The sequence below is a fragment of the Ochotona curzoniae genome, unplaced genomic scaffold, assembly GCF_017591425.1.
Source record: "Ochotona curzoniae isolate NIBS_2020 unplaced genomic scaffold, NIBS_Ocur_1.0 scaffold_3835, whole genome shotgun sequence".
Taxonomy (NCBI): Eukaryota; Metazoa; Chordata; class Mammalia; order Lagomorpha; family Ochotonidae; genus Ochotona; species Ochotona curzoniae.
Window position 1 is genome coordinate 7,606,386 of NW_024467114.1, and position 63,290 is coordinate 7,669,675.

Genomic DNA, 63,290 nt, shown 5'->3' on the forward strand with positions numbered 1-63,290 from the left:
TTATATAGACTTCTCCCACTTGCCTTTAAAAGCTTACCTTAGCTTCACCTTTCCTGATATGCCCACAGTTTGCTGTGGCATGCATATTTCAATCACAGAGTTGTGATACACTCAAATAAATATTTATTCTTTGGATGTCTCTCTCTGTTTATGTGAGTTAACAGGCAGCAGATGAACTACTTCAACAAGTTTAAGCCAACAACAACACAGTTTTTGCAAGCTCTGTACCTATCAAACCTAGCACTGATTGGGGCTATCAGGCATTTTTGAATCCAGAGATTAAAACTGCATAGGATCTTGCCGCACAGAGCCAAGTTTGCAGTCTCTTGGGTTCATGTCCAACAGAAAAACACACATGCCTTCTGTCAGCAGTTCCAGCAGTTGCGTCTTGGGATTCCTGATTGGCTGCATGCCCATTCTTGAGCCATTCACCAGAATTTGCAAGTGGTCCTAACTGAGAGAATGCCCCCTCCTCTGCTCCAGAGTTCTCCAGTCAAACCAACAGACAGGAACGTGTATGTGATGTGTAGGAGTGTTGTTGCTGCTTTGGAAAATGGACTATATTTGGGTTTGGCTCTACCGGCATCCACTTGCACAGAGGAGAAATGTGTCATTGTAATGATACACGTGTGCCCTGGCAGCTGTTAGGAAGACCTGGGAGGCAGGTGCCCATTGACTCGGAGTCCTGGGAGAGGGCAGGCTTCTCCTGACCCTGAGGCGTGGATGTTCACAGAAGCCTGTGAGGCTAGCATGAGGCCCTCTTCACTTCTGGGAAACTCACACCACATCCGGGTGCCCTTTGCCAGGGCTTAGGCTTTCGAGCTGTGCATTCACAAGCCTTGATGTAAACCGCACGCCATGGTACCAGCTTCCTCTCCTCACTCTGCATCATTCCAGCACCTCCTTTATTTGTCATGTTATTGCCTGGTATGTTTCTCCAGAGCTTCCCATCCTTTTTTGGAATAAGATGTGACATACACAGGTAATATTAAAAAAAAAAAAAAGAAACTGACACTTAAATATAAAAAAATTCTATCAGATTATACTTTACTAAATCAATGCCTTTGCTGTTTTATTTTCAAAATTAAGACAATGAGTACACGTTTTTAGTTCTAAATGCATAAAAATATTTTAATATTAAAGATGGTTTGGTGATGAAATGCACATTTCAGTATCCACACATCAAGACATACTACATCAAGATCTAATATTAGAAAAATCAATATTAAGGGATAAGCTACCTCATAAAAATAGCAAAAAACAACTTTGTTCCATTGACCACTGCATTTAAAAAATACATCACATTTTCACTGTAGGCGGTAGAAACTAAATAAAAATAACAAATATGCTAAAAATGTGGAATCATAACAGTAAAGCAATTATACATTAATAAAAATTCACCAAAAATAAAGATTATTCACCAATAATAAAGATTCAGAAGCAACAATATCTTGATAAATAGTGAAGGAAATAGTTGACCTCATAAATACTCTTTTAAATTAATAATATCTTACTTGAGGTATCTTCTGTATTTTCCGACTTAAATGTAAAACTTAATGTTTTTTAAAACTCAGTCCTAGAGAGTCCAGTATGACTTGAAATTCTACCCTTTTTCAGCTCTATCAAAAAAATTCAAAAGCCTACATACAAATATGCTGAAAAATTCTTCACTTATAAGTTCAATTATTTTCAGGTTTCAATTATTTTCCTATGAGCTGCTTAGTCTTGGAGAAACAATAAGTTAATTTTCATAAAATCTGCCAAACTGTTCCAAGAGCATTAAGAACCATGTGTTTGTGCATCAGTACTTGCAGTTTCCAAAATAATATAAAATCAGTCAAAACGAAAAATCAGAGCTGGTCATTGAGGAGGGAACACTAAATACAGGAAACGTGCTGGCATGTTGAATGAACTTGGAAAATGCCGAGGATTAAATACTGAATTTCTAATAAAACTATGCCCTGCAATACACATTTAAACCGCCTGCAGTTGTTGCCTCTGGGGAGTTGCGCCCCGGGGAGCCGTCACGTGTCTCCTGCCCATGCCGTGAGACCTGGAGAGCAGGCAGTCGATGTACATGGCCCAGAAATCCTGGGCCATGTGCAAGAAGACGTGGTGATGGCCGGGCCGCTGGGATTTCTGCAGGAAGAGCATGAAGTTCCAGAAGGCATCCACGTTGTGTTCTATGCGGAGCTCCTTGAGGTCGATGAGTGTCAGGGAGCAGGCGTTCCAGCACTGGAGGTCCACGTCCTCCGTGATCCCGGGGCTGACGCTGGCCAGCACGCCCTTCTGAAAGGCCAGGTCGGCGCGGGCCAGGCTGAAGAGCAGCAGGCAGCTCAGGGGCAGCGAGAACCACCTCCTCGGGGCAGAACCCATTTCTGACCAGAGAGAGAAGAACGGGGCGGGGGATATATTTAATTTAGAAAGTTACTCAGTCTCTCAGTGATCTAAAACTTCGGAAAAACACACTTGGCTTCGCTAGATGCGCCTGCTTTCCATTGGTGGTTTCTCCTCTAAGCTGCGCTCAGACCTTCCCTTGCAAGAACGTTTCAAACAGACACCAGAAGTAGTCTCCAAGAGCCTCTGCTGTCCCACGCGCGATTGGGAAGACGACTGTGTTTATCACAGACTGTTTTAGTCGGAAGAGAGCAGACGGCAAGTGATCCTGCCGTCCCAGTGCGTCCAACCTCAGCTCACTGGGTGGGTGATCGTGAGAAGGTTTGGGTTTGGGTGATTGAAATGTTACAAATCCACTGACTCAAACAGCCCGGAGTCTCCTAAGCACCGGTTTTCACCTGTCAAAGTTGCTGCAGAAACCCACAGAGCTCCTGCCCCAGGCTGGCACTGGAGGCGGCCCGGGAGCACCCTTACCCAGCGCGCGGAGGGCAGATCCAGCACCCGGGGTTGCCTTTTCCTGAGACTCGGCCATCCACCCCTCCCTTCCCACCCCAAAAGTTGCACTTAAGAGAGAAGTCAAATGAAACCAAACATACCCAGGTTGTCCTATCGCTGCAAGCTGGAGACTGTCCACACTGGGTTGGCAGTGGCCACTTGACGAAAAGGTGAAGAGGAACGGACTGGTTGGATCCGAGCAGCTGCCGCGAGCAGTGCCCTCCGCCCGGGTGGGGTCTTCTGGACGCAGAGGCGGGAGCCGGCGCGGGGACCGAGGAGCTGCCGGCCGTGCGCTCTGCTCGCTCGGGGCCCGGCGGTGGCTGCGGGGGCTCGGGACCCGCCGGCCCGGGGCGGCGGGATGCGCTCGGAGCTGGAGGCTTCTGCTGGCCGAGGGCGGCGCTGCGCGCTCAGCTGCGGCCGCGGGGCACCCCGAGTCTCTCCCGCAGCCCCGGTGCGTTCCTTTTCTAGGGACCGAGGGAGGGGGAGGGCGGGAGTGGCCCCGCACCCGAGGCGCCGCCCTCCCCCGGCCCGGCTGCCGCTCCCGCGCCCCTCGCTCCACTCCGATCCCGCTGTGTCTTCCTCTTTGCTCTAGCTAAAATATATATATATCCTAAACCTTCCTGAGCGAGTGTAAGCCCCTGATGAAGCACCGTTAAAACCACCGGCACTGGTGCAGAAACGAGCCTCTGGGTCAGTCCCTGAGATCTCCGTCTGCACGCGCCACCGGTCCCGGCTCTGGATCGGTGCTGGGACTTTGTCTTAAGTTTGTCCCGCGTGTCCCAAGGATCTGAGGGAGCTGGAGAGGACCTGCTTGCTCGGCCCCGGGGGAAGGTCCCCGAGTCCTGGCAGTGAGACCAGCGGGCGCCCACCCCGGCAGAGTCCATAGTCCAGGTCACTGTCCCCACAGAAACCCACTCCTCAAACTACCCCCTGACTGCGGAGCCCGCGCCCTTCATCACACTCTTCAGTGCCTTGGGTTAGGTGGGGCGCACACAGGGCCATCTCACACCAGTTCCCTTCCACTCCTGGGCCCCAAGCACCTTGGCCGGAAGCCGAGTTCCCCAACCCTGCAGCACCAGGTGCGGAGGCCACAGCCACCCTCACCTCCTCCCGCCCCAGGACTATGAGCACCACACATCCCTTTTAAGGACGCCTCCTCCTGTTTGCATCCTTCAACAGCCCCATCTAAGATGAACTTGCTCTCACTTCTCTACTGGATAAAAAGTTTTCTGTGTGCAAGTAGCAACATAAAGAAGAGATAACAATTGATGTATTTCTTCCTACTCTTTGTCCCCAGTTGTCTTGGTCTTTTTGTGGGTAATTATAAATTATAAAGAACAGTCATTTCCATGTCACAGCTCTGGAATCTGTTGTGTCCAAGACCACTACGCAGGCATTTGGTTTCTGGAGTCTTCTCTCTGTGTCTTCACATACGACCTGGCAAAAAGGGTTGGATCTTGAAGACTTCTTCATAAAAGCCCTAACCCTATTTAGGTGGAAAGGGTCCTGCTGTATTCATGATCTCCTAAAGCCACCAGCCCCTCTCTTTGATGCTACCACACCGGAGATTGGATTTCAGCATGAATTTTGTAGAAATTCAGACATTCAGACGTTTACACCAGGGCTTCCTAAAACACAAATCATGACATATGCATATTTTTGCACTCTTTTTTTCAATGAACACTATCTCAAATGCATTTGTAAAATGATATTACAGAACAAAATTACCCAGTAACCGTGTCTATCTGGGTGCTTATGCTGGCAGACACACACACACACACCCAGAGCAGTAACATCCTGAAGAGTAATATTTACCCATGAGAAAAATAAAAAGACATTGGCAGTTCACGAAAGAGTAATTCCTGATTTCCGACCAAAATGAGAAAGGTGCTAATTTTCAGGAAATGATACAGCATTTTCTCCAGTTAAAGCTTATAACTAAACTTTGTAATATACAGTGTTAGCAGATGTTTGAGAAAATCATCAGTTCATTTGACAGAATATGAGCTGGTTTAATCACCGTGGGAGAAAACTGGCATATTCTTTTTCATAGAAAAGTGATTCAGAAATGTTACTCTCAATGTCTGCTATGGGTGCAGAGGGACTGGTCTCTCCAATACTCACACAGATGTTTCAGTATTAAAGCTGATGCACTAAGGGTGGAGAGGTGCTCCAACTGTGGCAGCAAGCAGGAGCGTCCAGTGAATGGTCCTTGGGTCATTAAAGATGGCTCATCATTGGGTTTGTCCCGCCACCCACATCGGAGACGCGGATTGTGATTCTGGATCCTGGCTTTGGCCCTGGGCTTCTGTGGGACTCTGGGAAATAAACCAAAGAATAGGAGCATATTTCTCTGTCTCTCTCTGTCTCTCTCTCTCTCTCTCTCTCTCTCTTCCTGTCTCTATCTCTGTCTCTCTCCCCTTCCTCAAATAAAACAATGAGAATTATAAAATATTTAAAACTGTTAAAAAATACTGCATGCCAAAAATTTGTATGAACTAGTAAGATAGTTCTTTGAAGGAAGTTAACAGTTTTGAATGCTTTCACAAAAAGAGTTTTTAAATGTGATTTGGTGATATGAGCAATGAATTTAATAGTTGGAAAAGGAGTAAGAAAATAAGGACTCTTAAAAGTTAGAAGATTTCATAAGGGCACACGTTAATGAATTAGGGGGAAAAAGTTGATTCTTCAGATATAATAGGCCATTCTCTGATGATACTGACCAAGAAAAAAAAGATGAAAATAACAGTATTTATTGGAGATAACAGTATTTGGAGATTCTATGTAAAAGTAATCCAAGCAAGCTTAGAGTCATGAATTGGAAACCTCCCCCTTGCCACCCTGGCCAATAGTTTGGTCATGCTTGTTTATCTGATTTCTCTGGTAGAAACACAGCCACCTTCGTTCCCCACAGAATCCAGAAAAGCACAGTCGGCTGGGAGAATACACCGACAAAAAGAATGATTTTTCAGTTCATTGACTTTCTGACTCACTATAATGAAAGACATTAATTTCAAAGACCTCTAGTTGCAGTTGCCTCCAGTAAACCTTAGTAATAGTGTATTAATCAAAGCGTGACTCAATGACCCTAGCGGAAAAAGCAGGAAACGGAGTTGTAACAGATAAGAGCCCCCAGAGAGACAAGTACTCCTTGACTGCTGACTAATTGAAGGGAGAAAAGGCAGTATTTTTTTTTTTTTACGAGAGGAGATAGACAAATATAACATTGTCACTGAGACAGGAACAAGAAACAGGAGGGTGGGGCACAGGCTTTGTGAGTGACCCCTTGTCTGTGTGACGTGGCAGGAACAAGTGCAAACCGCTGTGTGCCCCTTGATCTCCTTATAAATCCTCCAGGATTCAATGACCTTGTCTAATCCAACCACTTCCCGTAGGCCCCCACCTCTAAACTTCACAGATTTTCTATCCTGTTAAGGAACATAGGATTTGGGAGATTAAAGTCTTTAAAAAAAAAGTGTATTTGAAAGGCAGAATTTCAAGAAGAAAGGGAAAGAAACAATAATAATGAATGAATAATAACAATAACAATAATAATAATGAAACAGCTGCTGGTTCACGACCCAAAAGGTCACAAAGGCTAGGGTTAGGCCAGGCCAAAACCGGGAGCCAGGAACTGCATCTGGATCTTCCACATGGGTGGCAGGGACCCAAGCGTTTGAGCCAGCGCTTGGGCAGGTCAGACGGAGCCTAGAACTCAGTCCGATCTCCTCAGTGGCTGGCAGGGATGCAAGTACTTGAGCTAAGTGTAGCTGCATTGCCAGGCGCATTAGCAGGGGAATGGATGGGAAATGAAGCGACTTGCACTTAAACTGACACTCCAGCAGATATCTTTTCCCTTGAATTTTTTGTATATGTTTTTAGTTATCTCACTGAGAGGTAATTAAAGCATTGTCCTGTTTTCTGTCCTTCCTCTGTCAGAGTTCAATTAAGGGGGCAGAGCACAATGACTGCTATGCAAGAAGGAATTTATTACAGGTATTAGAATGTGCATAGCTGCAGATGTCGGGGAGGTAAAAAGTCTGAAAAGGAACTGTTGGAGGACCAAAGAGAGGCCACTAACAGGGGACCACGAAGGGAGCTAGTGAGCAAGCACATGTGAGGCTGTTGCCTCTGACTTTAGGAGTAAATCTGCAGTCATTGTCGGTGGGTCAGAGAGTCGGGAAGAACAGCAGGACATACAAGGGTGGAGCAAGGACAGAGAAGAACAAAGCAGCAGCTAAGCTAGCTACTCACTGTGTCAAACTTGCAGGTGCAGGTCATCTGCAGAAAGAGTTGCTATCTTCTACATGTGTTGTTCCACCTGCTACTGGCTCCAAAATGAGGTATGTTAAAGATCTTAGGGAGATGGAGACAATGTGGACCTGGGTTCTAAACCACATGAACAGGTGCTCGAGAATGTTAGTGACAACACAGACACACATTTGCACAGAACCCAGCTATGGTAACAACGTCTACATTTGGTCTAGTGAGTAAGATGCCCATGTCTTGTGTCTGAGAGCTTGGACTGGTGTCCCAGCTCTTCCTCTGGCTCCAGCTTCCTGCTAACGCACAGCCTGGAAAGCAGGCGATGATGACACAGGTAGCAGTGTCCCTGCGGTCCACCAGGGTAGACCTGGGTTCTATTCTGCCTCCCAGCGTGAGCCCTGGGCATTGCAGGTATTTGTAGAGTGAACCAGAAGACAATGGCTCTCATCCCACTCACTGCCTTTCTCTCTGCCTCTCAAGTACATGCATCAGTTAATAAAATGGATTTTAAATTGAAAATAGTAAAAAAAAAAAAAAAAAAAAGCATCACGAGAAAAGGGCCACTGATTCATCCGAGCCCCAACCATGGCCCTGTTAAGTCAGACACAAAGTGAGGCTGAGTGGGCTTAAGTTCTTCAGAAGTAGTGGGGCAAAATAGCCCAATGGACTGTTATCTGCTCTAACCACCCAACAGTACTGCCTGGAATTCTCAGACATATAATGAGCACTGGCATGGTTCCTTGCACTTAGGTTACTATTTTAATAAAATGCACGACTGGATGGATCATAGCTTTGAGTTGGTAGTGATTCCTGTGTGACTCTGTAGGTAAAATTGGTCAGGATTACTTAATTTTGCATCCTGTCTAATTCTGCGATAGCCTTTTATGTCCAGCCTTACAGTAATATTTTGATGTGATCTGCTTGCTTTCTTGTCGTAGCACTTCAGTATATTAGAAGGAAGCAATCTGAAATTGCTGTAGTTATTGGTTTCTCTCCTCTGTGAACTCTAAGTCATTTTTATACATTTTAGATCTCATCTTCTTTTAAGGGAAAGCGTTCATTAGCTACTAAAGCAGCACTTTTCTTTGATAAAAAGGACAAAATGCCTTTCATCTGTCAAGAGTCTTCATCTTAAGACTGCGATTATTAACGTTGTTTTCAAAGATGACATTTCCTGTGAGAGATCTCATTAATGAGCAGATATAATCATTCTTATCAAGGGAGATGTACACAGTAGGTGAAGAGAAATGTAAGTTTAAATGAATGGCATACAAGATAGCAATTGTCACAGGCCAAGATCAACCTTTACAAGCTTCTGGGGAAGGTTACTTTTCCCTTTACATTTCAAAAGGGAAAAAAACAAGATAAAAGTAATAGGAGATATCATTCCCAAATAAATCTTATCATAGAAAATTGATAAAGACAAAACATTTTTTATTAATACATTCTCCAGGCCTATACTAACTTAATCAATTAACTCTGGCTGCACCGGGATCCCGTATGGGCACCAGTTCTAATCCTGTCAGTCCTGTTTCCCATCTAGCTCCCTGCTTGTGGCCTGAGAAATCAGTTGAGGATGTCCCAAAGCCTTGGGATCCTGCTCCCACATGAGAGACCTGGAAGAGGCTCCTGGTTCCTGGCTTCGGATCGAAGCAGCTCTGACCATTGCGGCCGCTTGGGGAGTGAATCAGTGGATGGAAGATTTTCCTCTCTGTACGTCTGACTTTCTAATAAAAATAAATAAACCTTTAGAAAATGTCTTCAGCACTGTTCATTGTCCAATTGTGAGCAAAAACTTCTGGAACTCAAATGAGAAAAGCTTCTACCACTGAGGGTTTAAGGGGATGCCGAAGGATGATTTGTTTTTACTAGAATTCATTCTAGGGTTGTTCAATGTGAAACTACTGTGAGGATGAGCACACACAACCCTTCTCACACCATTTTGTCAGGCTCCTGAGAGGGAACAGCTTGTTCACCAGATGGAGAGTCTTCCTCTGACTTGCTCAGTCAGTGCCACCTTCTTCTGCGTCAGTGCAAGTTGTCATAGTGTTCCGTTGGCTTACAGGCAGGTAAGCACGGCTGGCATTCAGGCATAGCTGAAGAACCCTGTAGGCTTTTATCCCCTTGATTCTATTACATGCTGAAGTTTGAGACCAACTTTTTATTATTAGGGATTGAGTAGTGGAACAAATTAGGAACTCAAACTGGTGTATGCATGAGTGAGCTACACATTTCTAGGAATAAAAGCATTAATATGCATCCACTAACTTTTTCTTTACAAAGGTTTTATTTTGGGACAATTATTACAATGTCTGAAGCCTTCACTTTTACAATATTCTATTTTAATGTAGCAAGATACATAATTTGAGATATTTTATATTTGCATCAAAACAAAATGGTTAATGATCACCAAATTAAAACTTTGACTATTATGTATAGCTATAAAAATAATTGGAGAAATGATCATTTCACCTATACAGTAAATTTTAAAACAGTTACAAATAATTAAAAATATAGTAATACAACATTCTTAATCATTGGATTGGCAAAACAAAATTTCACAAAGCTGTTATAATTTGTTAGAATACTGATATGCACAAGCATTTTTTAAAAAGATTTATTTATTTTATGTTTATTGGAAAGTCAGATTTACAGAGAGGAGAGACAGAGACAATGATCTTCCATCCATTGGTTCACTCCCCAAGTGGTAAAAACAGCTGGAGCCAAGACAATCCGAAACCAGGAGCCAAGGGCTTCTGCTGGGTCTGCCACACAGGTGCAGGGTCCCAAGGCTTCACACCATCCTCCACTGCTTTCCCAGGCAACAAGCAGAGAGCTGGAAGGGAAGTGGAGCAGCCAGGATAAGCACTGGTGTCCATATGGGATGCTGGCGCATGCATGGCAAGGACTTTAGCCACTAGGCTGCCGTGTCAGGCCCTCTGACATTTTTTAAACTGAAAACTTTATTGTTGCTATTATTGTTTTACCAAGGAGAACATAATGTTTTTCTGGGTCTGGCTTACTTTATTCAACATAATATCCTCCAGTTTTATCCATTTCAATAAAATGGTGGAATTTCACTATTTTTTACAGTTGAATGAAATTCCATACGTACATTTTCTTTATCCATTCATCTGCTTGTGGATACCACCTTGGTTGATTTCAAATTCTGGCTATCCTGAACAAGATATAAACATGGTAGTATAGCCATGTCTTTGATATAGCGTGTTCATGTCCTTTGGATATACTGCCAATAGTGGGATTGCTCAGTCCTATGACAGTCTGGTTTTTGAAGAGCTCTCCATCCTGTTTTCCACAGTGGCTGCGCTGATTCACATTTGCACTAACTAGATGTGTTCTTCCTTCTCCACATCCTCATGTGGACGTGTTGCTCCTTTTGCTCTTAGCCGGCAGGGGTGAGTGCAGCTCCTGCGCTCTCATGTGCCTGTCTCTCACGGCGGCCGGTGGTGTTGAGCGTTTCCCCATGTGTGTTGGCCATTTCTAGTTCTCCTTTTGAGAACTGTCTATTGAAGGCCTTTTGGTTGTTTTCTGTTTTGAGTCTGACTGTGGTGTTTTTGCTCAGGATAAATCTTACGCTTTCTGTGTTGTTTACAGTACAAAAAAATTATCAGCATTTTGAGATATTTTAATAGCAACTTCTCATCTAACTTGTATCTGCTATTAGTTTCCATATATATGCATGGAAAAGAAAGTGCTACAGGCAATTGTATTCACTGGTCACAAAAAAGCATTAGAAAATACGTACATTGGCATTAATGCTACTCCGACATAATAGGAAGACCTAATAAAGACAGTAATTCAACAATATCGATTTTATCCAGATTAAAAACATCTAAAGGTGAGCAAAAAACATGAGGAACTCAAATGAGAGAAGCTTGCACCACTGAGTGTTTAAGAAGATAACAAAAACACAGTCATAGCTTAATGCCCTGAGCGAAAGATAAATCCACCGATGGAGACTAGTTTAGGATAAAATATTTAACATTAAAGTAATAGCACAGTGCGGAAATGCACAAGCTCCTGACAAGCTTTGTAACTGTTACAGCTTTACTGACTGCTGGTTACAGGGCCCCGCACAGCCAAGACACAGGGATAATTCTCGCCTGAGTATTTCTTTCTTTTTAAAATGTATGTCTTTTTATTGGAAAGGCAAGCTTTGTAGGGAGAAGGACAGATCTTTCATCTGCTGGGTCACCCTCTAAACGGCCGCAGCTGGCCAAGAAGCAAGTAACAAGTGGGAGACAAATTCCCTGCCTCTGCTACGCAACTGGTAAACACTGACAGCCTAGATGGGGGACGCCTTTCAAATGCTGCTTCACAGGAAGTCTACATTTCTGGAACAGAATCCGCCGCGACCTGACAGGCATGGGAGGCTTAGCCCGAGGCAGCCTTCGTGAGTAACACTCTGGCACGGCTAGTACTGAAAGATTTCAGGTCGCCCTTCAACGGCAGTTTGCTCAGACTTTTTTTTTTCTTCCAGTCAGGTATCTGTGGGTTTATGGCCGCGTGCAGTCTCATAGTCTGCCAGAGCTTCTATCAACGTGCGGACTCGTATTTTAAATTCCTAATCCCCGGCAGCACTGCTGCTCAGCTCCATCCGCGTCGCAGCTTGCTTTATCACCACACACCCATTTCCTCAGCCTCGCAGGAGGGCGCGGGAAGTGATGCACAGCGCATGCGCCTCATGCCTCGCGGGCTCATCCGACGACGCATGCGCCAGACCGCTGGCCCAGCGGAGGAGAACGCTTGGGCGGCCGTCGGTGACGTACAAAGGCGGCGCCCTGCTGGAGTGCGGGCTGCCTCGGCGGGAGCGAGTCCGGTTCCTCCACCATCATGGTTCATTGCAGTTGCTTGTTGTTCCGAAAGGTCCGTGCATTGCTGCCTCTCGGCCTCGCGCCTGAGGCCCCGAGTGGGGGCCCTGGCTTGCTTTCGCACGTCCCCCGTTTTCGTTTCGGAAGGCTCGGATGGGAAAGAGCTGGGGGCAGGGCTTGCGATTCTTTGGGGGAGTTGTGTGCACCTGGGATAAGGAAATGGGATACCTTCCTTTCTTTTTCCTTTTGGGGGAGACTTAGATACTGGTGATTTTTTGTGTCCCCTTTTAGTTTCCATATACTGTTACTTTGTTTTTTTCTCCAGTGTTTTTAAGATCTTTCTTAAAAGCGTAATATGAGGCGAATTTTATGTAGAGACGTTTGGGTTCCTCTCTGAGCAGTGCCGGCCGTGGAATCACATTGTGTGAAAGGTTAGAGTTCCATGTTTTCAGTTAAGAAGCACACGCCTTCCCCAGGCGCGCTGGGGAGAATCTGCCAGCGCGTTTTGCCCTAAGTGAGGCTGCTCAGTCTCTGATTATGACAGTGCCCTGAGAAGGCATTACAGATGGAAGGAACTTTAAAACGGTGTTTGAATCTTTGGGAAACAGATGTTCAGATGTTATTGATTCTTATGAACTATCCTAAGTTACTCACAGCATGACAACTGTAAGTGCAAGTAGCTATCCTGAATGGGTAGCCTGAGAGGTTGGTCCACAAGATCTCTGCCTGTTGTAGGTCGCTGATCTAGGAAACCAAAGGCAACGAAAGATGGGAGGCGCGGGGACGGGGATAGTTGTCTTGTCCTGTTTAGAGGTTCAGCATTGGGGATTCGTCTAGGAACCCACAATGTGAAAACAAAAGACAGACCAGCTGCGTTTGGGCTAAACAGTGGAGTAACTGGGGCTTGAGCTGGTGCCCATGTGGGATGCAGGCACCCACTACACCGCAGTGCAGACCCCTTAGTAGATTAGTCTTTGTTTCATAAACAGAGTCATGGATAGTTCTTGGGTAGAGAAGCATGATCAGATCAAACCTGGTTCAGGAAAGCAAGTTGCCAGCAAGATGGAGGGCTGCGTCAAGGCAGAACCAACTAGAGCGAGATGGTGTAGGAGTGGGCAGTGGTGCCTAAACGGGAACACAGCTTGGAGGAATACACAGGCGCGGCCCGAAAGATTTCCCTTGGTGGACAGATCAGGTGTGGGCTTGTTGCTTGATAAGAACAGATCTTGACCTGGAAAAAGTTTTGTTAACATTTTGTTCTTCAAGTGACTTATCTTTTCAACTGATAGATATAAACAAGTTACTTATTGAAAGGGTTTTTTTTTTAAGGGTTTAAACATAAATTATAGATCATGCTCTCAGTTGCTTCTAATTATTAAAAATTTATTTCCTGGTGGAGATGTCAAACGAATGGGACATTGAAAATTTCTCACCTCAGAAATGGTCACTGCTATGCTATGGACTGAGGCCATGCAGGGGAGAGTCTAGAATGAAGAGAGGGTGAAGGTCAGATAACCTGGATGCCTTGAGGATAGATGAGACAATGGTTGAGAGAAGAATCTTAGAAGACATGGAAGAGAGAAGTCAGCCTGAAGTTAAGCTAAGACAAGAATGGCGTCAAGATTTGTCATACTGAGAGATAAGTTGTGGCATAGTCGGTTAAGCTACCACCTGCAATGCCAACGCGCCATTTGACTGCCAGCTTGAGCCGCAGGTGCTCTGCTTCCTATCTAGCACCCTGCTCCTGTGTGTAGGAGAGAGCAGTGGAATATGGTTCACGTCCTTGACCTCTGCCACCATGTGGGAGACCTGAAGGAGGTCCAGACTCAGGCTTTTGGGGCTATACAAGGAGTGAACTAGCATTTGGAAGGTCCAGCTTCTCTGTAACTCTGCCTTGCAAATAAGTAAATAAAGTCTCGATCCCTCCCGCCCAGATGCCTTAAAGAAATTGTAGCAGAACGAAAAGCCGCACGGGGTTCTGAGTTATTAAGCACATGAGCATGTTTGGTATACAGACCTCTTTCGTTTCTTCTTTTCAAGTATGGAAGTTTTGTTGACAACCTGCGAATCTTCGCCAGGGGAGGAAGCGGTGGAATGGGTTACCCCCGCTTGGGGGGAGAAGGTGGGAAAGGTGGTGACGTCTGGGTTGTGGCCCATGGAAATATGACTTTGAAGCAACTGAAAGACAAACATCCTCAGAAGCGGTTTGTGGCTGCGGGAGGAGCCAACAGCCGGTGAGTACTCGCTGAATGGCCACGCCAGTTTGAAGCACTGTACTCCTAAAAAGCCGGTGCTAAAGAACGTCTTGGGCTTTTGAAGCCATTTCTTCTGATGACTGTTTGTATTTTTGCACTTCCTTTGTGGTGACACAGTAATCATCTTTTGCAACCTTTAGGAATCCCTTTTAATAGTTTAGCTGTAGGGGCTGGCCTTGTGACCTAGAAGGTTAAGCCTCCGCCTGCAGTGCCTACATCCCATGCTGACACTGATTCCAATCCCAGCTGCTCTGCTTCTGTTGCGGCTCCCAGCTAATGCACTGGCAAAAGCAGCAGAGGATGATCCAAGTGGAAACCAAGAAGAAACTCAAGGCTCCTGGCTCCCGCCTGACTCAGCCCCAGCCATTGTGGCCACCTGGGGAGTGAACCAGTGGTGGAGGATCTCTCTCTTTCCCTGCCTCATTCTTTGTATCTCTGCCTTTTAGATAAACAAATTTTAAAAAAAGTCTTAGAAAACTGTGTTATTCCATCAACTCAGTCAGTCCCTTTTCAGCCTTCCAACCAGGTATTAGCACTGCTAACTGTCCCTTGACTTTTCTGAGAATCCTCTGGTTTTTGTTTTGTTTTTTGAGATTAAATTTTAAATACTTGCTCAGTCAGTGGATTTCTATGGTTTTGTTTTAGTTTTATTTTAAGCCTTTTTGTATTGTAACAGTGGTCTCTTCAGGTAAGTAATGTCTTTAGTTCGTTGTGAAATAAAATGGCTTTTGTTAGTACTCTGGTAAGTTAAATTTAATACCATTTTTGTGGGACTTTCTTTGTAAACTTTTAAATTTGCTTATAAACGATTTACTATAGTAGATCTTTCTTATTTTAATTTAGCTCATTCTGTTTGTTTGTTTTTAGGGTTAGTGCACTGAAAGGTTCCAGAGGAAAAGACTTTGAAATCCCTGTACCTGTTGGTATTTCAGTAACGGACGAAAATGGTCAAGTCATTGGTGAGTGTGCCGCAGCTTCTGAGGTTGTGAACAATGTGTGCTTTTTAAAACACATTCACTTATTTGAAAGGCAGAATGATAGAAACAGAGGGAGATTTTCCATCTGTACCCAAAAGCCTTCATCAGCCTGTGCTGGGCCAGGCTGAAGCCAGGAACCCGGAGCTCCCTCTGGGTTTTCTTTCTGGGTGGCGGGGATGTTCGTACTTGGGCTTTCATCTGCTGCCTCCCAGGGTGTGCGTTAGAAGCCACTTGATTCAAAGAGGAGATAGGACTTGATTTGAACAGGCACTTAATATGGTATGTGAATGTCCCAAGCAGTGACTTAACCCACAGTGTCACAATGCTCACCCAAGAGTGTATATGTATTCTAAAATTATATGAGATTATATGAGCAAAATTATTATTATAATCTAATTATTATTATATTATTATTATTATAATAAATTATTATTCTAAAATTATATGAGCAATCTCCTAAAGGGAGATTGCTGCAGAATCTTTTTCATGTTAACATTATTGTTGTTTACTTACATTTATTTGAGAGCCAGAGGGATTGGGACAGGTAGACGGAATATGAGAGAGCTCGCATCCACTGAAGCAGTTCACTACACAGATGCTCACTGTGGCCAGCCAGGGTCAAAGCGATGAGCTAAGCTCAACCCAGGTTTCCCCCGTGGTGACGTGAACTCTGTACTTGAGCCTTCATCACTGCCTCCTCCACTTAGCAGGAAGCTGGAGTCATGGGGTAGGATCAGGACTTAACCCGGGCACTCCACGTCACGTGTCTCAGCTGGCAGCTTAACTGGTAGGCCAGAGGCCCAACCTTACAGTAACTAGTTCAACTCTGGATTTAGAAAATCTTTTTACAAATGATATAAAATTGTTCAAAAGTGACTGTTAGATATAAGACTGTTTAAAAGATACAAAGGTACTTATTTGATATATAGACTGTAGCAGCTCTTTTGACCTGCTTGTAAAAGTATTTTTCTAGGATAAGATTTTTAAAGGAAAATCTTTTGTGTTTAGCAAATCTTTTAGACTTGCGAATTGTAATTTCCTGCTCAGTGTTTTTGAAAGAAAATGTCATGTTAGTGTTTTTGTTTAATTCATCTTTACTGTCTTTTTCTCTCTTTAAGGAGAATTGAATAAAGAGGGAGACAGAATTTTGATAGCTAAAGGAGGTCTTGGTGGCAAATTACTAACAAATTTCCTGCCATTGAAAGGCCAAAAACGAATAATTCACCTTGACCTAAAACTTATAGCTGACGTAGGCCTGGTAGGGTAAGTATCCTTTATATTTTTGTGTACTTTGGAAAAAATGGAAATTTTGGCCAGAATTATTTCTAATTTATACTATATATATATACTAGCATTATACACACACATACACACACACACTTTGGGAATATGCTGCTAAATGTAGTTATTTTTCAATAATAACAAGTCAAGATAAATTTTTGTCTTTAGCCCAATGTTTTGACATGTGGAACTTTATCCAAAGACAGCTTGAAAATACGTATTCAAGACTAATCACTGTATGTTTAAAGTTCAGAAAGAAGTTGGACAAATAGCATGCATGTATAATGCAGAAAAAAACAAAGCTGTCCCCATCTTACCACTGGGAAATAACTTAACAGTATATTCTCTTTCACTGTATATGTGTGCGTGTGTGTATGTGGATGTATGTTTGCGTATCTGTGTGGTATTTATAAATAGTGAATAATCAGAGTCTAACAGACTATCAGTAGTAACTTAGGTAAATTACACTGTAAAAGACATTTACCTTATATTATTTAAAGAAAGACCAGTTAGCTATGAGTTAGGACAGTGGAGCATACAAATGAGGCTATGTAGGTACCAGTAGAAAGATCCAGAGCACGTGCACAGGAAAGGTTCCACACAACAGGTGAGCAAGTTCTGTGAAAATAAATTGCAAAGGGAGAACAAGATGGAGATGGAGCTTACATTCCAAGAGCTGGGAGAGATGTATCTGCCACTTACAAGGCAGAACTGATTTGGGTTTCTGCTCAAGCAAATCAAATTATGAAAAATATATTGAGAATGTATTAATATTTGTTGAAGGAATTAATTACTCCTCTATATGTACTTTTATCTGCATTTGAAAGTGTTCACAAAACATTTTTTTAAAGGTAGTTGGCATAATGGTGTGGATAACATTTTGTCATTGTTTAGCTACATGTAGTAGATTACATATATTGTCCATTGTGGCTTTCAAGGTTTTTTTGCTTGTTACTTGAATAACAGTTATTTTATTATTTCTCAATGCTGAAACATCTGAAGTATCTTTAGTATCTAGCATAGGATTATCTTTTTTTTTTTTTTTTTGGTATTTTATTTTCCAGTTTTCCAAGATTATTCTCCATTTATAGTCCTAGAAATTTCCAAGAAATCTGTTTTTTGAATTTGCTGGGAATGCAGAAACAGACAAGTGTTATTGATTTAGAATTTTATTTCTCTTTTCAGATTCCCAAATGCTGGAAAATCCTCTTTGTTAAGTCGGATTTCCCACGCAAAGCCTGCTATTGCAGATTATGCATGTGAGTATAATCTGATTGTGTATTTAAATGTGCAGGGCTGGCCGCAATTTGAACTTGATAGAACATTTGTGCTTCTCATTCATCTGAAATCTCCTAAGGCCTCAGGCAAATTCCTTGCGCTTATTGGACATTTACCTGGTTGCATTTTTTCCTGTTGCATAGTCATTTGCTTTTGTTGGGACTTTGTTAGTCAGCCACACTTTATCAAGCACTGTGGTTAGCGCTGGGAAGGTAGAGATGAATGCTTCCCATTCATTCTGCAAATATTTGTTTCTAGAAATCATATGAAGTTCTGAGCTTAGAAAGTCGGATGTAGCAGAAATCGCTACCACGCTGGTTTTTATTGTGCTTACAAACTAGTGGTGTTGGGCCAAATATCACTAATAAATACAAGGGAATATGAGTGGGTTTTTTTTGCAACGGTATAGGTGATTCCTTTAGTCTACCTTAAAGAAGTGTGCTGCTGCAATCTGAAGAACAGTAAGTTAATGGATGGGAATGGAGGTGAGGGGTCATTAAATCAGAGGATACAGCCTGTACGCAAATGCTCCGAGGTAGGGAATAGATCTGTGTGTACAGAATATGAATTTAAAGGAAGAAGGGACTCGGGCTGGAGATGTAGGTAGAGTGTGTGTCACACAGAACCTTTAGGGTTGTAAATGATGTTTGCATCTTAAAAGCAGCTTTAAGCAAGGAGTAAAATGATTATCTTTGCTTTCTCAAAAAGATCTTTCTGCCTGTGATGCAGAAAGTGGACTGATGTGGGGCATCCGTGGATCTGGAAAGATCAGTTAGTAGGCTGCTGCAGCAGCTACAAGGATGTAATGGGAGATTGGATGTAGGAGTCAAGATCCCTGCCATCACTGAAAACAACACTGAATAACACTGCCCTGCAAGTAAAAAGAAGTCGTTCTTAGGTTATGTTCTGGTAAGCCAGAGTTCGTTTTGAGCTCATTACTATTAATTTCCTGGCCAGTGTTTGTCAGAATTCACTGGGCTTGAGAGAGAGAAGGAAGAGGAAAAGCAAAAAGTCATAGGTGAGACGCTGGAGATAGGATTTCTAAAGCTTAAGGATAATTGCATAAGAAAAGAAGAGACATGTCACATACAAGTGATGGGAACCTGAATTCTGAGCCTCTCCAGGTATCCAGTGTGCAAGTTGGGGGTGCTTAAAGAACTTGGGGGGCCACAGATGAGATTAGGTTTAAGAATGTGCAGATTATAAAAATCATATAGCTTTTTCAAGTACATTGTAAATGACAAGGGTATTTCAAAGCACCAGCCTTAATTAATTGTTTTCCTTTTAGTTACAACATTAAAGCCTGAACTTGGAAAGATTATGTATAAGGATTTTAAACAGGTAGGTATTTTTAAAGTAAAATGCTAGATTAAGTAAGGAAGTGTTTTGTTTTGATGTTGTAGTATTTGCCTGTTTCTGCAGTGTTAGGGAAAAGTTACAAGGTTTTATTTTTCGGTCGGTAAAATATGATCACATTAATTCTGCTCATTACTATCACAGTCAAATATAAGAATTTAATTTCTCCTTTTTCAAATATAAGTTCCAGTCTACTACTGCAGCATTGCATTTTCTTTATTTCCTCAACTTCTATTTCTTTTCATTGCAAATTAATATTTTCATAACCATAGAGGGTTATTGATCTTCATATCCTAGAAATACTGTCTAAAGTTCATGGAAATGATTTTGACTTTTCTCCTTTTGCAAAAAAAATTTTTCAATAGAATATTGGGTTCATCTAGCTAATAAAATTCGTTTTTCCTTGATATATGTTTATATTCTATATAAAGCTAAAACAAACAAAGGGAAATAATAGTGCTTAACAGTATATTTAGAGGGACTTCATAAAGTTCAGGGAAAATGGAATTAAAAGATCATTCCATGAACTTGGAAGGATCCTTTTATAACTTAAAATACAGCAGTTGTGCCCCTTAGTATTTACCCAGATAATTTGGAAAAATTCTGTTATACCCACATGTTTTCTAGCAGCTTTATTCATAATTAATAAAACTTATAAACAATCAAGAGTTCTTTCAATAGGTGAATGGTTAAATTGTGATATACCCAGAATCAGCTCTGAACAAAAGTGGGCTGTGCAGCCACGAAAAGAGAAGGAAGGACCTAGTTGCATTTTTCTAAGTGAAGCCAATCTGACAAGGCTGCCTACTCTGTGGTCATGGGATGTGTTGGAAAAGGCAAACTGAGGAGAAAGCAGTGGCTGCCAGAGGAAGGGCGGTGGACGAGGCTACCCAGACAATTGTTACGGTGTCGAGGTGATTCTGAGTGTGATGATGTTGTCATGTATCACAAGGGATAAGTTGTCAACTGAAAATGAACCTGAGCGCAAAGTACGGACTTTGGATGACAATGATGCGTCAGTGTTTCATTCCTATAGTAATTCAAAAGCTGTAAAAGACATATTCATTTTAAATAGTGACATTCTAGTAAAAAGTAAAAGCAGTTGTATATAATATTAAATTTAAAAATTATAAATATTATATAACATAATATGGCTATAGAGAATAATATTTAGAGGAAAAAAATTCTAAAAGTTACCTACATTATCACTGGAGAAACAGACAGAAAGGTCTGACATCCACTTTTTCCCCCCCCTACTCCCTAAATGCCTGCAACAGCCAGGACTGAGCCAGGCCACACCGGGAGCCAGGGGCTCCCTCCAGGCCTCCCTGTGGGTGGCGGGCCCTCAGCTGCTGGAGCTGTGTTAGCTGCGGTGCATGTCAGCAGCTAGCTGGAGTGGGAAGGGGAGCCAGGACTTGAACACAGCTACTCTGATTGGCTTGCAGGTGTCTCTTGTGTCTTCTTAGCAACTGCACTTCATGTCTGTCCTGAGAACGTTGTTTACAGCTAATTTATGAGGGAAATCAGTAGAGGCCCTCTAAAGGAGGTTTGGGATAGGAGATCTCTGTTGTACACTCCACCTTCTCATATGAGGGCCTTCATAATGTTCACACAATTGTGAAATTAAATGGTAATTTAGGAGTAGGGGATTGGCCCAGCTGTTAGGATGCTTGGGTCAGGATGTCTGCAGTTAGGATGCCTGGATTCAGTTTCCAGCTGTGTCTCCTGATTCCAGCTTCTTGCTGCTGTTGCGAAGAGAACCTAATATATAGCAATAAAAGATTCTGGTTTTTAAAACATTTTGGGGATGGCACTGTGGTGTTTTGGATTAAGCTGCTGTTTGCATTGCCAACAATCATATGTGACTTCTAGTTCTAGTATTGGCATTTTAATTCCTACTGAGCTTTCTGCTGATTTGTCTTAGAAAAACAGCCATAGATGGTCCAGTAACTTGGAGCCCCTGCCACCTTTAGGGGAGACCTGGGTGAACTTGCTGGCTCCCTACTTGCTGATGACCCAGCCCCGGCTGTTGGCAGCCATTCAGAGAGTAAACTGATCAGTGGAAGCTGTTTCTGTCTCTGTCTCCCTCTCTGTTTCTGTCAGTCTTCCAAAGAAATAAATCTTTTAAAGATATGTATCGATTCTGCTATAATGATATATAGGTTTTTCAAGGATGCAGTGATGATCATAAACTTGAAACAGTATTGCAAATAAGAAAATGTGAAATGTAATTGGTCTTGTGTTTTTCTCTTTTATCACACTTATCTTTTTACTAGATATCTGTAGCTGATCTCCCTGGTTTGATAGAAGGAGCACATATGAACAAAGGAATGGGCCACAAATTCCTCAAGCATATAGAAAGAACTAGGCACCTACTTTTTGTTGTAAGTTTTGTGCATGCCAGAGCAATGTCGAAATGAGTGGATTGGAATTTGTAGAGGATTTTTATAAATAAATTTGAATAGAAAGTGCAGTCATGTGCTATGGCACATCTGGGTCAGTGACAGACTGTGATGATGATGGTAAGGATCGTAAGGATGGTAAGCTGCCTAGTGATGCAGCTGCCTTAGCTTGTAGAAGAACACTATTTGTTTAATGATGAAATCACCGAAGAACACCTTTCTTAGAGAGGTTCCTCATCGTAAGTAACGTGGCTGCAGTAGTAGGTGTTATCTCACTAACTGTGTTCACTAAGTACAGTCAGGTGGCAGTCAGACATAAAGCCTAGTTTCTGTTTGTAGTAAGGGGATGCGGTGGCATTGTTTACTGTCTCAGGTGTCACTGAGTAGCTCCGTAAGAGTTCCAATGTCCTGCAGTGTGGACTGTCAGGTGCTTCACTGATGGTGGTGGAGTTCAGGATGAGGTTGTCTGTGCTTCCTGTGTTGGTAGACCATCATTTCATCAGAATAGTCATAGTTGTCTTGACACCTCAATTTCTTAAACTTATTTTAATTACTAAATAACTGGTGTAGTATAGATTGAGAAATTACTAGCTTGAGAATAATCCACTTTAGAAATGTAATATAGCTATTCTCCATATGTTGTGGACTGTCTCCTCCCCTCTGTTTTTTTCAGGTTGATATTTCTGGATTTCAGCTTTCATCCCAAACTCATTACAGAACTGCCTTTGAAACCATAATACTGCTTACAAAAGTAGGTTTCTTTTCTTTTTTCTTTTTTTTTTTTTAACTGTTGTGATCTTCTCTGATGTATGTTAGGCTATATAAAATAGCATAATAAATAGAATAAGTGCATATTTCATCTTTTTATATGTTTTATATTAATTAAAGAATTATTAAAATTTGCTATCTGCAGTTCCTTAATAATCACTGGTTCTATAAGTTTTTTTTTTTAAGATTTATTCATTTTTATTGGAAAGGTAGATATACAGGGAGGAGGAGAGACAGAGAGGAAGATTATCCATCCGATGATTCACTCCCCAAGTGAGTGCAACGGCTGGAGCTGCTCTGATCTGAAGCCAGGAGCCAAGACCTTCCTCCAGGTCTTCCATGTGGGTGCAGGGTCCCATGGCTTTGAGCCATCCTCAACTGGTTTTCCAGGTCACAAACAGGGAGTTGGATGGGAAGTCGAGCCTCCGGGATTAGAACCAGTGTCAATATGAGATCCCAGTGCGGTCAAGACAAGGACGTCAGCCTCTACGCTATCACACCAGGTTCTCTATAATTGTTAACAATGTGGGTTGGGGAGGGCTACCACTGTGGCACTGCATGTTAAGCCTTAGTCTGCTGTGTCAGAGTCCCATGGCAGTGCCTGTTTCAGTCTTGACTGCTCTGCTTCCAATCCAGCTCCCCAGTAATGTATCTGGGAAAGCATTAGAGGACAGTCCAGCTGTCTCCTGAACCCATGTGTGAGACTCAGATGAAGCTCCTGGCTTCCATCTGGCCCAGCACCAGCTATTGAGACCATTTGGGGAGTGAGTCAGTCGCTAGAAGACCCCTCTCTCTGTCTCCTTTTCTCAGTCTGTAATTCTGCCACTCAAGTAAATAGAAACTTAACAAAACCTGATATGCTGGATAAAAATCTTAGGCTCTTACAAATCCTCCTGGATCTCTCATTTGGGTGGCAAGAACCCAAATTTGGGCCATTACTCACTGTTTCTCAAATACATTAACAGGAAGTGGGATCTGGAACATTCTGAAATGTGAGAAAGGTGAACCCCAAGAGGCTGTTTAACCTGTGTACATGGCAGTCTGACAGTACATTTATTAACTACAGTCACCATGCTATGCAGTAGATCTCCAGAACCCATCCTGACTCTGTCCCCTTTGATTTGGACTGCATATCTACTCATCCCAGCCCTGGGCAGCACCATTCAGCTCTCATCGTGTGTGTGGGGTGCAGCCGTTCTGCACTCTGCATGAGAGTTACAGTATGCCGTATCTGCTCTTTTTGACTGAGCACGGTGTCCTCCAGGTTCATCCATAGTGTTGGAAGCCCCAGGATTTCTAAAAGACTGTGGAGTAGTCCATTGCTTCATTGTTTATGCTCATTGCTACACCGGTGCTTTTTTTTTTTTTAAGATTTATTTTTATTATTTTTTTAATTGGAAAGTCAGATATACAGAGAGGAGAGACAGAGAGGAAGATCTTCCGTCCAATGATTCACTCCCCAAGTGAGCGCAACGGCCGATGCCATGCCGATCCGAAGCCAGGAGCCTCTTCCTGGTCTCCCACGCGGGTGCAGGGTCCCAAAGCTTTGGGCCATCCTTGACTGCTTTCCCGGGCCACAAGCAGGGAGCTGGAAGGGAAGCGGGACTGCCGGGATTAGAACCAGCGCCCATATGGGATCCCGGGTGTGCAAGGCGAGGACCTTAACCACTTGCGCCGCTGCGCCGGGCCCTACACCGGTGCTTTAGTGAACAGGACAGGGCAGATATTGCTGTGACACTCTGGCTTCTTTGTTTTTTATATATTCCCAGCAGTGGGATTGCTGGAACATGAACAAATGAACGTGATTGTTCTATTTTTTGAGAAAGTTCCATGTTGTTTTCTATGATGTCCATACTAATGCATGTTACCACTGATGATGTGCAAGGGGTTTTTTCTTCCATATCATTTTGGACATGTTGTAGACTTTGTCTTTAGATTTTTATTTGAAAGGCAGAATTATAAAAAGAGGAGAGATAGAAAGATCTTCCATTCATTGGCTTATTCCCCAAATGTGTGCAAGAGCCAGAGCTGAGCCAATTCGGAGTCAGGAGCCAGGAGTTCTTTCTGGGTCTCCCAAATGGGTGTAGGGACCCAAGGACTTGAGCCATCTTTTGCTGCTTTCTTAGACTATAAGCAGGGAACTGAATTGAAAGTAGAGCCATTGTGACTTGGTTCAGCACAGGTGGAGGCTTAGCCTACTATGCAATGACCTACTGCTACTACTATTGCTACTGGCCCCATCTTTTGCCGTTTTGATAATGGTCATTCTAACAGCTGATGTCTCTTTGTGATGATTAGTGATATTGAACATTTACTGGTATATTGTTGGCCATTGATATGTCCTCTGAAGGCGATCTATTCAAGTCCCCCAGTTTAACTCTGGCCCATACTACCAGAAGTGATCTATATATTCTGTGCAGTGTTTACTGCCGTTATAAACAGACATTTAAAAATCCAAATAATCAAGGCAATATTGAACAAAATCAGAAAAACTGGAGTCTTCACATTAACTGATTACAAGACCTCTGCAACAAAGCCATATTAATCAAAACAACTTGGTGTTGGTATAAAAATACTCGCACAGAGCAGCAGAGCAGAATGTTGAGCCCACAGGCCAGCATTGTGGTACTGCAGGTTATGCCACTGCCTGCAGCACGAGCATTCTGTATGAGTGCCAGATCTAGTCCCGGCTGCTTCACTTCCAATCCAGCTCCCTGTGACGACCTGGAAAAGCACTGGAAGAGGGCCCAACTGCCTGTGGAGTTCCAGATCTGGGCTTTGGCCTGGCCCAGCCCTGGATGTGTGGTATCTGGGAAGTGGACCAGCAGATGGAAGATCTCTGGTTCTGTCTCTCCTATGCTATCTGTAACTCTGCCTTTCAAATAAATAAGAATAATCCTTAAAGAAATTATTATAGAACCTAGGTGTAAATTTACATTTTTAGTCAACTAATCTTGGATAAAGGTACCAGGAATATGCAGATGGGAAAAAACAGTCTGTTCAATAAATGATATTGGATACCCATATTCAGAAGAATGAGATTATACTCCAATTATATCTGTTATGTTGAAATCAACTTAAAATGAATTAAAATTACTTATACGTAAGACTTGAAACTGTCTTACTGCAGAAGAAAATGTAGGGGAAAGCCGCTGGATGTTGGTCTCTGGTCGGTGATGTTTTGGGTATGATACCCAAAGCAGAGGCGACAAAACTGAGAAGTGAGATTACATTAAGCGCACAAGTTTCTGTGCAAGAAGGGAAACAAAATGAAGAGACAGCCTGTGAAATGGGAGCAAATATTTGTAAACCATACATCTGATAAGGCTCATAATATCCTACATATAAGGAACTCAACTAAATAGCAACATCCAAGAATTTTACTTTTGTTCAGGTCTCATTTATCTTTGTTTTTGTTTGTGCTTTTGATGTCATATCTAAGAAATGGTACCTTAATCCAAGGGTGTGAAGATTTGCTTCTGATTACATTCACTATTTCTTAGAATGTTGTAAGAAAAACATCAATTATTGGTGCATCTGTGTGGGCATAACCAGATGTCATGTGAGCTAAAATATACTAACACATGACCTAACCAGAAATACATTCTTTAGCTTCCTTTACCAGTTTTGTAGTTGGTGGGATTTAGTATGTTCTAGTAATGTGATTAGCTGATAGGTTACCCATACCATTAAAGAAAGACATCACAAAGAAACTAATTTATATATACTATTGTAAAGTAAGTTATTTATTTATTATTTGTTTACTTCTTTAAAGGAATTGGAGCTGTACAAAGAGGAACTTCAGACAAAACCTGCGCTCCTGGCAGTTAATAAAATGGACTTGCCTGAAGCACAAGATAAATTCCATGAACTGATGAACCAGCTGCAGAATCCTAAAGGTAAAGCTGTTCATTCCTTCAATCCCAGCATAATAAATACTTACTATGTACATAGAAAGCTAAATATTTTATCACTGGAAAAGAAAACTGACAGTTCCGACTTAGAAAAACCATGTGTATTTGAAGAAACAACACACTATTTGATAACCTTTAAGTCGCATTGTAAATGTAATAAATTATCAGGTTTGAGAATATCATATACCCAGTAAGTTAAAGGAGGTAAACAAAAAGAAAGACTAAAGGTAGGGCTTCGTAAACAAGTAAAATTTCAGCTAACCTCTTAAGGAACGTAAATGAAATGTGGGTGAAAGGAAGCGAACGTCGGCATCTGCCTGAGCAGTCTTGGCTTTAACTGACCTGCTCGCAGGCCCTTGACCGTCATTGCCCTGACAGAGCCAGCAGGTCCAGGGAGCTGTGCTTCTGTCCTGAATCAGTCCTGTCGATCTCTGCAGCATATCGCTCCTTGAGGAGAACGAGTCCTGTTGTGTGTAAGACGCAGAAAAATAGATAGTGTTACTCTGACAGTATTTCCTAAACGGATCACTTCGTGTAAAGAAACTTTCTCAAAAACTCCACATCCTGTGGTGATGATACTTTGAGATTTCTGAGACTTACTAGGGAGCTTCATGTACACAGGAGGCAGAGAAGGGCGAGTGGTGAGTGTCTAACATGTTTCTAAGTGGTATCATTTCTCTCAGTGCTTGTCTTTGGAATAACAAGTGGGGAAATTATAGGAAGAACATCAGGAGGTCCTTCCTCCTCTCAAAAAAATTCTCTTGTGTAATACGTTTGCTGCAGCTGTTCTTGAACTAATAAGTTAGTCTTAGAATATAAGCTTTTCCTGATACAACTCTTCATTGCTTAATGTCATTTACTTTCTGAGTTATTCTGTTTGCTAATTGGAGGTTTCGGAGTGAATGTACCCCAAGAATTCACAGCTGTTCCTAAAACAGTGACGATTCCTGAGCTGGACTCTCAACTTCCTTTGGTGTCTGCAGATCTCAGAAACCAAGCCCCTCCTTGGCTTAGCCTGTGGCTTTCAGCCCTAGTGTTCTGATTGATACAAATGCTAGTTCATCCCATTGGAAAGCTGCTGTTTAAAGATTTAAACAGACACTTCTTTAAAGAAGACATAGAAATGATCACCATTCAGCATTACAAACCATCATCACAGTGAAATAAAAACTGCAGTGAGAAATCAGCTTGCTCCAATGAAATGAACTGTTCTCATCAGGTCAGCATTGTGCTGGTGAGGATGTGGGGCGAAAGAGATCTGTGCATACTGTTGGTGGGATCTACATTAGTGCAGCTATTGTGAAAAATAATACGGAGCTTCCTAAAAAACTATGAATAGAGCTCTCCCACTCCCGGAAGTGAAATGTGTCCATGGAAGAGACATCTGTGCCCCCATGTTTACTGTAGGCAAGAAATGGAAACAAACCGAGTGTCATTCTGCTGATAAATGTATAAAGACAAAGTGGCACACACAGAAAGGAGTACTGTTTGCTGAAAGGAAGAAATCTGATTTGCAGCAGCATGGCTGGTACTGGAGGTCATTAAGTGAAGCAAACAGAGTGTGCAAAGACCACATGATTTCACTCCCCTGCAATCTGTAATTGGTGATCTTGTCAACAGAGAGAGTATAATTGAGGCTACAAGAAGCTGGGGAGGGATGAGTACCAAGTTATAATTAGTAGAAATAAGTGTGCTCTTCAGTTGCGTGCCAGGATGACTGCAGATCATGGTGTGTACTTTTTTTAAGAAAAGTACTCTGAATGTTTTTACCATAATGAGATGTATGTGTATGGGGATGGATATTTTTACCCTGATTTGACAGCATACATTGTATACATGTGTTGAACCATCACATGGGACCTCATGAATATGCACAATATTTATATCACTTTACAAAAAAAAAATCTTAAAAAAATAAATAGTTTTCAGTGCCCTGCTTCACAAACCTCTAACATAATTTTGACCTTCTTTCGAAGACCTTGAAAATGAAATTGGATTTGTTTCCTTTCAGATTTTCTGCACTTAATTGAAAGAAACATGATTCCAGAGAAGCTTGTGAAGTTTCAACATGTCATTCCCATTTCTGCAGTTACTGGAGACGGGATTGAAGAATTAAAGAGCTGTCTAAGAGAATCACTGGATGCACTTGCCAGCCAGGAAAGTGACGCACATCATAAGAAGCAACTGCTTAATTTACAGACATCCAATGCACTATCATATAATGAGCCACCCTCAGAGCATACAGTTACAGGTTCCAGAATACATAGAATTTAAGCCTACTAAAAACAGTACTGATGGAATACTGTTCAGCCCTAAAATCTTGTTATTTGCCACAGTGTGAGCACACCTGGAGTACTTAACTGTTAAATGAAATAAGCCAGGAACAAAAATGCATACGATACGATCTCCCTACTATGTGACATCTGCAGGACTGGAAATCATGGAGACACAAAGTAGAGTGGTGGCTGCCATGGCCTGGGGTGGTGGGGAATGGGAAATCGATGCTGATCCACGGATGCAGATTGAGTTGGTATGAATACATTCTGGACAGCTGTTGCACAAAATTGTTTTAAAAATCAGAGTAAGGGCCTGGTGCAATGGTTCAGTGGCAAAGTCTCACCTTGTATGCACCAGGATCCCATTTGGGTGCCAGCTCATGTACTGGCTGTTCCACTTCCTACCCAGCTCCCTGCTTGTGGCCTGGGAAAGCAGTCAAGGATGACCCAAAGCCTTGGGACTCTCTACCCCTGTGAAAAACCTGGAGGAAGCTCCTGTTTCCTGGCTTCGGATCGGCTCAGCTCTGGCCGTTGCGGCCTCTTAGGGAGTGAACCAATGGACGGAAAATCTTTCTGTCTTCATCTGTAAGTCTGCCTTTCCAATAAAAATAAATAAATCTTTAAAAATCATCAGAATAAGTTTTAAATGTTCTCACCACAAATCAATAAATGAAGTAAGGTATTTTTAATTAGCTCCATTGAACTTCTCTGTACATATTTTGAAATCATGCTATATTCAAAAAATACAAAAATTTTTATGTTTCTACTCAGAAAATGGTAATGAAATTGTATTAGTTTAAAAAGTTGTTATATGCTTTTGAAAAATGTTATTGATAGTCTATTGTTTTTCAAGAACTAAACCTTTTAAAATTATTCTTTTGTAATCAAGTGTAACGATATAAAAACACTGGGAGCTAGAACTTACATGTTTGCCAGTTGCGACTAGTCTACCTTAGTGACAGTCTGTGGCATTCCTTCACTTATGATGCCTTCATTGAGATTTTCTTTTTAAATTTTGGAGACTATTCCTTAGGGTATTACTAAAATAAACAATTTATTTTCGAGTCTGGCATGTGCCTGATTATACTCCATGTGCACTAGTTCTCTAGGAAACTAGAGAAACAAAGCTTCAGAACCCTGTTGAAGGAAATGTTCAGTGATAATAGAAATCACTAATAAGTAATAAGCGTTACTTATAACATGTAATAAGTATAATGTTTTGCAGAAGTAAGTTGATATGATTTGTGCTCTTAGAAAGTAATTTTTCCCTAAGTATCAGTATTTTTATTTTTCTGATTTGGAGGAGGGCCGATCTTTGTGTCCTTTTTATTTATTTTTTTTCTTTTTGTTTGTTTGCTTGTTTTTGTTGTTGGGTTTTTTTCTTTTTTGTTTATTTTTTTCTTTGTTTTCATTTTGTGTCCTTTTTTTCTTACGTGCTAGTTTGTCTACATCCTATTTTAGTAAAGAGAGGAAAGAAATGCAAACTTTAAACATTACTAATATATTTGTAAGTCATCATAATTTCTTTAGTAAAAGGGGGAAGATTTGAAGAGAAACCAGAGAGACATTATAATTTCTAAATTTCTGCTGGAATGTTTAAAAATACTTACAAACTGAACATTTTCCCTGCGTGTTATAGTACAAAAATTATTGTACAAACAGTGCAAAAGCATTTAAAGTAAAATGGACAGTTCCCTTCCTTCTGCATTAAGCTTTCCAGTCCTCAGAGGAAACAATAGTTTATGTTCTTACATAACTACTTTCTATGTCTATTTTTACCCAGATGAGTTATTATAAACTTTATCCAAGTTTGGGTTTTTTTACACAATAGTAACAAGTTAGTGAGCTTGAAAGAGTTATTTGTTTTAATTGGCGAGGCAGCAGTTACAGAGAGAAGGAGGAATGGGTGACTGTCTGTCTGCTGGTTCACTCCCTAGGTAGCTGCAACACGAGCTGAGCTGAGCTGAGCTGTAGCCAGGAAGCAGGAGCTCCCTCCGGGTTTCCCATGTGGGTGCAGGTGGCCATGAATGCTTTCCCCGGCCACAAGCAGGGAGCTGGATGGTTAAGTGGAGCAACAGCCACAGACTGGCACCCATATGGGATCCTGGCCCATCCAGAAGGGAGGATTAGCCAATTGAGCCATCGTTCTGGGCCCATGTTAATGAGCGTTAAAAAGTTCTGCCGCTTAAAACTTCTTACCATTTATTTTGGAATTTAATGCCTACTGAAGTCTTTATAGAAGGCTTTTTTTTATTCTTCTGTAAAGTATTGAATTAAAATTGTACTGGGCTTAAATTTCTTATAATTTGGCAGTGTGATTTGATTACAAATGTTTCACCTTACTCTCTGTCTTTCCCCTCACCACTCGCACCTCTGCTCCAGTCCGCACACTGGCTTTCCCTGTCTTAGTCTCTTTTCATCACACATGTGCTTGCTGAGCGGCTCCTGAGTGCCTGGCAGCATGCAGGGTGCTGCATAGACGGTGGCGAGGAGGATAGACAGGCCCTGCCTGCCTCTTGGCTCTCATGTCCTATAGCAGAAATGGCAGGGCTTGGAGTGACCTGGCTCCAGGTCACAGCAGCGGCCTGGATCGAGAACAGCATTTGGAATTTGGACTTCAGAGTGACCACGTTTCATATTGGCTGGGATTTCTGTGTGTAAGTTCTGTTTTCTTGTTCAGTGTGTATTTCTTACATAGAAACCAGCAGCAATGGAAGGATTAGTTTTACAGGGCAAACTAAAATGTTCTGACGTCATGGTCTCTGTGTTGTGGCCAAGGATGGTGTTTGTGTGTTGGAGAAAGCGTTTTTTGTTTGCTGTCGGTAATGCCCAGGGTTCCACTGCACAGTTCACTGGAGCGCCTTGTTTGGTGACTCATTGAAATGTTCCATGTATTTTCCTAGTTACTGAGAAAGCACTTTGTGTACCTTTTCCAATCTTTGATTTTTTTTTTATTCTAACAAAAGGAAAAAAATCCAAGTTGTTTTGATGTTTTATTTTTTTTAAAAAATTAGGGGCCGATACTGTGGTGGAACGAGTTAAGTTGCCAGTTGCAATACAAGCACCCCGTACTGCAGTGCTAGTTCGAGTCTTGGGGCTGCTCTGCTTCTGATCGGACTCCCTGCTAGTGCGCTGGGAAGGCAGTGGATGATACCTCACGTACTTGGGTCCCTGCCGCCCACGTGGAGTTGTCTGCTCCTGCTTCATCCTGGCAGGACTGGCTGCTGCTCTCTGCCAGTGGACCAGCAGGTGCGTTACTCCCTCCCCTCCTTCCACCACGCCCAGCTGCTTCCTCTGCCTTCCCTCGCCTCCTCTCCTTAACACTCTGCCTTTCGAATAAATAAATAGATCTTTGTAAAAAACAATGGCCAAGTTTAAGATGTATGTCAGTATATGTGTATGAACTATATGTATCCAAGTTTATAATTAAGAATATACATAAGTTTGCAAAGCTTATTTTGACTCAAATCTTTTAACGTTATCATATGCATTTCTTTATTAAAAACTTATTTTGCCTTTCAAAATACTTTTTAAAAATATATACTGGTTAGAATATTTAATTGTTACATTACTGAATAGCCAGAGTATCAGTATACTATGTAGAACAAATATTACTGATTCCCATTAGTACTTGCTGTAAATTTATGCTGTCATGAAATACAAGTTATTACCAGACACTTAAATACTAGGTGTGTTGTGCTGAGAAGCTAAATTTGTGCTCTCAGTATTTTATCTACGAGCAAACAATTGCAGTGTGCTTATTATATCGTGCTTTGGGTGATGCATGGTCGGGCATCACTTCACAACATGTGCATTCTGAGACATCTGATGTTGCCCCGGTCCAGCTGCAGCTGTTACAGGCATTTGGGGAGTGAGTAGTGGATAGAAGGTCTCCCTGTCTGCCTTGCACAAAGTAATAATACCAGTTACTGTTTCAAAGCAGTAGGGTAGGTCTATTTATAAACTTTTAACATAAAAATGCAAATAAGCAACACTGTAAATTCTAAACCTGCATAAATGGCATGTAATTGCAAAAAGACAGCAGCATTTTAAAGACCAAATACAGTCACTTGAATTTCATGTGTATTTTAAAGTCCTTAAGAGTATCGAGTATCTCAAATTTGAATTAAATTTATTTCTCTTTACAAAATAACCATATGAAACCAATTTAGAAATTTAGTTTAAGTATGTGGTATTGTGTTTGAATATATGAATGTCATCATATTCTGGGAACTGTGCTGCGTGCTTCACATATATTTACTCATTTAATCTTACTTATTTATTTTTATTGGAAAGTCAGACCTACATAGAGGAGAGACAGAGAGAATGGTCTTCCATCCTCTGGTTCATTTCCTAAGTGGCCACAACGGCTGGAGCCTAGCTGATTAAAGCCAGGAGCCAGCAGCTTCTTTCGGGTCTCCCATGCAGGTGCAGGGTCCCAAGGTTTTGGGCCGTCCTCAGCTGCTTTTCCAGGCACAAGCAGGGAGCTGGATGGGAAGTGGGGCAGCCAGGACACAGACTGGTGCCCATATGGGATCTCTCCACATGCAAGGCGCAGACTTTAGCCATTAGGTTACCATGCCAGGCTCATATTTAGACAATTCTGTCTTGCCTCCTGGTTAGTTACATTTTTCAGAGAGTGATGTGTACATGCATTGTTTTTTTTTTTTTAAAGATTTATTTTTATTATTTTTTCATTGGAAAGGCGGATACACAGAGAGGAGAGACAGAGAGGAAGATCTTCCGTCCGATGATTCACTCCCTAAGTGAGCGCAACAGGCCGATACTATGCCGATCCGAAGCCAGGAGCCTCTTCCGGGTCTCCCACGTGGGTGCAGGGTCCCAAAGCTTTGGGCCGTCCTCGACTGCTTTCCCAGGCCACAGGCAGGGAGCTGGAAGGGAAGTGGGGCTGCTGGGATTAGAACCGGCGCCCATATGGGATCCCGGGCGTGCAAGGCGAGGACCCTTAACCACTTGCGCCACTGCGCCGGGCCCCATACATTGTTACTTAAGTGTTTTTGAGATTATAAAATCCTTAATACCTTTTTTAATTAATTTGAGAGACAGAGAACTTCTATGCTGATTTGTTCCACAAATGGCTGGGACTAGGCCTGCCAATCCTTGGAGCTGGGAACTCAGTACAGGGCTTCCCTGTGTGTAGAAGACTCTCCAGGTACTTGAGCTATCACCTCTGGCCTCCCAGGGTCCCCAGAAGCAGGAACTGAGTCCCAACACTCTGATAGTGATGCAGGCATCCTTACCGTGTCTTAAGCCTAACACCTTCCCTAGTATTTCAAAATTTTAGAGAAAGACATTAAAATGTATACTCTTTAGAAAAGTTTATAATTTGGAAAATAAGCCAGTGAAATAAACAGAGTTGACATAAAATGCTGGCAGACAACACCCTCTAATTTTTACCACAAAATTAATAGTAAAAAATATGGGTTTTTGTTTGTTTGTTTTTGTTATTTTTCTTAAAAGGACATTCCCGGGCCTGGCACAGTGGCCTAGTAGCTTAAGTCCTTGCCTTGAATGTGCCGGGATCCCATATGGGTGCTGGTTCTAGTCCTGGCAGACCTGCTTCCCATCCAGCTCCCTGCTTGTGGCCTCAGAAAGTAGTAGAGGACAGCCCAAAACCTTGGGACCCTACACCTCCAGGGAGACCGGGAGGAAATCCCTGGCTCCTGGCTTCAGATTGGCACAGCACCGGCTGTGGCGGTCCCTTGCAGAGTGAATCATTGGATGGAAGTTCTTCCTTTCTGTCTCTCCTCCTCTCTGTATATCTCATTTTGCAATAAAAAATTAATCTTTTTTTTTTTTTTTTTTAAAGAAAGGACATTTCCCATCTCCTATTTTCTGAGCTTGGGAAGTATAAGGAAGGCATCGGGTAAGGTAATCTCTTTAGCTATGTATAGGTGTCACTAGCCACTTAGAGGAGAAATCAGAGATATTAGTGATGTCAAGAGAAGAGAGGAAGGAAAAATAGGACTGTTGAAAAATTGTGCTTCCGGCTAACCTAGCAATAGCACGTGGGGCATTCCTGTAGTTGAGAAGCCAGGGCAACTTTATCCACCCGCTCTAGCCATAATTGACTGCTCATTTTGGGAATTCTAGTTTTAATTTTTTTTTCCGTTTCTCACCATAGGAAAGTTGCTTGATTAATACTTATTAGATGTTTGGAAGACGTCAGAGGAAGTAATTATCTTAGCATATATTATTAATGTGTTTATAATAGAAATTAAGTTCTTTGGGATGCCCAGCTACTGAGCTATGTGAAGCATAACTAGACTGAATCATGTCCTTTGTAATTCTTGGAATTTGAAGAGCAGGAAATGTAGTTTATATTATATTTAATTTTGGAGCAATCTGTGGTAAGATAGTTTTTTCCTATTTTGTAATCTCTATCTCTAAGTGCATTGAAGGTTGAAAGCAGAGGACAGAAGCTTCCTTTGTTCATGGCCCAAACTTCAATGTATTTTTCTGAAATTGCCAATATCTTCTAACTACTGCCTTCATTTTTATTGGTTATCAAACATTATTTTTGGTATTATTTCTATATGAAAGGCTTTAAGAACACTGTGCTATAATTTTCTCATATTTTGGGAAAGGACACAATTGCAAAGCTAAAATATACTTTCTATTTTATTTGTATATGGCTTGCTGCAAATTGAAGGAGACTGAGAATATTTTAAATCAAGGACAAACATTCAGTAAAAGCTCATGACTTTGGATAGATTTGAAACATGATTAAATGATGGAGTATATAAAAGCCTCTGGCCAATAATTGAGCCTGAGTCTCAAAAACAAATCTTTCCAGGAAGTGATAGCATTTGGGGTCAAGAGAAATTGAAAGAAAATATGAGCACAGGTAGCCTTGCCTCTAAAAATATGAACCAGAAAAACTAATCTGCTTCAAAGAATCGTTATTGCTACAATGCTAGATTTGTAATGTACATTTGTTGCATCAGTTGAAATGCAGTTTTCTTTTAAACAACTGCTTAAAAAACAGTGGTGCTGGAAGAAGAAAGTGGCAAGGATTGAAGGCACGAAGATTTACTCTGCCTTGGTTATCTTTCTTAGAGGCCCATTCTGTAGTGTCGAGCTCCTTTTGTCTCTTTCTCCCTGACTCCCCCACAGTAATTTTATTAACAATTATCAGCAAAAAGTGCTGTCATCCTACTTGTTGGTGATGTACTACAGAATCCCAGAGGTTTTCAAAAGTGCTACTTCACCACTCAAATTGCTCAAAATTCTTTCAATGTCAATTTGCAAGGGCTGCCGTAACTACGTACTATAAACTGGGTGACTTACTACAAAATGATATCCTCTCAGATGTTTGCACCTTGGGTGATGAGAGGCTGTCCCACAGGCCTCATGGAGCTTCTAATGGCTTGTTGACAGCACTGTCCTTGCTTGGCTTGCACCAGGAAGGCTCTTTAGAAAGGTCACGGATACAGGTTATTGTTTCCTTTGATGAGGAGAGGCTGGCGTGGAGGATGAGAAGCAGAGTAGCAGCCGCTGTCTCGTACAGCTGAGTTCCCAGTGGAAGGGAAGACATCCTCCTAGTGACACTATGGAGGTGGCTTGAGAAGATGTCCTTTGAAGAAATGGGGAAGTTTCTGAGCCCTGAGGCAGCCCAAGTGCTTTAGGCCATTCCAAGCTGTAGAGTTCTCACTCCCATCCCATTGGAGGGAAAAGAGGGGGTGAGTATTAGCATCTATACTTTGCTGGGAAAAGCAAAGGGCCTTCTGTGATGCACAGAGCTTGGAGAATTGGGTGTGTGGAAGGCCAAGAAGATACTGAAAGTCTTCAAAGAGCAACTTCACAACTTAAAGCCTTCTTCCCAGTAGTGTTAACTCTATTTTTACGGAATACCATGCATAACTGATGTGTTATTTGGAGGTGGAAGGGATGGGATACAGAGGAAGGAAAATGAATTGTATCATTTTGATTAAAATTTGGGGCCTGATTGAAGAAATGGTGAAACAGTGCAAAGAAAACTGTTGATTCAGTTCTATGTCCAAGATATTTTACCTTTTCAAAAAATGTCACTGGCACCATTAGGGTGCAGTGAGAGAGTGTTTGAAGCTCTGGATGCCTGAAACTTGTAAGCAAGGTACTGCATTCCTGAACTTAGTGCTGTTTTCCACAAAAGATTAAGCCAGTTTTTAAGTAATCAGAGCTGCTATTTTGGAGACAGAAGCTGGGAGAGAAGGTTTTTATTGTCGAGCACACATAGGTTGAAAATTCTTGCTATCCTATTTCTTTAAGATTTGTTTAATTTTTATTTTGTTATTGGAAAAGCAGATCAGATTTATGGAGAGGAGAGAGATACAAAGATCATCTGCTGGTGGATGCAATGGCTAGAGCTGAGCTGATCCAAAGCCAAGAATCAGGAGGCTTTTCTGGGTCTCCCACATGGATGCAAGGTCCCAAGGCTTTGGGCTGTCCTTGACTGCTTTTCCAGGTTACAAGGAAGGAGCTGGATTGGAAGTGGGACAGCTGGGATATGAACCAGTGCCCACATGGGATCCCTACACATACAAAGTGAGGATTTAGCCACTAGGTTATCATGCCAGGCCCATGAGTGCTAATTCTTGAAATTAGGTAAGAGATCCTTTCTTCTCTGACCTTGCCGTTATGTCACCTTATCCATGGAACCCGTTGCTAAGGTATTGGAAATGGGGAGCAGGGAGGTGTAATAGGGAGGAAAAAAGGGGCATGCTCTTAAGGTAGTGGATTCTTGAAGCCTCTGATTTTATTTGTGGCTTTCAAACTTTGAGCTCTGAAGCCAAGAATGACAGGGTTCAATCACTGACAGCTCAATGGCAGCTATTCAAGGGCCAAATGATTTCAGAAGCCCCGGCCTCAGGAGAAGACTTGGCATTCATACTTGGAATAGGGTTTACCCTAGAAACCAAATGATTTATTTTAATCCTAAGAACTTTTACTCAAGGTATTCCATCTTGATTCATGAGACCCTAGACCTTCATCTAGAGCTAAATTGCAAAAAGATTTATTTACTTATTCATGTATTTTAAAGTCAGATATACAGAGAGGAGAGACAGAGAGGAAGATCTTCCATCTGATGATTCACTCTTCAAGTGGTCACAACAGCTGTTGAGTCGATCCAAAACCAAAAGCCAAGAGCTTCTGGGTCTTCCACACACAGTTGCAGGGTCCCAAGGCTTTGGCCGGTCCTCCACTGCTTTCCCAGGCCACAAGCAGGGAGCTACGTGGGAAGTGGAGCAACTGGGACACAAACCGGTACCAATGTGGTATCCTGGCTCACTTACAAGGGGAGGATTAGCTAAATGAGCCACTGCCCAGGCCTTGTTTTACTATTTCAAATTCAACACCAACAACCATAGAGAATTTGAAGGATAGTACAGTGAGCACAAGTATATACTTACTATCCTATATTCAAGTGTTGGCAACATTTCCTCTACCTGTCCTGCTGGCATCTGAACTGTCCACCTCACACCTTGATCAATACGGGGTAGTGGGGACAGTCAGCAATCAGAAATGTTGCTAACCTTAAGGGCAAGTCACATTGAATAGAAGATATTTACTTGCATACCCAAATCCAGACCGTTCTTAGTTTTGTTTGGCTTCGCCTTTGTGTGTGTGGTGGTGGTAGTGGTTGTGGTGGTGTTTGCTTCGTTTACCAGTGGAGGAAGGGAGGAGGTAGGTCAGGGACGCGGGTCACAGGATGTAGCGGACTGCGGCGGCCCAGTGCATTGTGGGAGTTGTAGTTCCCGGCGTGCAGGGCATTCCCTTTGGGAGCCCGGGAGAAGGTGCCTGCGTTCCCAGAAGCCTCCAGTGCAGCTTGCCGGGGCAACGCACTTCCTGAGACTGTGAGGGAGACGCTCGGAGACGGTGCTCGGACCGGGCGAGTGGTCTACCCCGGTGTGAGGAACAGGTAGGTCTGGTCCCGAGGGCGGCGTTTTTTGGGGGTAGGGGCGACTTCTGTGTCGGTAGTTGAGGTAAAATAGCTGAAGGGAGGAGCTTGGCCGGGAGAGGGCGGCTTTGGAAAATACCGCCCCCATCCCGGTTTGTGGTCATGGAAATCGGGTGAGCACCGAGGTACTTGCTAAAAATACTAAAAATAATGCCCGTTTGCGGGGGGTTGCGGCTGTGTCATGCGGGGCCGGCCCGGAGTACGGCGGGGGCTGCTATTTCGGAAGCGGCGCGCTGCTGCGGGTTGTGTAACCGTGATGCCCTGCCCGCGGCTCGCACCTGCTGCCAGCTGCGGGGGGCCGGGTCCCCGGGGGCGGCCTCTTTCCATGGCTCCACCCCACCCCAGTTTTTCTTCCCCTCTTCATGTTTTCCTGTCAGCTCTGGTGCTTCTGAGGACACAGCTCGGAAGGAGGGCGGGTGGGGGGCGGGGAGGGCTGCCCTGGAAGCTTGCTTGGCTGTCTCGGGAGGCACAGGTTCCGTGGTGCTCCAGGCCTGGGAAATGGGTCCGCCACCATGTTAGAGCAAGGCCAGGCTTGGGGTCTCCCCCTCTGCACCCCCTGAGATTAAGGTGGCTGCCCTGGGATCCTGTTGCGTGTTGCCCTTGAGTCACTGCCTCTGATTTCAGAGTGAGCAGTTCTGTTTGATTCCAACTCAAAAAGCATCATCCCCTGAGCTTTGAAATCTCCACACACACTGCCTCAGGAACCGACATCCCAGGGCCAGCGATGAGCGCCTTCTTCCGGGAAGAGGTTCCACTCTCATCCGCCCTGCTTGAGGCACATACTATTGGAAGAGGAAGTTGTTGCTGCCTACATTGGGTACAGGCTGTGTGCATCCTTAATCCAAGTGCTCGGAAAACATGCAGCTTTCTGAGGTGGGACCTGGTGCCGCAGGTGTAGAACATCACACCTGACCTCGGGTGACAGCAGGAGCACCAGAAATGTGGCATGGAATCACCCTCTGTGTGTGTAAGATGCACAGGAAAACAAACAGGCTTTGCGTTTTGGTCTTGTTCTCATCCTCATTGTCCCTTATTGCGTACAGGTAGGTATTCCAAGTTCCAGAAAGAATCTGAAACCTGAGGAGTTTCTGGTCCTGGGCATTTCAGATAAAGGATACTGAATCTGCGTACAAAAACATCTTTAAATGATGTGTTGAGCCATTGGTTGAATTACAAATGCTAAAAGCAGAAGCTGTAATTGTGAATTTAAGGATGCACTCGTGCAGATCACCTTTGCCTTGCTTTGTTTTCAATATCCCTTTGTAAAGGAGAAAAGAGACAGTTTCTTTTACTTCCCTGGCAACTGCATGAGGTTTCCTTGCCTTCCTTATTTTGCTGTGCTTGTGAAAAAAATCAAAACACTCATTAAATTTCATATACTCCCAAAGCAGACATTTCTAACCTTATTACTGCTGTCTCCTAGAATTACAAAGTAAGTTATTTTTTCTTCTGATAACTTTACATATGATTAATACATAATTTTAAGAATTAACTATTTAGGGTCTGGCTCGACGGCCTACCAGCTAAAATCCTCACCTTGAATACGGTGGGATCCCATATGGGCACTGGTTCTAATCCCAGCAGCTCCACTTCCCATCCAGCTCCCTGCTTGTGGCCTGGGAAAGCAGTGGAGGACCACCCAAAACCTTGGGACCCTGCACCTGCCTAGGATACCTGGAAGAGCTCCTGGCTCCCAGCTTTAGATCGGCACAGCACTGGCCATTGTGGTCACTTGAGGAGTGAATCATCGGATGGAAGATCTTCCTTTCTGTCTCTCCTCCTCTCTGTATATCTGAATTTGCAATAAAACGAAAATAAATCTTTAATAATAATAATAAAATAAGTTAAAAAATAATTACCTATTTAAAAAACCATTTAATATAGCCTTTTTGGTATAACGTTGTAGAGTGTTTCTTAACCTACTTCTGAATGAATTTGAATTGAATGCTTTGGAAAGTACTATGTTAATTTGGGATGTTTTTCTTATTTCTTTAGACCCAGATCATCTCTACTGTGTGTTCAGGTGTACCTGTATTTCTTTTAAGTTGATTAAAGCTATTTTAAAACATCAGGTACCTCATAGGTAAGTACATCCTTTGATAATATTCTGTTATTATATATCAAGCAATAATGACATTTTCTTTAATTTTTTTCTTTTTGCTGCCAAATTTTTTTTGGATGATATTTTCATGGTTGATCAGGTTGGGAACGGTTGAGGAGTAGAGGAAAGTGGATTGAGACTGTTGTTTCCACATTTTCTTTTGCTTCTTCCTGTATCTTGGGGAACAGGGAAGGTAAGTGGAGAAACCACACCCAGCCTCCCAACCACCTCACTACCCAGGGTTGGGGAACGGCCACCTGATGTCATCCCTGGGTCCCTGATGTTCTGTTTAAGTGGTACTTCTGAAATCCTGTCGATCTCTCCAATCCAAGGATGAGGAAATCCTTCCAAGGTCCATTAGCTGACATAGTCTACTTTAGAGTCTCCATTCACCCAGATATTTGCTGTCAGCGCTTTGCTGGGGTAGTTGATCAATTTGTTCTGTCTTCCTTTGCTATGGTACCAGATGTCCTCTGCAGGCCCCAATGGACTGCCATATCCTTCCTGTGCATCTGGGCATGCCATCCACTGCTGTCTTAGCTACTGAGGAAGCCTAGTTCTGACACATGGCACTCCACAATCAGACCACAAATTCTGTCATTCTCCCCAAAGTTAGAGTTCTAAGTCCAACGGATCAGTTGAGGGGATCTCCAAAGAAACCTTGTCTGAAATGATCCTAGACCTGACTCTTGTATGTGCTTGCCAGTATAGGGTCTGGCTCAGTCTGTCACCCACATCAGCCTATGCACACACTGGTGTTGTAATTGCTGGGTCATTTCTGTCTCCAGCCCCATATCTTATGCAAACCAATAGATATTGCAGCCCAGCCCAACCAAGCACAGTACCCACCCCCAAAACCCCCCACTAAGCCCTCCCCTAGCCCTGGTTTCTGTGCTTTCCAGAATGTGCAGCAGATCTAGTCTGACCCAAATCCCATTCAGATCTCATACATCAATGGACATTGGAGCCTAGTTCAACTCAACTGACCCCACTATCCAGTCCATACTCTTGCCGGCCGGTGCTGCCACCTATATAGGCAGGCTCACCCCCAGCCCTGGTTCTCATGCTCACCAGTGGGAGTTACAGCCCCTATCTCATCTCATCAATACCCCCAGCTGTTGAGCAGAGTAGCAGAAATTTCAGTTCCACAGAGGTGGACCACATATCTGCCATAGAATCTGCCCCCAGACTTGGTTCTCTTGCTTGCTGGTTAGTGTCATGGCCCAGCCTAACATCACCTGTCCCCTGTTCCAACTCTCGCTGGCAGGTGCTGTAGTCTAGCCCTTCCGGTTAGGCTCCTAGAGAATGGTGGTCAGTGCTGGTCCATGCTAACTAGTCCAGCTCCGGTCTCCCATGTGGGTTGGTGCTTTGGTTTGATCCAGAAAAGACCTCCAGTTCCCCCTTCGAAAGTGCTTGGTCTCAGCTCCATCACTTACCTTCAAGTATAGTGGCCTTGTCAATGGAAGTCCCTCAGAAATCATTCCTTACCTGCAACATATTTCCTCATCTGCTTCCCTGGGTAATCCACAGTCCCTGCGCCCCAGCTTAGTCTTCCAAAGCCCAGTATTCCAATGTGGTGGGTGCTGGTCTGGAGCCCTGCCTGTCCACTAAGGTCCCAAGCTCCTGGCATGTGTGCTGGCCTGGGACCTTTGCTCTCTGCCCACTCAAGTTCCAGGCCCATTCAAAGTTCCCCAGGCCCAATTCACCAGCACACCATGCCAGCATGTTAACCTAGGGCTCTCCCCTCCCAGAACCAAGCACTTGTGGGGAAATACCCAGGCTTGCTCTGGCTGCCTGCGTGAGCCCCAAGTTCTCTGCATACCTCCACTGGTATTGTCTGCAACCCCCAAACCTCCCCTATCCCCAAGCCCTTGTGCCTACACAGCAACTATTGCACAATGGCAGCAACTTTTTTTTTTTTTAATCTTGTTCAACAAAGAGTAGGTATGGAGCAGATGTCTTTGAGTGCAGTGGTTAATGACATATTTTCTAAGAACTCCTGGTGTTATCTCTGAGAATAAACTTAGCTATTAGACATGTTCTCTTGTAGCTTTTCCTTGAAATTGTCACTGAAAAATAGTAGTGGGCCTGTGAAATTCTAAAGCTCTTAGCCTTGCTTGAATTCTGTTGATAACCGTAGAAAATATATCCTTTTGAAAACATTTGGAGTGGTATCTTTGGTAACATTTAATTAGGTACCAAATTTTAAACATTATCTCTGAAACTCATTGTGAACAGATAGTCAAATATCAGATGTGAAAAGGTTGTTCTGAAACAGTCATTATTTGATTTGGTCAGTAACTGCTTTGAAGATAAAATGTTGTTATTGTTATGTGGCTATTTGCTGAAAATTCAGGGGAACAACATGCTTCTAGTTAAAGGAAAATGTGCCTACTTATTTATCATTATAAACTTAAATTTCTGACCATCTCCTTGTTTGCAGAGAGGTTTTCTATTCATTATCTCACAACTACCTTATGGATTATTTTATAGAGAAGTTTGAGGTTCAGATAATACAGATGACTTGCTCTCTATGAAAAGGATAGGTTATAACTAGGATTTGGGTCATTGGTCCTCTCAGCAACAGTGTAAGATGTCTACCAGGTGGAAGTGAGTGACCCAACTTCAAATTCACAGCGTCTTCTTAGCCTGCTGTGTTCTCCATCATGCCCAGTTAGGGATTTTCACGAAGCAAAATGATACAGCCCTCCCCTCTCTCCCCTACCCATTGCTATCAAAACATACATTTGATATTTTCAGCATTGTTAACGAAGTATATCCAATATAAAAGAATCAACACAGGAAAAATTAACTGACCTACTAACTTCTATTGAAGTTAGCGTTGCCAAACTTAGATGTGTGTTTCTGTTTGCATAGTCTGTGTTTAGGTTCTCTGGGGTGGCCTCCATCTTGCCTGACATAGGGTTCTACGGAGAAGAGACATTGAGACTTGAGGCCAGTAAGGAGTGGAAGCAGAGACGTGGTATGGAAGCAGTCTGGGTGATGCACATGATAATATGAATTGTTCCAAATGAAGTGAATGGATCTGAGGCTCAAGCAAACTTTGTAACTTGCCTATATCTTGACCATACTGGCATGGACCCTTCAGTGTGGTCACAGACCCAGCAGATACTTGGTTGCCTACTTGGTCTCACATGGGGAAGGGGCCCAAGTACCTGGGCCATCTTCTGCTGCTTTCCCAGGCGCATTAGCAGGCAGCTGGATTGGAACTGGAGCAGCTGGGTCTTGACCCAATGTTCAAATGGGATGCTGACATTATAGGTGTAAGTTTTACATGCTTTGCCACAACTCAGAACCCTGTGTTGGACTTTGAGTAGATGGTAGGAAGGAGTTCTCAAGCTTTGAAAAAGAGGGAAGCTTTTTCCTCTATCTTGATAGCATTTATCAAATCCTTTTTCTTCTTTATTCTTCAGTAATCCTGAATGATAAATTTTATGAATAAGTACCTTATTGGTTCATTTTGCTTACTATATGGCAGTATTTAATAAATGATAGTCATATAGTTGATTCACTGTCAGCATTTGAGCTTACACAGAACAACATGTCCTTTTCTTCAGTCTCCCTGTTAACACATGGGGTCTCGATGGCCAGCAGCCTCAGTGTCCTTTCCAGTTCAGACAGCATGTCTTAAAGATGCTAGATACTCAACATAACAGTAACAGTGGTGTTTCTATTGTACTGGTTGAATGATTGCTTAGTAATAGCTACTTCCTTATCCAGTTCAGTGTCACCTGTGGCCCACCTTTGTGAGTTGCTAATGCTGGGCCCTCATTTATTGAAACTAGAATGACTTGTTTGCCATGGGCATGTTATTTCCAGTGCACAGGAGTAATAAACAGGTGTGTAAGCAAAATATCAGTAAAGAATTGAATTCGGAAGCTTGGCAGGGCAGGGGTAGGAAGGTGTTGGTCTCCTTATCTAATATAAGTAAGCTCAGAGCCACACTAGAGTTTGCAGTGCTATACCACCATGGCAAAATTAATCAATATACCTTCAAATAAGCTGCTAGAGTTAAGCAGGAGAAGTGTTTGTTGTTGTTAACAATTTATATCAAAAAGTTGGGAATATAATTTCTGTATGTCTTTTCACCCAAAAGAATTTTTTTTTTAATTTACTCTTACTGGAAAGGCAGGTTTGCAGAGAGGGGAGAGAGAGAGAGAGAGAGAGAGAGAGAGAGAGAGAGAAAGAGAAAGCAAGCTCTTCCATCCATTGATTCACTCCTCGGTGGCCACAATATCCAAGCTGAACCAATCCGGAACCTGAGGCGGGGAGCCAGGAGCCTCCTTCAGGCCTCCTACATGGGTGCAGGTTCCCAAGACCTTGGGCCATCCTGTGCTGCCCTTCCAGGCCGAGAGCAGGGAGCTGAATGGGATACAAACTTGTGCCCACGTGGGATCCTGGCACTTAAAAGAGGGAAGACTAGCCAGTTGAGCCATAGCATTGGGCCCCATTAGATTTGCTGAAACAGTTGCTACTTCTGAGAATACTGACAGAAGGCAACATTAATATATAAGCAGTAAACTAATATTAATAGAGACACTTAAAGCTAAGCTTGTTTAACTTGAAGACTTTTACAAAGTGGTAATTTCTGCTTAAATTTTGATTTTTATATTATGTGCATATTTATGAATATAGGTATATACGTAAGGCTTGCTAATAAAGTCATTACTATTTTATATAACTAGATTAAACATATAAATAACAAGCCGCAGTGCTTGCTTCAGCAGCACATACACAAATAAGAGTATTTCTAAAGAGCTTTAAGCCTTTCTGATGGAACACACGTCTAAATCAGGTCCTGACCCGCTTCCTTAGCATTCTGCACATGGCCATTTTTCTGATGCTGAACTTCTGGAAATGTGACTCCACCGTTTCAGCAGATGATACGTGCTTCTGTGAAAGATGGTGGAGTCCGTAAGCATCACCACACTGTTTCCAGTGAAAAAGTGTTCTTTGTGCCTTTTTCATGCTGTAGCCAAAAAAAAAATTAAGAGTCTGTTCTGTGGCCTTGTGGGAGCACTTTATAACAGAGAAGAACCTTTGCGTGGTGCTTTGAAAAGTTTCAAACCCTGGGAATTAAAGCTGACCTTGGTTTTTTCATAGTTTGTCATATATAGAAAAAGAACGCAACCTTCCACTTGGGCTGGGAGAACTGGCGGCTGTTCTGAGCGCGTTGGAAGTAGGTTGTCATTACTGCAGACAGCTTTGTGTTCATCTTACATGAATACTGGAAGCTCATGAATCAACAAGTGCTGTCGATTTCTTTGAAAAGCACTTGGGTGAACTCAAGTATGACGGACAGTGGTTTAGTAATTTCAGGGACTTTTATTCTTTTCATTTGACTGACTCACTATGGGTGAATCCACTTTTTGTAATTTCCTTGTGTGTCTGATATGTAGCATTGAGATCCGTTGCTTTTTCTTACACATCCATTCAACAATTGTTCCTTGAACTGGTTGGCATGCCGACCACTGAGATGACCCCAAATGCTGAGGTGACACTTACATGACACATAAAGAGCTCCAGAGATGATAGAAGCACTTGATTTAAACACTAACTCACTGAATCCAAAGAACAGGGTGAAGTAGGTAGTTGTTATTTCCACTTTTCAAAGTAGGAAAATGAGGTACAGGGAAGATCTGTGCGTGGTCCAGGGTTACTCAGCCTGACGGTGAAGAAGGGGGCTGGAAGCCCACTGTCTGCCTTGGAGCCAGCTCTCAGCCACCCCGCTGTCCTGTGCTGCCTCTTTCCTCTCTGCTCTGTGCTGGTCTCAGTGTACACTAGCAGGAGCGTTTGTCGTGTTTGTAGCTAAGTGATGACTGATAAATGCTCTGGTCCCTGCTAGAAATGTGAGTACCCACACATAAACGCGCTTGATGCATGTGTGCTGAGTACTCACTGACAAACACGAGAATTGTAGGTGTGATGTTAACGGAATTTGACATTGTTTGGTTGTTTCTCTCATTAACTGTAAAGAAAAAACTGGTACTATATAGGTGGTGGTGCTGCAGGCCCCAGGCGTGTGTGTGCACTCCGGGGTCACAGGCGCATGTGCCTGTGTACGCTCGTGTTGCACAGAGAGAGCCAAGGAGCTTCTCCTTTGCACTGGCACCCCACTGTTACATGTGTTGCTGACTGGCACCTTCCTGCTCTGTTCTCCTGTTGTCCCCTCATGCATGTCCTCTTGTGTGTCACTCCCTAGTCTGACTGCCAGGACTGCACAAGCTTACCTGCCATGGGCTGTCGGGATGTCCACGCGGCCACAGTCCTCTCCTTCCTGTGTGGAATTGCCTCAGTAGCAGGTCTATTCGCGGGGACTCTGCTTCCCAACTGGAGAAAGTTACGACTGATCACATTCAACAGGAATGAGAAGAACCTGACTGTGTACACAGGCCTGTGGGTGAAATGTGCCCGGTACGACGGGGGCGATGACTGCCTGATGTATGACACGACCTGGTACTCATCGGTTGACCAGCTGGACCTGCGTGTCCTCCAGTTTGCCTTGCCCCTCAGCATCCTGATCGCCATGGGTGCCCTGCTGCTGTCCCTGATTGGAATGTGCAACACTGCCTTCAGGTCCTCCGAGCCTAACATCAAACTGGCCAAGTGCCTAGTCAATAGTGCAGGCTGCCATCTGGTGGCCGGGCTGCTCTTTTTCTTGGCAGGTACCGTAAGCCTCTCTCCATCCATCTGGGTCATCTTTTACAACGCTCACCTGAACAGGAAGTTTGAGCCTGTCTTTTCGTTTGACTACGCAGTGTATGTCACGATCGCCAGTTCGGGGGGCTTGTTCATGACCTCTCTTTTGCTGTGTATTTGGTACTGTGTCTGTAAATCCTTACCCTCTCCTTTCTGGCATCCGCTGTACTCCCATCCTCCCAGTATGCACACTTACTCACAGCCCTATTCAGCCCGCTCCCGCCTCTCTGCCATTGAAATTGACATTCCAGTAGTTTCCCATGCCACCTAATGGGGACTCAGTTGTTAGAAACAACAACAAAAAATCTTATAGCCTCACAGTCCCCCTTGTGCAAGGAGCATTTTTGGACCTACATCCATTTTTCTTTGTTCCTGACCAGTGAAGCCAAATTTGTCCTGTTAGAATGAAGTGCTGCTAGTTTTTATGAGAAGTACTTTATTTTAAATGTGAATCCTTCCTATTATCTTGCTAATTCTATTGGAAGAATTTTTAACTTTCATATTGATATCAGATCAAGTATTCAAATAGAAGGGACCTGTGTTATGACAGGTGACTTAGAGTGACAGGAGTGATGGCTGAAAGAAGTCATTGTAATATTTCAGGTTGTATATCTGTTCTCCTTTTTCTATGACATAATAAATGCCAAAAAAAGAAAAAGCATTTTCAAATGAAAAATTTACCCTAAAAGGGGGTAGAATTTTAACAGTAGTCAATAATCGGTTTCAAGCTGTAAGTTTTTCTTACTTAGCTCTTGGGGCTAATTGTGCTATGTAGGCTTTAGCATGTTGAAGAACCCTTTGAAGTGTCTTATCTTCTACCTCATGTTAGTGTTTAAAAGTAAAATACATTTTAAGTGACGTCAGGGTAATGCTAATTTTAAGTATAAATTAGTTACAGATAGCATTTAATGTAACTTTTTAAATTAATGATTTCATAAATCGTGTTACAGGAGTTAAAATGTGCCATGTGACAGGTTGGTGCTTCCTGGGAGGAAGGGAAATTTTTTTCCAGATACCGCCCACCCAGCGGTTCTCCCGCCTACACACTTCCTAATGGCGAAGAGAAATAAAAGAGCCTTAATGGTTTGGGTTTTATAAAATATGTGGAAGGGGACAAGAGTCTTTTTCAGTGACAGCATTAGAACTCTGCTCTGGTGACTGCCTTTTGAGTAATGGGTGAAGAAGCAAGGAATGACTTTGCCATGAGCTCCTTTATCTGTAGTTCAGCTTCTGCCCCATCATTTGATGATTTCCTTGTGTGTATATTTCTGCCTAGTGCCATAGCAGGCGAGTTAGAGGATGCCTGGAGAGTATGACATCTGATTTTAGCCACTTAAACATTTTCAAATAATTGAGAGCATAAGATGTTATCTCCCATTAGGGAGCAGTCTGATTTTCTTGATGGCTGGCCTTAACTTCTCAATTATTGATTCAGGAAGATATTTCTATCAGAGATTTTTCTAGTAGACAGGTTTTATAACACCAGCAATATCCTGGACCTAGAGAAATCAGTCTACTTCAATTCATTGAATCCTTAGGGTACCTAGCTCATTAGCCTGGATGTTGTGAAAGCATCATGTCAGATTTATAAGAATGGGCAGAAGTGGGAGAAAAATTATGTTGAAAGCTTTCTACCTTTAAAACTATGATAACATGTTAAGGAGGAAGAATTTTTAATGTCTTCTGATGGGGTAATGGTTAGGAAACTATGTTGTTGCTGAGACAAATACTTAGGAATTCAGGGATATTGGGTTTTAATGCTAGGAATTTGAGCTGCTTATTGGCATAATTTGCAACGTGTCAGCATTGTATCCACAAAGATTCTGTTCCTTTAAACATTGCAGATTTTACAAGTAGTAAATTGTAAAACTATTATGCCTCTTTTAAAGATCTGAGTAAGATTCTTGTTATCCTACAGTTGTATGTATATGGTATTTTCTTCTGATTCCAACAATAGTTTATGTATATAGCAACTAAGGCCAGTTGTGTAATTTTCACAAGGCTAGGTATTTTAAGTTACAGCTTCTGGTTTCTTTGAGTTCTGATCTTGTTCTCTCTTTCTTTCTTTCTTTTTTTTTTTTTTTTTTTTTTTTTGAGTGGCTGAGTCTGGATCATTCCAAGACAAGGAGGGGTGGAATTTTGAAATTAATTTTAAGCCTATTAACATTGATGTTGCCTACTTGGCAATTATTTAAATCTCTTCTCTCACAAAAGGTTTGGCTTGAATGATTGCGAATTCCACCATTCCTTTGGCCGTGGTGTCCATAATGTTACAGAAAAGTAGACTCAGCCATTAAGGCACTAGACAGGTCTTAGTCCGAGGAATTGTAAATATAAACATGAAGCTTTTGAGAATCTTGTTTTATAACATCAAATTAGTTATTTATTATGGTTTCATTGGGCAGAAGAAATAACTGCTTCTTTGCTGACTTTTTTCTTAAGTGGTTCAGATTTGCTATTGAGTAAAGAAAGCAAATATTTTTGTTGTTGTTGTTTTTTCAAGCACTTATCAGGCTATCACTGGACTAAGGGGCTATACCTTTTTCCTATTAAGTTTAAAGACCTTTACTGATGCCATCAGTGAAAACAACCTAAAACATGTTAGGCTGTGTCAGATTTGATTTACCCAGCAGTGGGAGACAAATAAATAAATAACCTGAGTTTACTCTATTTGTACATACACACTATAATGGGTACGATGTTTGCTGTAAACTGTAATGTAAAACCTCAAATAAAGTGCACTGTACTTCTTGATGTTTATTAAAAGATGTATTTTTACAAGTTTCTGTTTCCATTCTTTCCCTTAGTAGGTGAAATATTTCAAATTATGTTTCCCAAGTGCGTGTGAATTGGATCAAGTACACTCTTGTTTAAGTCCTAAAGTGTAGGAACCAGAAAGGAATGAGAATGCACGGAACCTTGTTCTGGAAGTGTCAGGTGCCCTCATCTGGTTCTGAACGTGGTCTCAGGAGTTCTGTAGGCTGTTTAAACAATCCCCCAAAAAACACCAAGGGAGGTTGTATGCTGACGTGGCCTTGTCGTTGGGGTTTTCTAATGGTCTGTGATCTTGGAGATTGGGAGTTCTTAAAAAGTCGAGGTTAAAAAAAAAGTGAAAAAAGAAAAGTTGAGGTAAGCCTTTCTTCTGTCTACAAAAATTGAAGTTACCAAAAGTGGCAACAAGTTACCCCAACAGTTCTAACACCTGTGAAGAGCTTTTAGTATGTTTTTTTTTCTTTTCTTAAGATTTTTTTTTAAAGATTTATTTTTAATATTTTTTTTATTGGAAAGGCGGATATACAGAGAGGAGAGACAGAGAGGAAGATCATCCGTCTGATGATTCACTCCCCAAGTGAGCGCAATGGCCGATGCTATGCCGATCTGAAGCCAGGAGCCTCTTCTGGGTCTCCCACGCGGGTGCAGGGTCCCCAAGCTTTGGGCCGTCCTCGACTGCTTTCCCAGGCCACAGGCAGGGAGCTGGAAGGGAAGCGGGGCTGCTGGGATAGAACCGGCGCCCATATGGGATCCCGGGTGTGCAAGGCGAGGACCTTAACCACTGCGCCACCGCGCCGGGCCCGAGATTTATTTATTTTTATCAGAGAGGCAAATTTACAGAAAGAAGGAAAGGTAGAAAGATCTTGTATCTGCTGGTTCACTCCCCAGGTGGTTGCAATGGGCAGAGCTGGGCTGATTGGAAGCCAGAAGCCAGGAGCTTCTTTGGAGCCTCTCACGTGCGTGTAGGGGCCTAAGGCTTTGGGCCCTCCACTTCTTTCCCAGGCCACAAGCAGGGAGCTGGATGGGAAGTTCAGCAGCTGGGTCTGGCAGCTGATAGGTGGAGGATTAGCCAATTGAGCCGTTGCACCGGGCACGAGTTTTTAGTTTCAGTTACACAAAAACCCAAGGAACTATGATAATGTGTTAGCTGCAGAACCGTGTATTGAACTGGAAATCAGAAGCTACTTTAGCTGAGCATCCCCAACTATTTCACTGACCAGGGTAACTAAAAACTAGAGAATCCTTTTATGTAAACTAACTTCACAAAACTGAAACTTGAACCAGAAGTGAAAAAATACACATTTGTAGTGATTGTCCACAGCCAATTTTTAGAAATACACCTTAGAAGAAAAAATACACACGGTATCCTAGCAGCTAAGGCCCTCACCTTGCACATGCCAGGATCCCATGTGGACGCCGGTTCTAATCCCTGAGGCCCCGTTTCCCATCCAGCTCCCTGCTTGTGGCCTGGGAAAGCAGTCGATGGCCCAAAGGCTTGGGACCCTGCACCCGTGTGGGAGCTCCGGAAGAGGCTCTTGGCTCCTGGCTTCGGATTGGCACAGCTGCAGCCTTTGCAGCTGCTTGGAAAGTAAATCAGTGGATGGAAGATCTTCCTCTCTGCCTCTCCTCCTCTCTGTATATCTGCCTTTCCAATAAAATAAATCTTTAAAAAATAAAATAAAAGTGCATCCTACACAGGAGACTGCTTGGAGAAAAGATTGATCCCAGCACTGGGTCAGGGAAGGTACAAGATGAACCCAGCACGTCATCTGGCTGGCAGTGAGGAAGTGTCCGAAGAATCATGGATCCAACTTGAAGGAGCTTCCGCTGGCCAACTCTGGGACAGTTTGGCCTCAGACTACATGGTAGTTATGAAATAAAACCCTTGAATAAAATGAAAATCCATGTGGTCATTCTGATAGAAACAAGAAAAGACATTTATAGTAAAACAAGTACAGAAAAACATAATTAAAACTTCCTGGTGAACGTATGATGGAAAGTAGGACTTTTACGTAGTTTCATGTGTTAGGTGACTTAAATTTTAGAGGAAAAAATACTTCATATGGGCTGATGTTGGCAAGACATCAGCTTGAGTGGTAAAACCTGCCGCCAGTGCGACAAAGCAGCAGCGTGTACATCCAGTGATGACAGTGAAAGGTACAGAATCACATGACAGCATGGGATCCCAAGTGGTGGCTCCCTTTCCATTGGCCAGTGATGTCTTCAGGCTTGAAGCAAACTCCTGGGTTGTCCCAGGAGGGCTGCATCTTTCCCTCTGCCTTTGGCTATTACCCGCTTCCCAGCACACAAACAGCATTACCACTCTGAAGGAGCCTTTGTCAGAGAGGGTCCTCCTCCCTGTGCCCAGTGGATAGCCCTCCACCCTCCTGCCCAGAAGTTTGGGAACGATTTGGATCTTGGGGAGAAAAAGCATACCCATGGCTTACTACTCACAAGATTGCGGGTTTGCTTGTTTTATTTGATTAGAAAATGAACAAACCTTAGGGCCTGCTGTCATGGCTCAGTTGGCTAATCCTCCAACTTGCAAGTGCCAGAATCCCATTTGGGTGCTGGTTCATGTCTCGGCTGCTCCACTTATCTAATTCCCTACCTGTGACCTGGGAAGGGAAGGATGGCCCAAAGCCTTGGGACTGCACCCACGTGGGAGACCCGGAAGAAGCTTCTGGCTCCTGCTTTCGATTGGCTCAGCTCTGGCAGCCATTTGGGCTGTGTACCAGCAGATCAAAGGTCTTTCTGTCTTTTCTGAAAATCTATATTTCCAGTAAAGATAAATAAATCTTACAAACAAAATTACAGAGGGAGAGATCTTGCATCCACTGATTCTCCCCCTGAAATGGCTGCAACAGCCAGAGTTGAACAAGTCTGAGAGTCAGGAGGCTCTTCTGGGTCTCCTACATGGGTGCAGGGTCCCAAGGCTTTGGGCCATACTCCACTGTTTTCCCAGGCCACAAGTAAGCAGTTGGTTTGGAAGTGGTACAGCTGGAACTTAGATGCTGACACTGCAGGTGGAGGATTACCTGGCTATAAGCCATTGCGCTGACCCTGAGCCATTGATAATTTGAACTGCATTGTATTTTACCAAACCAGATAGATACCAAAGACAAGGCCTTCTGTGGAGAGAAAGTTCATTAGAAGGCAGCCAAAGAAGGAGTCAGGAGACATGCACGGATTTGATTCCTGCTCTGTGGGGCCTGGGGAGAGTTTCGGTGGGTAAGGTAGGAGGGAGCTGGGATGCAGAGACGGTGGTGAGGCAAGTTCTAAGTGGAGGGGCTAGGAATCGAGACAGGTTAGCATTGTTGTGTTCTGAGTAGCTCTTCTGAACAGGCCCTTGAGGAAATATATATGATTAAGCCCATTGTCAAGGATAAGGGAACTTGTTAAAAAAAGAGTAGGGAAACTGAAGGATTTTGAGCTTGGGAAACCAGGGGAAACAATTAAAGGGATGACTTATTATTAATATGTACTAGTCTTGCTCCAGGAATCAAACTTAGGTTGAAAACATAACCCTAGTAAAAAGAAAAAAGAGCAACTCTAGTTTTTTTTTTTAATTTTAAAAATGCTTCTTCATTTCTTTCTCTCTCTCTTTTTATTAATTGCATTGCATTATGTGACACAGTGTTGTGGGCACTGGGATTCCCCCCACCCGTCCCCGAACCCTCTCCCCATGGTGGATTTCTCCACCTTGCTGCGTTACCACAGTTTAAATTCAGTTGAGGTTCTTTCATTGGAAGTATTTACCAAGCATAAAGTCCAGCGTCTTATTATCCTAGTGGGTTCAACGATTTCTTGGTGAGACCATCTCTGGTCTGAATGTAAAGCCAGCAAAGCATCATCCCAATCAATTAAAGGCCCTGCCATAACATCAACAGCCATTTGCAACCTTATGGCATTAATTGACATGGTATTGATTAATAGTATGCTGATAGGAAAATGCAGTTTCTTAACTACATCCTGTGACTTCTTCATAGACATTTCAATTTTGGTTTGTATTCAACCTGATTCCATACAGTTATCAGTTTAGGTACAGTACATTTTTTTAGGATGGGTGTGCAGAGAAGTCCCCAATACCCCAGTGAGGTGTAACTAATCTTTGTGTCCCACCTAATGAGGCATGAGCAACTCTAGTTTTAAGGTCATTTTTCCCTCTTTGTGTCTTTTCTTTCCTTCACTCTCAGGTGATAATGTCAGGGTATGCATGCGGTGGGGACCTGACGGCTCTCCACAGAAGTGGGCACATACCAATGAAGTTAGACTGTCTCTCCCTTGCTGGCTGTGTGCGAGAAGGTTGGCCAGCCCGGTCCCTTATTTTCCTGACCTGTTGGCCTGCTCTGGCTACTCTGTGTTGGCAGCTCGAAGGTTCCAGCTGAGTGCTGGAGCCAGCTCGTCTGGCCCACAAGAACCAGCTGTGCACAACTTATTCCAAGGCCAGTGACTTCTCATCCGTAGCCTGATGTTGACCGTGGAGGAGGTAGCTAGGCTTCAGAAGTTGTTACTACCACAACGGAGGGCTTTGATTTCTCTGTTTTCTGAGCGCTGGTGGTTAAACGTTTACTCACACCACAGTGCACAGCAAGCAGGGCTGTTTGCTGAGTTTCAGGCTGATTGATAAAGAAATGAGGAAGCAGGGCCCGGCGCGGTGGCGCAAGTGGTTAAGTCCTCGCCTTGCACGCCCGGGATCCCATATGGGCGCCGGTTCTAATCCCGGCAGCCCCGCTTCCCTTCCAGCTCCCTGCCTGTGGCCTGGGAAGGCAGTCGAGGACGGCCCAAGGCTTTGGGACCCTGCACCCGCGTGGGAGACCCGGAAGAGGCTCCTGGCTTCGGATCGGCATAGTATCGGCCCGTTGCGGCTCACTTGGGGAGTGAATCATCGGATGGAGGATCTTCCTCTCTGTCTCTCCTCTCTGTATGTCCGCCTTTCCAATAAAAAATAATAAAAAAAAAAAATAAATCTTTAAAAAAAAAAAAAAAAAAAAAAAAAAAAAAAAAAAGAAATGAGGAAGCAGACACTGAGAGCTGTAAAACTTCATCGATGACCAGACACTGCCTGATAGTCTCTCACCACACTGGCCTGACTTGTGCAGTATTACTTTCTCACTGCAACAGAATGACCCTCATAAAATATAACTGTGACCTCCTCTCTTCCATGTTTGAAATGATCCAGCAGGTGCCCCTTGGAACAAGATCTAAGCCCTTACTTTTAAATTTAAATAGAAGATCTTTTACAGTGGAACAAACATGAGGGCAGGGCCAGGAAAAGCAAACTTTCTGACAGAGAAAGAGCTGTCTAGAAGGAGGGAATGTTTTTTACTGTGCCTAGAACTCATCAGATTCTTAGGGATTTTTGACACTAACAATAGCTCCCAAGGACAAAATACAAAAGGCAATACTTAATAAATAGTTAGGAAGATCCATTTTCCATGAGTGAATTGGTCACCATTTTCACTCAAGGAATTTGCTTCCTGCAGGAGTGGTGTAACAAATGTGGAGGCTGAGCTCTAGAATGAACCCCAAGGATCCTGCCTGCAGGTGTTCTCAGTCCTGTGGAGCCCCATCCTCCACATGAAGGTGACTTACCAGGCCGTAGCAGCTACACTGCAGCTTCTGTATTCTCTCTTGGCTCATCTGCCTCTGGAGAGAGCCCGCCACTGCGGTGTAGGGACTCACACTATGAGCGGGTTAGGACGAACCAAGGCCAGGGACCAGTGCCAAGTCACTGACGGGGTCAGACAGCCAGCTCCAGTTAAACCGTTAGATGCCTGCAGCTCTGGCCAACAGCTGCAGTACAACCTCACTGAGACGGGACCAAAGTTACCCAAACTGTCTCCAACCTCCCAACCCACAAGAAGTGTGTGACATCGTGCACGTTGCTGCTTCAGGCTGCTAGGTTGTGTCACGGATGCTTTGTTATACAGCACATGCGCAGAGACCAGTCTTGAGGGATGTTTGTTTTTATGTCCTGAGGTTGGTGGACTTTCCGTGCGTCCTATCGGACAAGACGTCTCTCGGGACACAGGGCCCCTTTAGAAAGTGCCTAACTTCTTGTCACAAATTAGTGAGAGCCTAATCTGCACGTGAGGGCAGGTGGAAGGTCTGGGCTGACTGAAAGTGGGGTTCTTTAGACTGCAGCTGCTCCCTCGACCAAAACAGTAAACCATGCACCGATCCTATGTGACTAAACACATTTGCAGTCAAATCTATCTCTTGGTGCTTATGTTGTCTTGTGGCCTCCAGGAACAAATAAGCCATTCCTATCAAAATAACCTTTGTTCGTTTTTATCACTAATCAATTGCATCTGGGGGCCAGCCCTTTAGAAAGGAAGTACAACTGACACTTTCCCAGCAGGGCAAGAAAATACTTGATTCCAAGGCTCACACTGCAGCTGAATTGAAAACTCAGCACAAATGGAAAGAAAATATTGTGGTCAGAAGAGGTGAAATCAGGGCTGGAGGAGGAAGCAGAGTTGTGCTAACATTTCCCTGGAGTGTACTTATCGAATTGTTTTGCTAACACTTGGCCAGAGGAATGGAATGGCTGCAGCATGCCCACGGGGGCCACGGGAACCCGCAGGGGAATCGGGAAGGGAGTCGCTGAGGTCCACGGGAGGAAAGGGGACCCGAAGGAGAGTGGCCTCTCTCCTGCTCTCTCTAGTCAGCTCTGTCCCTGCCTGCCCACTCCACGAGCTGTACAACTTGTCACACACCGAGACTGAAGAACCCACACATGCTAAGGTGGAGAAGGAACAGTTTGATTTTGCTCCAGGCAGATGGAAGCCAGCCTTGCCAGCTTCGGCAGGGAACGGGAGTAAAGGAAGTGCTGCCATCTGGTGGTAGAGTTACCTATGGTGTAGCTCAAGTCAAGTGAAATTCTGTACTCTGAAGTGACAAAATGAAAGAATAATTTATTCGGATAACAAAAGCATGTGAGCAGTAGGAAAAAGGGAATCGGACTATATTTTTTTACATTTTATTATTATTATTATCATTTTATGACACAGTTCCATAGGCTCCTGGTATTTTCCTTATCCTCTCTCCAATTCCTCCCCCCGCCCCACCTAGTTCCTCTATATCATTACTAAAATATAGCTCTTCATACACAGTCATATGTCCATCGTTGCGGGCATGGACAATGGCGGAGAGTCCAGCAACTTATTGTCAAGATATAGTGAACAGTTTCATTGTAAGACCATCTTTGGAAGTAGAAATGCATAGTATATTGTATCTTCACATCTGGATGTTAGTCTCCATTTCACAGCTACTGTACATCCCCTTAAATGAAAAAGGATTATATTTTATAAAGGGAAAAATGGCAAAAAAAAGTTTGCCTTCATCTTGACTTGCAGCTCCTGCCATTAATCAGTTGCAGCCTGGCTCTCTGAGTTTATGTTTGTTTCTGTTTCGCAGCAAAATCGGCGTGCTTTCTCCGGGGGTGTGGACGTGAGTCATGAGAAAGAGAAGGGCGCTGTCACTGTCCCCAGCACCTGCCTCACGCGGGCCGTTGGGCCTTGCTCGTGGCTAAATCCCCGGGAGTCTTTCCCACTGCTCAGGGAGAGTTTGTCGCTTGTAGGCGCTCCTTCTAAGGTTGGAAACTTGCATCTCCCCAGGTTGCTCTTCTTGGATGGCATTCCAGGTGGTAAGAACGGTAGGGACGCGCAAGGCTGTGTCCCTCCAAAGAGCCCTAACCTCCCTGGGCGAGTTGGCTTGATTGCAGGGCTGTAGGCTGAAACCCTATGACGGCATAAACTCATTGACTTAATTTTTTAAATTCAGTTTTTAAAACGGATAGATTTCACTTTGAGGAATGCTTTGTTTTGCCAAATGTTTTGTGATGCGGGACATTGTTGTGGTTTTAGAATTGCAATGGGTGGCGTCCAGAAGCACCGCCACCTAACCTGAAGTGAAACACTAGGTACCTAAATTCACTCAAACGTGACTGCCCGTGGTGTGGCATGCTTTCTGCGGAGCAGTTATGACATCTAGTGGTCTTTCTAAGTAATTCCAGGGAACAGTTTTCCAAGTTGTTTTCCTTGGGTGAATTTATTTAAATATAAGAACTTTGTTTTTAAATAATACTATGTTAAACATCTTTGTACATATCTATTTTGCATACTTAATTAGATGGTGAAAAGACCGAAGAGTGAAATTCCTGGGTGGAAGACTGTACGTTTAGAATGTCACCACTGTTCTTTCATCCTGGGTGCGCCTTTGTTAACTCTGTAATCAAGAACAATTCCTCATGTCGTCCCAGCAAGCAGTGTTCCCCAAAGAGTTTACCTCTGTTTCAGGTTAAATGTCTTATCAGTGAGACAATTCATTTTTGTCTGTTTGAGGGTTATGGACAGAGAAAAGAGATTTTCCATTCATCGATTCACAGCCCCAATGGCCCCAACAGCGGAAGCTGAGGCGGGCCAAAGTCAGGAGCCTGGAACTCCTGGGTCTGTTGCGCAGGTGGCAGAGGACCAAGCAGTTGGGCCAACTTCCGTGCTTTGCCAGGCCCATGAGTTGGGAGCTGAATCCTAACTATAGCAGCTGCTCATTCCAGTGCCTGCATGGGATGCTGGCACCGCGGACGATGGCTTACTCAGCTGCTCATTCCAGTGCCTGTATGGGATGCCGGCACCGCGGACGATGGCTTACTCAGCTGTGACACAGTAGCATCCCTGTGGAAGGTCCTTGTTTTAGTTTACTATCTGTTTTATTTGTTTGACCATCTGTTTTTATCATTGAAACATCAACTCAGCTCTTTGTCTCATTTTTTAAGGTTTACTGATTCATGAGCATCTTTTTTGTTTGAAAAGTGTTTTTAAATGTTGAAAAAAAAAACGACTTATTTTTTTCCTGTCATTTGCATTGAAAACATCTTCCTGGGGCTGATGCTGTGGCTCAACAGGCCAACCCTCAAGTGCTGGCCTCTTATGTCTCTGGCTCATGTCCCAGCTGCTCCGCATCTGATCCAGCTCCCTGCTTCTGCCTGGGAAAGCAGTGGAGGACGGCCCAAGTCCTTGGACCCTTGCACCCAAGTCGGAGACTGAGAAAAAGCTCCTGACTTCTGGCTTCCGATCAGTTCAGCTCCAGCCATTGGGGCTCTTTGGGGAGTAAACTGGGGGATGCAAGATCTTTTTCTCTGTCTCCTCTCTATAAATCTGCCTTTCAGATAAAAATAAATGGAATCTTTTTTTTTTCAAACAAATAAAATATCTTCCCAGTTTGCCACTTATTTTTGATTCTTTGTGAAGTTTGGTTTATATGGTTATGTATCAGAATTCTTCATAATTTTATCTTCATATCATATTTTCAGTGTTCATCTTCCCTCCCAGAGGATGAAAATTAAAATGCATGTATGCTTATGTAGCATAATTATGTACATTACTTATAGTTTTATATTTTTTATCTAAGTCTAATATAGTAAAATAGAAACAGTATGGATCCAACTTTATTTTTCCATTAAGGTATAAGTATTGGGGGGCTGGCATGGTGGCATATCAGACTAATTTTTTGCTTAAAGTGCCGGCATCCCATATAGGTGCTGGTTTGTGTCTCAGCTGTTCTACTCTGTCCTACTCGGCTGGTCCATCTCTTTGTTCATGGACTGGGAAAGCAGCGGGGGATGGCTCAAGTCTTTGGGTCCCTAAACCCACACGGGAGACTAGGAAGGAGCTTCTCACTCCTGGCTTCTCATCAGCTCAGCTCTGACTGTTGTGGGCATTTGCGAAGTGAGGCAGCAGATGTAAGATCTCTCTGTCTATGAAACCTGCTTTTCAAATACAAAAATTAAAATCTTCTAAAAAAAAGTATAAATGTTAGAAAAATCTAAATGTAACTTTAAAAACAGTTGTTATCTACAGATGAGAAAAGGTGTCCAAAACATACAAACAATATATCTGTATTGACAGTATAATTCCATTGTTATGCAAAAAATGTCCATGTAAAAGCACAGACAACACCTGAAGGACCCACACACACGCTTCCTGCACACATGGTGTTAGCACTAGCAGCCACTTCCAGAGAGTGCATGCAGGGTATTGGCAAGGTAAGAATGTTTCTTTAGGGCCCCACGAGGTAGCCCAGCAGCTGAAGTCCTGGCCTTGCACATACCTAGATCCTGTATGGGCACCAGTTCTGATCCTGGTGGCCCCGCTTCCCATCCGCTCCCAACTTCTGGCCTGGGAAAGCAGCAGAGGACAGGTCAAAGCCTTGGGATCCTGCACCCTCATGGGAGACCCAGAAGAAGCTCCTGTCTCCTGGCTTTGGATCACCTCAACTCCAGCCGTTGCGGCCACTTGGGAGTGAATCAATGGACGGAAGATCTTCCTCTCTGTTTCTCCTCCTCTCTGTGTATCTGACTTTCCAATAAAAATAAAATAAATCTTAAGAGAATGTGTCTTTAATTCTGCCTATTGTTTATTACTGTTTTAATACTGTGTTACCATGAACATGCATTGCTTATGGCATTGCTTATGTTATAAAATCGCTCTTAAATGCTATTTAATAGTATGGGACAATATTTTTGATCTAGCTAACGAGAAAAACAAGTTGTAATGGTAAAATACTATCCTAGTTTATGAAAGAGAAGAATATGTATGCAAAGAAAGAAAGACAGGGTAGATTTACGTCCAGATGTACGAACTGAGCCCAGCGTGGGGTGCTGGTGCTTGCAGGCTCCGGAGTAGCCAACAGAGCCATCGCTTAGGCCTCTTGGTGGTTTTCATAGTTTTCTTTGTTGCTGTCTTCCAAGCGATCATATATCACTTTGCTGTTCAGGAAAAGTGAAAACAAACTGTATCCGAATGTATGAATTCCTGGGGCCGGATCTCCATGATGCGCTTAGTCACCTCGTGTGGCGTGTTTTACTCCCCGATGGCTTGTCGCTGCCCTTCTTCTCATTCCCTCTTTAAGTGCTTCACTCATCAGGTTTTTCTTAGAAAGTGCTAGACTTCACTAATATCTTTTTTTTTTTAAAGATTTATTTTTATTATTTTTTTCATTGGAAAGGCGGATATACAGAGAGGAGAGACAGAGAGGAAGATCTTCCATCCGATGATTCACTCCCCAAGTGAGCGCAACAGGCCGATACTATGCCGATCCGAAGCCAGGAGCCTCTTCCGGGTCTCCCACGTGGGTGCAGGTTCCCAAAGCTTTGGGCCGTCCTCAACTGCTTTCCCGGGCCACAGGCAGGGAGCTGGAAGGGAAGCGGGGCTGCCGGGATTAGAACCGGCGCCCATATGGGATCCCGGGCGTGCAAGGCGAGGACTCAACCACTTGCGCCACCGCTCCGGGCCCGACTTCACTAATATCTTTAAGAGGTAAAATTTCTGGTTCAAGGAATCAACAGATAGTTAGCTACAAAGACACCTGACCTGAAGGTTATTTATTCTACCAAGTCTCAGCCGTGCAAGACCTCTTAATTCTAGGATTTCTCCTCTGTACATGGCTGGCTTCATCTATATTTTATGTGGAATTAGTAGTAAATATTTCTGGGGCTTATTGATTCTTTTTAAATTACGTTTGTAGGGCCTGGCATGGTAGCCTAGCAGCTACAGTCCTCACCTTGCACGCCCGGGATCCCATATGGGCGTCAGTTCATGTCCTGGCGGCCCCACTTTCCATTTAGCTCTCTTGTGCTCTGCTTGTGGCATGGGAAAGCAGTCAAGGATGGCCCAAAACCTTGGGACTCTGCACCCGCGTGGGAGACCTAGAAGAGGCTCTGGGCTCCTGGCTTTGGATCAGCACAGCTCTGGCCGTTACAGCTGAGTGAATCAACAGTTGGAAGATATTCCTCTCTGTCTCTCCTCTCTATCTGACTTTACAATTAAAAAATAAATAAATCTTTTTAAAAAGTTATCTTTGTAAGTGTACTCAGTCTTGTTTCAGAAAGGACTCAGAATAGCCAGTAAAAACATAAAATTCAAAAATAAATAAACTACCATGGAAAATGAAACTACAAGATTGAGAGAAACAGGGAAGGGGGGAGGATTGAAATCTAGTCTTTAGGGGACACGTTTCTCTTCCATGCGACACGGAGGCTTCTAGACGGCTCCCTAACTGCCTCTCATATTCCCAGATGAGACTTGAGCCGAGAACAGACTGACTGCGGCCGGAGCAAGTGCTGCAGGGCCTGAAGAATGCATGGGCACTAGCACGGTGGACAGCAGCACGCTGGGAGTCAGAGCTTGCTTTACTAAGAACTTTGTCGTGCTTATTTCCTTTCATCTTTCCAAAAACTTCACTGCTGGTGGAAAACATTTAGTTCTACTTCTCATGTTCCCCAGGTGGTGACATAGAGGGAGGCTCATTTCTGCTCGGCTCCCTGTGAGGGCAGCCTTGGAGAGAGGCTCTGTGGACGTCCTCCCGCGGCTCCCTGACCTCAGGGTCTGTGTGAGGAGTGGCTGAGTGAGAGAGGAGGCTGGAGCAGCCCTGGCGCGCCCTTGCCGGGGGAGCCCTGCTCCTGCCTGAGCTGCACAGGCCCCTTCTTTGGCCCCATAACTAATTCCTTTAAACTTTTGTTGATTAATTTATTTGGAAAGTAGGGCAACAGAGAGAGATATTTTCATCTGCTTATTTTCTTCCCACATGCATGTAAAAGCCAGGTGTGGACAGACCAGGAGTGAAGAACTCCGTTCTACAACACAGATGGCAGGGGCCTGAGTACTTGGACCATCTTGCACTGCCTCCCCCGAGCATCAGAAGGAAATTGAATTGGAAGCAGAGCCGCCAGGACTCAAACCAGCACTGTAATATGGGATGCCAATATTGTGAGTAGTGGCTTAAGCTGCTGTGCCACAATTCTAGTCCCTCAAAACATTTTATGTTTATAACTTTGCATTATTTTTCTTTAAAAAACCCATTATTTTAAAAAAAAAGTATGATAATTAAAATGTAGTTTATGTGATTGAGTTTTCTGAGACCTCGGTGGTCAAAAGTATGCACAGTAGTGATCTCTGTTGCACCTGTGAAGTGCAGCAGGTTGAAAGCTGGCATTCAGTTGTAATGGACAGGTTGTTTCAAGCCCAGACTGTGTAACTCTTAGCTTATATTACACACTGCTACCATTTGCCCTCTGTGGACAAAAAGAAGGAAATAGTTGGCATTCCCTTTCCAGGCAAAATAAATTCCAGAGAATATCCCTTATCCCAGTAAAAAGAACTCACAGAATCTTCATTTCTGTCAAATCTTTCAGTCTAATGGAAGAAGAATGAAGTTACTCAGATAAATGAAGTTAGT

General features: G+C 43.2%; 3 protein-coding genes across 5 annotated transcripts; 2 read left to right on the forward strand and 1 right to left on the reverse strand.

Moving 5' to 3' along the window:
- Positions 1–1,954: 1,954 nt before the first annotated feature.
- FAM237B (family with sequence similarity 237 member B) lies at positions 1,955–2,376 on the reverse strand. Its single transcript, XM_040964501.1, is given in 2 exon segments — positions 1,955–2,011; positions 2,014–2,376. Coding segments are annotated over 2 exon segments (420 nt in total).
- Positions 2,377–11,917: 9,541 nt separating this feature from the next.
- GTPBP10 (GTP binding protein 10) lies at positions 11,918–28,521 on the forward strand. Of its 2 annotated transcripts, XM_040964803.1 has the most exons (10): positions 11,918–12,045; positions 14,031–14,224; positions 15,113–15,204; positions 16,341–16,485; positions 17,689–17,762; positions 19,070–19,122; positions 21,414–21,521; positions 22,213–22,290; positions 26,083–26,206; positions 28,233–28,521. In XM_040964803.1, the coding sequence occupies exons 1-10, from the start codon at positions 12,013–12,015 to the stop codon at positions 28,493–28,495; spliced, it is 1,164 nt and encodes a 387-aa protein (XP_040820737.1). In that variant the 5' UTR covers positions 11,918–12,012; the 3' UTR covers positions 28,496–28,521. The 2 variants fall into 2 exon arrangements, with proteins under 2 accessions (XP_040820737.1, XP_040820738.1); XM_040964804.1 differs by lacking the exons at positions 15,113–15,204; positions 16,341–16,485.
- A 1,357-nt stretch (positions 28,522–29,878) lies between these two features.
- Positions 29,879–50,054, forward strand: CLDN12 (claudin 12). 2 transcript variants are annotated; one of them, XM_040964808.1, is made up of 3 exons: positions 29,879–31,746; positions 40,454–40,541; positions 46,783–50,054. In XM_040964808.1, exon 3 carries the CDS (start codon positions 46,816–46,818, stop codon positions 47,548–47,550), a length of 735 nt encoding a protein of 244 aa, XP_040820742.1. In that variant the 5' UTR covers positions 29,879–31,746; positions 40,454–40,541; positions 46,783–46,815; the 3' UTR covers positions 47,551–50,054. The 2 variants fall into 2 exon arrangements, with proteins under 2 accessions (XP_040820742.1, XP_040820741.1); XM_040964807.1 differs by lacking the exon at positions 29,879–31,746 and adding an exon at positions 38,320–38,419.
- Positions 50,055–63,290: the final 13,236 nt, after the last annotated feature.

What these genes read in the sequence shown, in the direction of transcription:
- CLDN12 (XM_040964808.1), top strand. Translation starts at nt 46,816, where the DNA reads ATGGGCTGTCGGGATGTCCACGCGGCCACAGTCCTCTCCTTCCTGTGT.
- GTPBP10 (XM_040964803.1), top strand. Translation starts at nt 12,013, where the DNA reads ATGGTTCATTGCAGTTGCTTGTTGTTCCGAAAG. An exon ending in GCTGACGTAGGCCTGGTAGG is followed by an intron (nt 16,486 to 17,688) that starts GTAAGTATCCTT and finishes TTCTCTTTTCAG; the next exon opens with ATTCCCAAATGCTGGAAAAT. An exon ending in TGCTATTGCAGATTATGCAT is followed by an intron (nt 17,763 to 19,069) that starts GTGAGTATAATC and finishes TTTTCCTTTTAG; the next exon opens with TTACAACATTAAAGCCTGAA.